Raw genomic sequence first — 67,492 nt, forward strand, 5'->3', positions numbered from 1 at the left:
GTCGTGGCCCCAGCCCCCTGGCGCCGCCGTTTCCGATTGGTCCGGGGGCGGGGACGCGAGACGGCGCTTGCGCAGGAGCTCTGCTGCGGGAGGGCGTCCTCTCGATTCCGGGAGTGGTAGAAGGGGAAGGGAAAGGTTGGTCCGTCTAGGCGCCTGCGCAGTGCGGGAGGAAGGTGTCAGGGCTGCGAAGAAAAGTGGCAGAGGTTTCGGGAGAGCCTGAGTCCTCTGTTCTCTGGCACGTTCCACCTTCTTGACCCTGTTGCAGCCCTACGTGCTTGGAGAAGATTTTTCGTGCGGTAGATTGGCACCCTTTAAATGGGATTTAGATGCTGAACCTCCCAAACGCGACACATTCCCACTATCATGCCCACCCAGTTACCCACGAACTCTTTCTTTAGGGCAGCACTTGTATTTAATCAACAAATAATATAATCCAAACCTTAACTAAATCACGTATTGTTTAGATGAATCTAATCTAAAACTGGATTAATCTGCTTTAAGTATGTCATTTATATAATCTACGGAAAGAATGCCCACCTCATTAGCGTGGATTCAAGGGAGAGTAACTCTGGTTCTGGGGGCAAAGAAGAATTCAGGCACCTTAAGGGGTCCTGTGTGCCCTCCAAATTGTGTGGGGGAGAGCCTTCCCAGAGAGTAGTCAAAATATTTTCTTCAAAACAGTCAACCATTCTTGCTTTTTCAGTATATAAATTGAACTGCTCTGTTGCAAGAGAGAATAGAGTGGATTTAGATTCCAAAGACCTCCAGGGGCCATTCAGGTAAGATAAAGGAGTGCAGACAGCCAAGTGTGATGTAATGGGGTGTGGAGGGGGCCTGGGTGAGAACTAGAGGCTGTAACAGCTACCTCCAGCCCATTGTGCTGGATCTTTTTCAAGACAACTTGGACCCTCTGATATTTATAGAAAATCTCTTGATTTTTAAAAAAATGTTTATTTATTTTTGGGTGAGAGAGAAAAAACTTGAGTGGGGGAGGGGCAGAGAGGGAGAGACAGAGAATCCCAAGGAGGCTCCGTGCTGTCAGCGCAAAGCCTGATGCAGGGCTCAGAACTCACGAACCCATGAGATCATGACCTGGGCTGAAGTCAAGGGTGGGATGCTCAACTGACTGAGCCACCGAGGAACCCCTAAAATCTCTTGATTTTTAAATATTGCCAATAAGTTGAAGTTTGGGAAAACAGTAGACAAGTCAAACAAAAAAAGTGTGTCTTGGCCCCATGGGCTGCCTGTTTAGACCCCTTGACAGTCAGGGTCACTGGCCACGTGGAATCTAGTGGGAGAGAGATCATAGACAAACCTGACGGATTGTGATAGATGCCAAGAACAAGCAGGGCAATGTGAGACCCAGCTGATACTTAGGGGTGGGAAAGAGCCCATTGTGGGGCAAGGTGAGAGCCTGCCAGATGGGAAACCCCGAGGAAGGAAAAGCTAGGTGTATTTGATAGTTTGTTTTGATGGCGTCTTTACTAAGTAAAATTTTGGTTAATAATTTGACTTCCTTGATACAGGAAGTTGGGAACCATGGCTAGACGCATGGCTAGACGTCTCAGTCTCCTGTCCATCCCTTCCTGCCCTCCACCTGGGAAGCTCTACCCTTCGAGACCAGGCTGTGCTTGACAGGGGGTTTGAGGAGAGAGTGAATAAATCCGAGTATGCACACATTTTGTTATACAAAATTTTTATTTTTTTTAATATGAAATTTACTGTCAAATTGGTTTCCATACAACACCCAGTGCTCATCCCAACAGGTGCCCTCCTCGATGCCCATCGCCCACCTTCCCCTCCCTCCCACCCCCATCAACCCTCAGTTCTCAGTTTTTAAGAGTCTCTTATGTTATACAAAAATTTTAAATTAGCAGTGTGGTCCAGCTTATCTTTCCTTTTAGGAAAAGATCCTTTCTGCACTATTTTAAAGAAATCCTTTCTCTGCTTTGCAGTTTATAAAGATACTCTTTTTTTTGGTTGTTGTTGATTGTTTGTTTTGAAAGTTTTGAAGCTTTACTTTTTGGAGCGCCTGGGTGGCTCCGTTGGTTGAGGGTCTGACTTCGGGTCATGACCTCACAGTTTGTGGTTTCGACTCCAGCTTCGGACTCGTTGCTGTCAGCTCAGACCTGCTTCAGATCCTCTGTCCTCCTCTCTCTTTGCCCCTTCCCCATTCACACTCTGTCTCTCTCTCTCTCAAAAATAAATATTAAATTTTTTTTTTACTTTTAACATTTAGGTGTTTAAGCCACCTGGAATTTATTTCTGTGTGTGGTGCAAAACAGAGGTTTAATTTTTTTTTTTAACCTATATGGATAGCCGATCGTTCTTGCAACATTTATTGAATAATGTATCATTTCCCCACTGATTCATGCCTTCTCTGTCATAACCATGTTTCCATTTGTGTGTGGGTTCGTTTTGGGGGTCTCTGTTCTGTTGCACTGGTCTGTTTTTCCCAAAGCCACTCTCCCTTAATTAGAGGAGCTTTACCAAAAGTCTCCATGTCCAGTAGGAGGCACCCCTCCATTCTGTTGTTCTTCAGAATGCTCTGGCCCTTCTGCTCCCCCGCATTCACCACTTCTATGAAGCACCCTGAACTTTCTCATCTCAGGGTGTTTGTACAATGGCTCTCCCTTGAAAAAAAATGTTTATTTTTGAGAGGGGCAGGGGCAGAAAGGGGGAGAGAGGGGGAGAGAGAGAGAGAGAGAGAGAGAGAGAGAGAGAGAATATCCCAAGCAGGCTCTGCACTGTCAGCACAGAGCCTGATGCAGGGCTCAATCTCACGAACAGCGAGATCGTGACCTGAGCCAAAACCAAGAGTCCTATGCTTTAACTGACTGAGCCAGCCAGGTGCCCCTAAAGGCTCTCCCTTTGCTAGGTACATTCTTCCCCCTTCTTTGTGTGATGTGTTCCGCTCATCCGTCCGGATTCAGCTGGGGTTATCTTCTCTGTTCTTTTGAGAAGACTGTATTTGGAGCCCTTTTTGTGCCCCCACTTCCTCTATTTGGGCATGTATCACGGCATCTTGGCTTGCCTGTTCTTTGGACTGGCTACATGATTTGCTGGGCCCAGTACAAAATCAAAAATGTGAGGCCCTTTGCTCAAAAATGGTTAAGAATGTCAAGACGGTGACAGCAAAACCAAATACACAGCGCTTCCAAGCTCGGGGCCCCGTGTGACTGTGCAGGCTACGTGCCCATGAACCTGGCTCTGCCCCTTCCTTTTTTTGTCTCCCCGCCAGGCTGTGAGCTCAAAGAGCAGGGTGCATGCCTATCTCCTCTACAGTGTAGTCCTGGCATGCAGTGGGAGCCCGACGCTGGTCAAATGGACACGTGGACATATATTGTAGGTGCTCAGTTGTTTGGAATGGCTGCTCCCTAGCTCCGGGCTGTAACCTCTGTTACTCTACTAGTTCTGGGGTGGAGGATTGAGAAAAAAATCTTTTTTTCTTTCTTTCTTTCTTTCTTTCTTTCTTTCTTTCTTTCTTTCTTTCTTTTTTTAGGTTTATTTATTTATTTTGAGAGAGAGAGAGAGAGAGAGAGAGAGGGAGGGGCAGAGGGAGAATCCCAAGCAGTCTCCATGCTGTAAGCGCAGAGCTCAATCTCACAAACCGTGAGATCATGGCCTGAGCTGAAATCAAGAGTAGAATGTTTAACACAAACTGAGCCGCCCAGGCGCCTCGAGAAAAAATCCTTTTGAGAGGTCTGACTCTGGGCTCCCAGGAAAGCTTCTAGGTCTGGCCTCCTGGCTCAGGGCAGGGAGGGTAGCCCTACGTGAGCCACATCCCCCAGCTTCTCGTGCAGGGACCTGGTGCCCCGTGCCAGGCCTGACCTCAGTGCACCGTAGACAGTTGTCACCACAAACACACACTGCTTTGCCCTGGACAGGATGCAGTTCAGGGATCAGGCCTGGGGCAGGTGGTCAGGGAAGCAGATGACCCGGTTCTTGATTAGGACCGGTTTCCTGGGTGGTCCTGCTCCCCTCTCAGGGTTTCCATTTTATCCCCCTAAGAGGAGCGGGTAATTTTTGCCAGGACTGAAGTCTGAAGCTCTGTGTTTCCAGGTTGGGAGCATTTCCAAGGAGGGCCTGTAAGAGTCCACAGTCCAGTGTGGAGGTGGCCCCAGCTCTGGGAGCTTTGGGAGTAATGACGGGGCCAGGACAAACTCATCAGGAAGTGACGTCCGTGCCTGCTGTTAGTGCTGGCCTAGTCATTACTGTGCTCCTACTTCTGAGGTCCTGGCCCGGCAGCTGGGGGCACTACAGCATATAGGCTCTGGAGTATCTGAACCTGAGTATCACCTCCACCTCTTCCTGCCAGAGTGACTCACTCTCTCCCAGCCTCCTTTTTCTTATCTGTACAAAGGGATAATGATGCCTCTCTCTTAGGCGTTTGAGAGGATTTCAAGGGGATTTCAAGAGGATATATCATGTGGGATGGGATAAAAATGTAGCGTTATTAGCAGTCACTGAGCAGTTTATGCCAGATTCCCAGAGGTGAAAGGGGAGAGAGAAGCCCTGAGAGCAGTACAGGACAGGTGTAAGTCCCTCAGAATGGGGACAGGACAGAGGTGGGTGCCTCTTCGTGGTGATCTCCTTAGGCCGTGTGGCAAGGGCATGGCTGTGTGGGACACCTGGGGACCCTCAGCCTCAATACGAATTCCCCGGGGCCCCAAACTTGGCGTGGAAGCGGCAGAATCTCCCATCAGGAATGGGTGGCATCCTCTGGGGAAACAGGTGTCTTCTTGAGAACTAGTGCAGATGGATGATCTGGTCCAAGGGTACTTCCTGTAGCTCTGATGCTACAGGAAACCCTGTGACCTAGAGAGAATCTTGCGACATGCTGAAGCCCTTGTCACATCCAAGATCGGTTTTCTGGGCAGCTGGTGGGACGGTAACTGGCATGGGATTTAACTTGATTTAAAGAAGGTCAAATACATGTGATATTTCTTGCATTCCTTGTTTGGGAGCCACTGCCCACACACATAGATGGCTGGAATGGTGTCCCCGCCCCCCACCCCCTCCCCCTCCAAGTGAATGAATCTGCTATTGTTACCACTTGGGAAAGGAGGCAGAGTTGGGCTTGCTGTGGCTCAGACCTGGATCGCATGTGATTATTGTTAAGATGTGCGTGCTAGGAGTAAGCTGGGGTTCTGCTGACAGTGTATCTCCTCTCCCTCCTCTCCCCTCTCCCCCCTGGCCCCTAGGGTGATAACTGGGAAGAGACACGAGGGAACCTTATGGGGTGCTGGCAATGACCTCCATCTTGATTCAAGTGGCAAAAACTCATCGAGCTGGACCCTTAGAGCAAAGGTGCTTTCGTATATATGACGGGCTTTCTTTACTCTCCTCCAACTCCTTGCCTGCCTGCCTGCCTGCCCCCCCCCCCCCCCCCCAGCCTAGCTTTCTTGCTCTGGTGTTTCCTCCCCTTGCCAGGGACTCATTGCTGCCAACCCAAGGTGGGAGCCCCGCTCAGTTCCTGTTTGCCTCTTCGCTCAAAGCATTTGCCCTCTCTACCCCGCCTTCTGGTCCTTCCCCTCCTCCTCCTCCTCGTCCTCCTCCTCCTTCTCCTCCTCCTCCTCCCCTGGGGAGTCCCCTGTAGATGGGATGAGGGAAGGGTGGCCTTGCTTTGGCAGGGGGGTACAGGCCAGAGCCCCTGGTTCCCCTCCTCTGGTCAGGGCCACCTGGGTGGCCAAACTGTAGACTCAGTTGCCTCTGGTGGGGAGGATAAAGTGAGCCTGGGCTCGTGGAGGAAGTGAAGGGCCACACCTGGCACCTGCCCTCAAGGAGCTGACAGCCCAGGCTTTGGATGCTGGAAGTGCCAGGCACAGGTGCACGGACCCTGCATTCTGACGGGGCACTGGAGTAGGAGTCCCCTAGGCGGGGTGGGAGGTGCAGCAGGGTAGATGATCCAGAACCAGAGAAGAGTGTTAGACGTGTTGGAATGGAAATCAGCACACACCTGGCTTCCCCTGAGACCTTAGCTCCTGTGACTTCTTTCTGTTAATTTTAGAGAGAGAGAGAGACAGAGAGAGAGAGAGAGAGAGACAGAGAGAGAGAGAATCTCAAGCAGGCTCCAGGCTCAGCATGGAGCCTGATGTGGGGTTCGATCTCAGGACCCTGGGATCATGACCTGAAGGGAAATCAAGAGTCAGACCCTCAACTGACTGAGCCACCCAGGCACCTCTTCTATTTTTATTATTATAATTATTAAAAAAATTTTTTAATGTTTATTTTTGAGAGAGAGACAGAGTGCGAGCAGGGGAGGGGCAGAGAGAGAGGGAGGCACAGAATCCGAAGCAGGCTCCAGGCTCCAAGCTGTCAGCACAGAGCCCGACGCGGGGCTCAACCCACAAACTGCGAGATCATGACTTGAGCCGAAGTCGGACGCTTAACCGACTGAGCCACCCAGGTGCCCCTAAAACAATTTTTTAAAGTCAAGTACCCACTACATTCTGGGTGCTGTGCCTCACGTCCCATGGAATCCTAACAAAGCAGATGTCAGTGCCCTCCTGCAGGTAAGGTGTCTGGGCTTGGACAAGGACACAGGCTGGGGTGGCAGTGGCCTTCCCACTGGGCTGCATGGCCACTCGGAGGGGCTGGGTTCCTGGGTTGCTTCTGACCTTGTAAGCGCATTGGCCGTGCCCTTCACGGGGCCAGCACTTGGGAGTGCACCCCAATTCTCTGCCAGAGCTGCGGGGTGTGACCACACATTTGAAAAGTGAGTCTGGGTGACCGGTGATGCTGTAGACGGGCAGCCATTGCAGCACACAGACCAGGAGTTTTAAAAAAATGGATACTTAATGTTGTTCTTTCAACAATGACTGAAGCTCCCACTCCGATCGACACTGAGATGGGCGCATGCCTGCCCCGGGAGGAGTCAGGGAGATGACAGAGTTCAGTTGTTGTTCAGAGACTGGTGGGCGTTGTGGGAACAGAGGCACGTGTGTGTGAGTGTGCGGAGGTGTGGGTGGTGTGCCTGTACGCGGGTGAGTGCGGCGTGCACACTGCATGTGTATGAGCGCCCACGCGCACATGTTTGTGCGTCTGAGCCAGCGGGAGCATGTATAGGCGCGTGTGGTCCTTTCTTCCTTCCCAGATGCTCAGCAGGATCTGAGAGCTTCCTGGGGACAGCCAGGTCGAGGGGAGGGGTGCCAGTCCTTATAAGGGGGTCTTGCTGGCATGACTGGGGTTTTGAGTCAAGGGACTATTTGAAAGATGTTGTCCTGTTACTTGTCTGCTCTGTGTCCTCAGGCAACTCGCATAACCACTCTGAGCCTGTGTCTTTTCCTGTATGTATCAGGGAAAAAAATCGCACTGGATTTATTAACAATACCCCTGGCTCCGTTTCTAAGGAGATCAGCTCCAGGTGCCCTGGGGGTCTTCCTTGTCAGATGGGGGAGGCTGGGTGTAGCTAAGACGCTGGGTGGAGGATGGACACCCCAGGGGAGACCTGAGGGGATGAGGCGGTGCAGGCAGGGAAGCTGGGGTCAGTGAAGTGAACCGTGGGTGGCGCGGCAGGTGGAGGGGGAGGAGCTGGGAGAGATGACAGCTTTTGGGGGGCCTTGAGGGGGGAAGCCTGGTGCCCAGTGTTCTACCTGCTGCATCCACACTGTCCCTCCAGAATCTTTAGTGACCCCCACGGCTCACTGGTTCTTTTGCAGAGAGGATGTTCTCTTGGGGACAGAGTGAGGTTTCAGGTTCTGCCTCAACACAGGCCTGGGCTGTGGGTAGGGGAAACTTGTGACACCTTGGTTAGGTAATAGGGAGTCCATGGCTCACTGTAGAGCTACTGTTTTATTACCTGCTTCCAAGTGCCTGGCATTACGCACTTTATATTTACTGTCCCGTCGAATCCGCCGGACACCCCAGCAAGCCAGAGGAGCTGTTCCTTTTGAAGTTTAGAATGGTGAAATTGTTTTTGCAAGATCACAGCTAGCCAGTTGCAGGGCTGGCTTCAGGCCCGGAGCCTGTGACCTTGACTGAGAAGGTGTCCCTGCCCTGGAGAGCTGGCCCTTCGCCCACTGCTGGCTTCCCCTGCTAGAGCTGGGACCAGGCACTGAGACCCTGCCCAGGGCAGGGTGGCCTGGCGTGGCCCTCGCGTGAACTCACTTCCTTCAGTTCTTTCCGTATCTCCGTGTTTTATTTTGTTTAAAAATAATGATCCTATTTTTCCTATTATAAAATATTGTATACTTTTGTGTTTGGTTTCTACTTAAACAATTTTTAAAAATTTTTTTAAATTAAAAAAAAATTGTTTTAACGTTTATTTATTTTTGAGACAGAGAGAGACAGAGCATGAACGGGGGAGTGGCAGAGAGAGAGGGAGACACAGAATCCGAAACAGGCTCCAGGCTCTGAGCTGTCAGCACAGAGCCCGACGCGGGGCTCGAACTCACGGACCGCGAGATCATGACCTGAGCCGAAGTCGGCCGCTTAACCGACTGAGCCACCCAGGCGCCCCACTTAAACAATTAAAAAAAAAATTTTTTTTTAAGTTTTTTAAAAATTTATTTTTGAAGGAGAAAGAGACAGAGCATGGACAGGGGAGGAGCAGGGAGAGAGGGAGACACAGAATCCGAAACAGGCTCCAGGCTCTAAGCTGTCAGCACTGAGTCCGATGTGAGGCTCGAACTCACGAACTGTGAGATCATGACGTGAGCCGAAGTCAGACGCTTAACTGACTGAGCCACCCAGGCGCCCCACTTTTAAAATTTTTTATGCAATAAAAATAGATTATTTTTAAAAATATTATTATATATTATTATTTCATATATTATATATTATTATATATTTTATAATGCATCATATGTTATTGTTTTATATATTATTTAAAAATATATATTCTTATTGCATAACAAATTTTAAAGTAGAAAAGTGGCAAAAAAAAAAATCAGCCGTTAAATCAGTTATCACTTCAGAAAGACCAAGGTCCATCTTGGCATGTTACCATCTCTTTTTATGTGGATATTTATAAAGCTGTCAACTGCTCTGAGTGTCCCCCTGCTTTGTGCCATGTTAGCCCTCAGCACCCTGACACCTCTTCAAATTCTCCCTCAAAGAATCCATTCTCATTTAAAACACTAGTGAACAGGGGCGCCTGGGTGGCTCAGTGGGTTAAGTGTCTGACTTTGGCTCAGGTTGTGATCTCGTGGTCCATGGGTTCGAGTCCCAAGTCAGGCTCTGTGTTGACAGTTTGGAGCCTGGAGCCTGCTTCGGATTCTGTGTCTCCTTCTCTCTCTCTCTCTCTCTGCCCCTCCCCTGCTTGCACTCTCTCTCTCTCTGTCTCTCTCTCAAAAATAAACATTAAAAAAAAATTAAAACGCTAGTGAACATTTAAGCTTACATTTAAGCTTTACTCAGTGACTTCTGGGTGGGGTGGGGGAAGGCATTCACACCCCCCCCCCCCAATATGGCTCCAGAGTCTTAGCTTGCGGGGACCCTTCCTGATCATTCTCCCAGGAGAATGATCTCTCCAGATCTCCCTCTCCAGGATCTGTCTCTGCTAGCTCTTTATCTCCTCCTTTGATTCTGTCCCAGCTCCAGATCTTAACCTCTTCCCACCTCGGTTTTGCAATTCAGTTCTGCCCCATCCCGGCCAGTAAATGTGTGCTGCTGAGATTAGCCTCCACTTGGCCAAACAAAGGGTGTGCTGGCTTGTAGACCCCCTAGAGCACAGACAGAGACATCGAAATGTTGTTGCCATTATGATACATTTAAGCAAAATGCATTTTTAGTTGGGATCCAACCCTACAAGCTGTCTTGTGACTTGCTTTTCATAATGTTACAGATAATGAGGTATGTTACTATTTACATAAGAAAAAGGAAATATGGGGGTGCCTGGGTGGCTCAGTCGATTGAGCGTCTGACTCTTGATTCCAGCTCAGGCCATGATCTTACGGTTCATCATTCTAGCCCCTTGTCAGGTTCTGCAGTGGCAGCTTGGAGCCTGCTTGGGACTCTCTCTCTCTCTCAAAATAAATAAATAAACTTAAAAAAAAAAAGAAAAGGGAAATATGTGTGTGGTGTTGTTGTTTTTTGATCCCCCCCTACCAAAAAAGGTTACCTGTGAGAAGGAGGGGTGGAGGGTGGAGGGGACGGGGATAGAAGGCGGATTTCCTTGACTTTATACTATTTTGGAAATTTGATTTTGGAACCATGAAAATATTTTATATAATTATGAGGATAGCAAGTGCAGTAGATCAAAACATATCAAATATGCTTATTTCAAATATATTTGAATGCACAAGTTTATAACAGTGAAAGAAAATTCTTATTTAGTCAATTTGGAGGATGCAGTGGACTCATCTCATTACTTTGAAAACTGGGAAATAAAAGGAAATTATCAAGGCGCCTGGCTGGCTCAGTCAGAAGAGCGTGTGACTCTTGATCTCGGGGTTGTAAGTTCAAGCCCCATGTTGGGCGTAGAGCTCACTTATGTAAATAAAGAAGTAAACTTAAAAAAAATAAAAAGGAAATGATTTACCTTGTCTTTCCTGTAAGAACCATACCTTTCTTGCAAAGTGGAACCGAACTGTAGGTGAAGGAGGAGGGGAAGGATTCTTTTTATAGAAAGAGCATTCCAGGTAATAAATGAAGGGAGAGTGATATAATTAGAATACTACCATTTTGCAAGCCCTAATCGATGAATGGATCTGGGCATTGAGCATCAACCTCCAAAGCCACCAAAAGAGAAACAACACAGCACCCCCCACCCCTGCTGGGAAGGAGGAGGAAGCCCTGAATCTGATAAAGGCTTTAGATCTAACTAGTAAGTTTCAGGCAACGCGGAGGACAGAGGAACATGTCAGACTATGTCCTGGGAATGCAATTAGTCAAGTCCAGATGGAAAAACTCTACGGGACAAATAATGTTTTCTACAACAAATAAATGGGGAGGAGGAAAGAAAAGAGCGGGAGGAGGCAGCTACAGTTTGAAAGACGATACATACAACCAGTTGCTTTGGGTGGACTTTATGTGGCTTCCAAATTAAAAAAAAATGTCATTTGTAAGACTTAGAAATTTAAACACTGACCAGGTATTTGATTATATTAGGTGTGATATTGTGATTTAAGAGAAATACATATTTGATTTCTGCCCCTGGTTCCTGGCACAGAGATCCTAAAATCCCTGTATTTTCCTGAGTGATAAGGGTGCTTGGAGCTTCTTTTATTATAATACTTGGTCTTAGGGGCGCCTGGGTGGATCAGTCAGTTAAGTGTCTGACTCCGGCTCAGGTCATGACCTCATGGTTTGTGAGCTCGAGCCCTGCGTCAGGCTCTGTGCTGACAAGCTCAGAGCTTGGAGCCTGCTTTGGATTCTGTGTCTCCCTCTCTCTGCCCCTCCCCCACTCATGCTCTGTCTCTGTCTCAAAAATGAAATAAAACATTAAAAAATTTTTTATAATACTTGCTCTTAGTCCCCAGTTAGGGACACCAGAGCTTCTAAGACCCTTAGAACCTGTGGAGTGGTGATGGTGTCTTTTTGTATGTTACTGAGATGACGGGTGGCTGGGAGCCCCTAGAGAGCTTGAGGACAGGGCTGGTTGCCAGAGGAACTTTCAGGCTTGTCCCCACCCCCAGAGGGCAGAGGGGCTGGAGATTGAGTTAGTTACCAATGGCCAATGAGCTAATCGATGACACCTACAGATGGAACGTCCATAAAAACTTTTTAAACGGTGGAGTTTGGGGAGCTTTCAAATTAGTGGACACATCCACATGCTGGGAGGGAGGTGTACCCCAACTCCATGGGGGCAGAAACTCCTGGGCTTGGGGACACCTCCAGATTTTGCACTACGTACCTCTTCATTGAGCTGTTCATCTACGTCCTTTATAATAAATGTAATACTTAAGTGTTGCTTTGAGTTCTGTGAGCCATTATAACAAACTACCAAACCCAAGAAGGGGGTGTGTGAGAACCCCTGACTTGTATGTAACCAGGTGGGACAGAACTGTGGGTAACTGTGGGCGCTCCAGTCAGATGGTGGGACATCCCAATCTGGTGAGGGCCGGTGGCACTGGCAGTGAAAGAAATGGAAGTTCGTGAAATACATACCAAGGGAGCAGAGGAGAGACTGCGATGAGGTGGCGGTGGTGAGGGGCCATAGTTACAGGCTGTAGTGGTGGGTGGTATGGGGATGTATGGAATTTTCCCCTTTTTGGTAATCTTAGGAACGGTGCCTGGTTGTAATTGGTCCATTAGGGCCTATGGCTATTTCGAGGCAGGTGCTTCATGAGCCTGTTTGCACCATGTGGTTGCTGTGGGTCCTTCTATGTTTTACCCTACTCAGGTGTCCATCGCTCAAACTTGTCGCCTAAAAGTGGCCTCTGCAATAACCTCAGGACCCACTGCTTGGGATTGACGTCTGAAGTGGGGGGCAGTGGCACGTGTGGGACTGAGCCCTTAGCCTTGTGGTGTGGTCTGTGCTAACCTGGGGTAGTCAGCATCAGAATTGCTTGGTGTGGGAAACCCACACATTTGGTATCAGAAGTATGGTAAGCAGAGAGATAGTTTTCCTTCATAAAGGAAATTGTTATGGATAGCTGTATGTGGTTATGTCAAAGAAAAAAAGCTCTTATCTGCTAGCTACATACTGAAATATTTATGAATGAAATGCTATGGTGTTTGGGATTTGTTTGAAAGTGATGTGGGGGTAGGGGTAGGGGTGGGGGTATAGATCAAGATCGTCATTGACTTGGGGCACTTGTGTGGCTTAGTTGGTTGAACGTCCAACTTCGGCTCAGGTCATGATCTCGTGTTTTTGGGTTCGAGTCCTGCGTTGGGCTCTGCGCTGACAGCTCAGAGCCTGGAATATGCTTCGGATTCTGTGTCTCCCTCTCTGCCCCTCCCCTGCTCACACTCTGTTTGTCTCTCAAAAAATAAAATAAAACTTAAAAAAAAAAAGACTGTCAATGAGTTGATAATTGTTGACTTTGAGAATGGGTGCATGGGGGTATGTTATATCATTTTTTTCTACTTTGGGGCATGTTTTAAAATTTCCATAATAAAAGAGTGACAAATATGTGCCTTGAATCTTTTTCTGTGTGGATAAACAGAATTGTACCACAACATTTTTAAAGGCTACATAACTTTCCTTTGGATGTAGCATAAATAACATAACCTGTCCCCTTTTCTTGAGCATCTACATCATCTCCAATCCTCTGTTCTCATCAGCACTAGAGGAACATTCTTGTGGATAATTCAATGTGAACATCTTTCAGTATTTCTTGGTATAAATTCCTCTAAGTGGATTTTCTGGGTCAATTGAAAAGTGTATCTTAAAAAAAAAATTTTTTTTTTTTTTGAGAGAGAGAGTGTGAACAGACGAGGGACAGAGATCTCAAGAGGGAGACACAGAATCTGAAGCCGACTCCAGCCTCTGAGCTGTTGGCACAGAGCCTGATGTGGGGCTCGAACTCACAGACTGTGAGATCATGACCTGAGCGGAAGTCGGATGCTTAACCGACTGAGCCACCCAAGCACCCCTAAAACCTTTTTCTTACTGTTTATTTATTTTTGAGAGAGAGAGAGAGAGAGAGCGCGCACGAGCGAGCATGAGCAGGGGAGGGGCAGAGAGCGAGGGTAACACAGCATCTGAAACAGGCTCCAGGCTCTGAGCTGTCAGCACAGAACCCGGCGCGGGGCTCGAATTCATGAACTGCGAGATCATGACGTGAGCCGAAGTCAGACGCTTAACTGACCGAACACCCAGTGCCCCAGAAAAGAATATCTGTAGGGTGTTTGCAAAATTACCTTCCAGAGACAAATTGTTCACTCCCTCCAGCACCCTATTAGAGGGAGGTCTTCTCTCTCTCAGCAACCTCTCCAATGTTTCGCTGCTGGGGCTTCTGTGACTCAATCTCAGTCCTTGTTACCTGTTTCAGCTCATTTCAATACACTATCCTGCACCCCCATTCTGGCCACACCAGCAATTTTGCTGGGCCTAGAGCGTGCCAGAGACGCTCGCACCTTGGGGTCTGGAGGCTTCTCCCCAGATATTCTCACGGCTTCCTTTCCCAAAGTCTTATACGGGAGGAAAACATATTTTACCTCTACCCTTCTAGGTTCTTGGCTGAGACCCCTGTGGCAAAAGACGGGTTAACAAGAGAAAAACAAACAGAAGTTTATTAACATGTACACTTCACGGACCAGGAAAAATGCACACTCCCCAAGGTGGTTTAGAATGCAAGCTTATGTATGGTCTTAATAGGGAAAGGGAGGGGTGTAGGGGTGTATAGGCCTCTTAGGGGAAGGTGAATGGTTTTTAGGGAAGCTGAACGGGGTCCGAGAAGAACATCTAAGGTGTGTGACAGTCATGACGAGTCTGTCTGGGTGGGGTGTCTACGTCTAGTCTCTTGTCCTGTGACAGGAGTCAATCTTCCCTGGTGGATGACTCTCCTGCCCCCGGGGGGAGGCGACTGATGACCCTTGAGTCCCTTTTGGAGAATTTGTCTTTAGACAGATAAGAGGAGTTTAGAAAAAAGCCTATGCCCGCATTTACTGCTTTTCAAGTGCCGACAGCTCAAAATAATCACTACAGCAAAGCCCCACGTTTTGGATGAGCACATCCCACTGCCCTTCAGTCTCCAGGGTTTGCTTGAAAGTCTCCTTTGTACTGGGGCCCTTCCTGACTGCCCTGCTTTAAATTGCAGCCCTCCCCCCCAGCCCTCCCGCACTCCTTTCTCCGAGTCCCTCCTCCCCCTGTTTCTCTGTCGCACCTTCTAGCATACCATGCCCTACACTTATCCATCAGGGCTATTAGTTAATGTCTGTCTCCCCGCTGGAATCGAACACCATTTACTGACACATCTCCAACCACGTAGCACAGGGCCTGGCACATAGTAGGGGCTCGGTAAATACTAGTCAAAACTTGTATGAGCTAAACTGCTTTCTTAACTGTTCAGTTTGAACACACGTGAGCAATTGCTATTGCTTCCACTTTTATTCGTGTATTACTTCTAGTTGCCTGAAGACGTCTTCACTGGGATTCCTGATAGCAACTCAGAGCCAAGGCCTCGCCTCTCCTGCTCGGCCCTGAGTCTAGCTGTCAGTGGTATCATCGTTAGCACTGACCGTACTCCCTGCTTTTCTCCCCAGAACCTTCTTGGTTGCCCTGAAGCATCTCCCATTTGCCTGGTTCACTCCTGTCCCCTGCAGCTGTTATGTTGTTGTTGTTGTTGTTTTTCCTGAAGAGACCCCCCTGCTCAAGCTCCACCCTTGCTCTAAGACCTTCATTGGCTCCCCAGCGCCTAAGGAATGAAGTACCAAGTCCCTAGACTGATGTCCAAAGACTGGTCCATTCGGCTCCCAAGTGACTTTACCTCTACTCTCCACATCTGACCTAGGCTTGGGACAGACTGGAGTCCTTAGAACGGATGTTTTCCTGCCTCCGGGACTTTGCTCAGGCCGGTTCCTCCACCTGCAGTTCCTCCTCCTCATCTGCTCGTGTCAAGTCCTACCTGTGTCTGCAGCCCCTTCCGGATGCCTCCCTGGGGCACGCTCCCTCCCTCCATCCTTTGGAACCTTTTGCATGACTTATTCTGGTGGGTATCCGGCGCTGAGTTCAGTTTGGGACAAGTCATTTGGAGACCCCTCTGCCAGAGCGTGAGCTTTTTCAGGGCACGGGCTGTGCTTTGTTCCGTTCTACATCCCACGAAGTCCCAGAACAACGCCAGTTTCACTCAACCCGTTACCTCCAATATGGGGTGGAATGCAGAGCGGCGGAACGGGCGCACTTCCTGAAGTGGCCACAAGATGGCAGCAGAGACCGGGCTTCGGGACGCAGGCGAGGCCCCAAGTTCCTCGCATCTTCCCAGGGGCCAAAGTCCTAACAAGTGATCTGGGCCCTTGAGGCGCTGCAGTGGGTCCTCTCTCTAGGGCTGGGAGCGGTAGGTCTGGGGCGGCGGGGGGGGGGGGGAGGGGCGGGGAGGGGGGCACCAGCTGGTGGCTTGTAGTGAGTGAGCACGTATGTTTCCTGAGCTGGCCCCTCCCAAGGTTTACTCTGTGGTTCCTTATCGGCAGATACCCTGATGGGGTGGAGGGAGCCCTGGGCAGGGAGTCGGCAGGTTTGGGTCCTGGTCCTGCACCCCAGCCTTGGGCAAGTGTCGTCTGTGTACCAGGAAAGGGTCGACCACAGAGTCCAAATGCACATAAAGCTTCCTTTTTCTGTTCTCTCCCAGCCTCCCTGCAGTTTTCCCGAGGGTTGCACTGATGATGGGACGTTGACCACATTGTATCCCTTCCTGGGATTCATCATCGCCCGGATAAGGGGCAAGGTGAGGTTCATGGGGTCCCAGAGGGCCCTGCCCCGTCTCAAGGCCCACCTATCCCCTTATGGAGGCAGGAGGAACTCCACCCAGGCTGATGAAAAACACTAGGTTTCTTTTATTTTTAAAGTTTATTTGAGAGTGTGTGTGTGTGTGTGTGTGTGCTTGCGAGTGGGGGAGGGACAGAGAATCCCAAGCAGGCTCCGAGCACTCAGTGCGGAGCCCCACGTGGGGCTCATTCCACCAACTGGAGATCACCACCTGCGCCGAAATCAGGAGTCCCACGCTTAACGGACTGAGCCATCCAGGAGCCCCCCAAGACCCCAGGCTTCTTCAAATTCTTGCGCTGTGATCTTGAGTAAGCTGTTTCACACCAATGGCTACAGCCACCTACCTCTTGCACTTCCTAGATGGGGGAAGGCTGTAAGGTGATGGGGCCTGGCAAATCACTGGTGCCTAGTCAATGGTAGCGGCAATTAATAATAATAAAATAATAATAATAATAATAATAATAATAATATGTCCCTTCTTGCTCCAACATTGGACTATTCTAATTTGAGACTGAGATAGCAGGGGAGGGATGGTGGGGATTTAGGGATGCCTGAACTATGTTTGCTGCAGAGCAGAAGAGAGCAGAAAGGAAGGACAAAGGTGTCCGTGGAGGGCCGGGGATGGTTTGGGGCTTCCCTGGGCGTGTGGGGAAGGGGGTGCGCGCGGAGCTGGAGCCTCTCTCCCCGGCGGGGCGGAGATGGTGGGGAAGAGAGGGAGAGGCGGCTGCAGGCCCCGCCAGCAGAGGGCGCAGCGAGCGCGCCGGGCCCCGTCTAGGGTTTCTTCCCGCTCCTTATTCGAGTGGATTCGTCTTCCTGAGTTGTGGGGGTGAGGGTACTGCCGGCCGACTTGGGGAGCTGTGGGTATCGGTACCATTTGTAATTGTTGGCCTGCGTCCCGAGTGGCGATCGCCGGCTTGCTTGTAATCGTCGCAGTAATCACTCGTGCATTTAGCGAACGCTGTTGAGTGCCTACCAAGTAACGGGCCCTGTAGGGCGAGTAAACCCGCAAATAAATAGCGCGCCCCGATCACCAGCTCCCGTGCGATTGGTGGCAGTGGTCAGCTCAGGGCGCTGGGGAGCACAGATGAGGGGTGGAGCGCTTCCCACCACCATCCTGCTCTCGGGCAGCATCTCTGAGCTGAGCAGTGTTCAGAGAGGTTAAGGAACCAGCCCAAGGCCACACAGTAGGTAAAGGGATGAGCGAGAATGCACCCAGAGCCCAGGTCCAGCCCTCCCACTTGCCTCTGCCACGGAATGTAGCCAGTGAGGCTGTGACAAGGGGAGGGGTTGGCCTGGGGGCAGGGAGCCTGATCCTTCTGTGCGTGACCCCAGCAGGACAGGGGGCTTGTGGGCAGGGGAGGTTCCAGGGTGGCTGATTTCATCCCAGAATGAGGGAAAACTTTCCAGCAACCATCGCTGCCCAGGCATAGAATGGGTGAGCCCAGGGAGCAGAAGTGCGCTGCCTCTGCCCAGATGTTGCAGCGGCTTCCAGTTGAACTTGGCATTCACTCAGTGTAGAAGTTTTGCTGGCACAATCCCTTTCTCCCTCCAGCCTCCTCTTGCCCCCTGTCCTCATTCCCTTCTGTGTTCCTGCCTCTCAGGCTTCTTTCAGCAACTTGCTGGGGATACTTGTTATCTCTGGACCTTTGCACATGCATATCCCCTCTCTGTCTGGCAAGCTCATCCGTTCTGCAGGCACTAGAAACCTTTCCTGACATCCCACAAGGTCGGGCCACCTTATATGCTGCTCTTGTAGGTTTCTCGGCTTGTGCCTTGTCATGTTATACTGAAATTACTGGTCTCTTCTACCAGACTGTCAGCTCCACGTGGCAGGGACCACACTGTTTTGTTCTCAGTTGTTTCTCCATCGTCCCGCAGTCTGGCAAAGTGACTCCCTCGGTGCTCAAGAAAAGTTTGTTGAAAGAAAAAATGAAAAACGAGGGACGCCTGGGTAGCTTCATCGGTTGTCAGATTTCGGCTCAGGTCATGATCTCGCGGTTTGTGGGTTTGAGCCCCACATCCGGCTGGCTGCTGCTGGCGTGGCGCCTGCTTCGGATCCTCTGTCCCCCTCTCTCTTTGCTCCTACTCTGCTCGCACTTGCTCTCTCTCTCTCTCAAAAGTAAAAATTAAAAAAAAGAAAGAATGAATAACTAATGAAGGTAGGAAAGGATGAAGGAAGCATGCAAAGGCAAATGCATAGGCAGGGGGAGTTGGGTCAGCAGACCTTCAAGTCCTCTCCTATCACCCCGTGGCGACAGCTCAAGTTCTTTGCTCAGCTCCCCAGGAACTGGAGATTCAGAGCCACAGTCAGCAAACATTTGTTAAGCGTCTAGGCACGCTGCTGGGCACGGCCACCTGTATTCTCAACCATCAAATAAGCAGGGACAAGGGAAACGTTTTCAGCGGACACTGGCTTGCAGGCTTCGACCCCTGCCTGGAATAGTTTGCACGTTGGTCTGGGAAATTGCCACAGCGACCCCGCCCTCTCTCAGACCCCACGCCCTCTGCGCTCCTGGGTGCACTTCCGGAGAAGGCCACCAGATGGCGGCAGATGCGAAGAGTCGGGGCTCAGCGCGCGCCGGCCAGCCCTTGACCGCCGGCAGGGGGCACTGCTGCTCGGCCAAGCGCGCGGCGGAGGTGGCCCAGGTTTACCAGCTGGGAGAGGGAGGCGGGGTTCGCCGGGAGTGGGTCCAAACCGCAGCCCTGGAGGAGGGCTGTGTGGCACCCTCATTCTTCCTCGTTGTTTTGTACAGTGCGTCCTTAATCTCTGCTTTATGGGCTTTATAGGCAAACTTGATTTGGAAAGAGCCAGATGGCAAGTATTTTAGGTTTTGCTGGCCATGTGGTCTTTGTTGCAAGTCCTCAACTCTGTCCTTGAAGCGTGAAACCATTAATTCATGGACAAATGGGTGTGTGGCCACGGCCCGATAAATCTTTATGGACGTTGAAATTTGAATTTCAGGCAATTTTCATGTGTCACAAAATATTGTTCTTTTTTATTTTTTATAAATAAAATAAAAAAGATTTATTTTTTACTTTTAAGTAAAAACCATTCTTTGCCCTTAGGTGGGGTCACCCCTCGACTAGGTAAAGTCCCAAACCAGTGCCTTGCATATAGTAGGTGCTCAATTAGTGCTGACTGGTGTCAGCCATTCGGGAGCAGTCAGTAGGGGCTCCGTGAACCCTGGTGTCCAACAACTCTCGCAGTGGGGCAAGACACTCTCCTTCTAGTTTTAGTCCCTGAATCTTCTCCACGCCTCACAGAAGCACCCAGAGAACGGTACCTGTAACGTCTCTTCCTTGGCAATATGCCGGCTGCATTTTCCCACTCGTGCCTTGGCATTTCTGTCCTCCTAATGACACCCCAGTCCTTTTCATCTAATGATGCCCAATCTCATGGGTCACTGTGTAAAAATTCAACTTTATTGAGGTATTGAGATATTCATCTAAGTGTGGAGTTCATGAGTTTGACAAATGTATGTCCAAGGAACCACTACTGTCAAGATGGAGAACATTTCTTTCACCCCCAAAAACTTCCCTCGTGCCCTTTCCTAATCAACGTTGGCTTTAACAAAAAGTCTCCCAATGATCACTATGCCAGGCTCCACGGAGGCGTTTGGCAAGTTCTGACTCACGGAAGCCTCCAGAACCTGGTGGGGTTGGAGGGGGGGCGATTGTTATTGGTGGGCACCTCTCAGCTCAGGACCCCAAGCTCTGGGATGGGAGCCCACGTACCCACCATGAGTAAAGGGCAGAGCAGGGATTTGATCCTGGACTGCCGGTTTGCAATTGCATCCCTAACCCCTCTCCTGCCTGGTTCCCCCCAGCTCCCTTCATGTTCTCAGGCACTGTGTGCACACTGCCTGTACTCCCAACTACTCGCAGTGTGGCCTGGGGCAGGAGTATCCCAGCATGCCCAGGGAGCTGGCCAGAAATGCAGGCTCGAGCCATGCCCAGAAATACTAAGCCCCCAGGTCCCATCCGCCTCTTAGCGGGCAGTGGTGGCTGCATTTGTGTGCCCTTCCCTGCCACACTGTGAGTTCCTGGAGGTCAGGGGCTGTGACCATCTCAGGACCTCCACCCTGCAGCCCCCACTAAGTTGAATTAGTAAGAGCAGGAGGGCAGCAGGCAGGGTGAAGGTTTGGGAGGGGGGCGCTGTGTATCTTAGGGACTCATGGGAGGACTGTGGTCAGGAGTGAGCAGGAAGGTGATCTCTCCACCTGGTGTTTGGAGGTCTGGGTCTCCACGCACTCTGGCCACTGTCCAAATGGACTCAAGGAGCCTGGGTATATTTGTGTATAATTTGCATATCCTTAGCATATCCCTCTGATGCCTTTCCTCTTCTCCTGATGGGGGAGGAGGAGCAGGCTGGATTTGGGGACTGGGGTGAACAGGACAGAAGACTCGGGCTGTTGAGGGAGGCCTTGGGCTATGGAGCCCAACTCCTTGCTGATGCCCATGCTGGGAGCAGGTCTGAAGTTAAGCCCTGACCCTTTTTGGATGAGGAGGAAGGGCTGCTAGGTCCTCCAAGCTCTGGACGCTTGCTATGGGAGCAAGCGTCGGCTGGGCTCCCCAAGGTTCCCTGTCTGGAATGTGCTAGTCACTTGGCAGGACTTTCTATAGCAGTGAGAGAATCTTGCAGTTGTAAGGTTGAGCAAGAAGACAAAAGAAGCCATATTATATGGGCTACTTAAATAAAGCCCACACTGTGCCAAAAGAATCTATGCTGCCAGAAACAAGTCACCCCCTGGAAGGGGGCACCCCCCGGGAGGCCACTCGAATTGTTTTGTGATACGGGTGCTGGTCACATGGGTGCGTTCGCTCTACGAAGAGTCATTGAGTTGTATAGTCGTGAATTATGTGTGCGTTTTTCTGTATACAAATAAAAAGTTAAGAAAAGACCAGATTTAAATTTTGAGAAGAATCCTATGCACATTCCACTGCTAGGAGACCCTCCCAGGATGCCTCTCTCTATTAAGGCCCCAGCGGCTCCTGACTTGCCCTCTTCCTCGTCTCCCACTGAGCTGTGAACTACCTGAAGTCCTACTGATCCTGTGTCCCCGGGGCACGGGATTGGCCCAGAGCTGAACATATGGATGGCCCAAGAGGCTCTGGGGCACCAACCAACCTAGAAGGGGGTGCTTCTTCTTACTACGTGACCCCTGTCCCCAAGGCTGGCATTAAAACACCTAGCTGTGGCCTAGGGCTAGAAGTGGGCTAAGGGATGGGACAGCAGAATGTGCCAGAGAGAGTGAGAGGTGGGACGCAGTGGTCCCTGGGCGGGCCTGGGTGTGGGGGCTGCTGACATTCTGAGTCTTCAGCACCCTGGCCTCTCTCTGCTGCTCCTTTTTTCCCTGGGTGTGTTCAGCCCTGACCCTGAGGCCACCTGGGCTCCTGCTGAGCCCCTGCTTCAGACTCAGGGACGGCTCCTGAGGCTTGGCTTCTCTGGACTTGGCTCTGTGTTGGGGCTGCTCTGAACCTGCCCGGTCCTGCACCTGACTCACCCCTGCCCTCCCTGCCTTGCAAGCTGGGGCCTCCCTGCTGCCGTCTGAGTTACAGGGACCTGCACGCAGGCACAGAGCCCCTTCCCCACATTCTAGAACTTGTCATAGAAAGACTTTGGGCAATGGCTTGGCCTTTCCGGCCTTGGTTTCCCTTTTCTGCACAGTGGGAGAACAATTCTGGCTGCTGTGAGGTCAGATAGGTCAGAGGATATGGGAGAACTTGGGACCAATGAGTGTGGGGAGCAAAGGCCTCTTGGGGACGGAGCGTGGTCAGTGAGGGGGTCACACGGCCCATCCCCTTTAGCTGTGGTGTGGACTGCATGGTAGGGGCAGGTGAGTGGGTGGGAACTGTCTGTGCGGCTGTTCTGGGGGTTTCCGGGAGGTGGTGTGGTCTGGGTGGTGCATAGGAAAGTCATAAGGTTTGGTCTGACTTGATCCTGTCTGCAGGCCTATTGCCCCTCTGGGCCTCAGTTTACTCTTTTGTCAAGGGGGCCATTTGCCCTCCAGTCCCCCATGAGTTTTGAGGCTCTCTTACTTCCATGTTCTGTTTGGCCTGCACGGGTGTTATTTTGGAATCAGTTTCTAAACCTTAAAGATGGAGAGGTTTCCTCCGTCTTCCTGAGCACAGATGAGATCTGTCCGTTTTGGGATTCCCACATTTGCAGGCACAAACTGGGGTGGCTCCTTAGGAAGGGGCCTCCTTCCCCCTGGGGGGCCACACACCGGGGGCCATTCCTGCCCAGGACCGTCAGCTCCCAGCCCCGCCAGTCCCATGCATGCCCCCTCCCCATGCCCAGCGGCCTAGCCCAGCACTTGCACAGGCAGGCCTCTTTTCTCTTTTGTTTTGCCAACTGAAGGCTTTGGAGGGTAGGTCTGGCTTGGATTGGCATTATTAGCTCATGTGTTTATCCAAAGCAGAGGTCTAGGTCTTGGGATTTCCCGCTGCAGGGGGGTGGGGGTGGGGTGCCCAGAGTCTCAGTTGGAGCTGAGTGATAGTGTCTGCTTGTGGGAGATGGCTTTCTCCCATCTGGGGTCATGTCCACCCCCCCCCCCCCCCCCCCGCCTGTGATGAACCCTATTTCTAGTGTCTCATCCAGGCCACAAGGCCATTACAGACTAGCTCGTTGCCCATCTTGGCCTTACCTCTAGGCTCCCACCCCCAATGCCCACGCTCATTGTGTTTTCTTGTGGCATGCTCAACTCCCTTCCCCTTCTTCCCCTGGCAGCCTCCCCTCCCCCCGACCCCAGCCTTAGATTCAGCTTCTCCACTTCCCCTGGAAACGTTCCCAGCGCTGTCTTCTTGGGGACTGCCTTGCTGCTGTCCAGGGCCTCCTGCACCAGCCTGTGTCCCCAGCACTGGGATAGGGCCTTGGTCTTGCCTCCCTAGTGTCCAGCAGAGAGCCAGGTACACAGGCAGGGGACTGAGACTATGACAGGGAGCGGGCGAGAAGTCGCGAGGGTCAGGCCCAGATTCTTTGGGCTATCGGTCGGCCATTACTGGGAGAGAGGGAAAGACTAGCCCCTACCATCAGGGTCAGCAGAGAGGGAGGCCCCTCCTCTCTAGAGCCATTCCTGGTCACAGCCCTGGGCTCCTGTGCTCAGTCACCCCTTGGCACTCATGGGCACCAGCCCCTGCCTGGGCAGTGGGCCTGCACAGATGTGGGAGGAGCCCTCAGGGCCAGGGGCTCCCAGCTCATAGCCTGACTCCCCAGTCTCTCAGCTCATGAGGGAAGAGCAGAACCGGGTGGGCCCCTCAGGGACGACCCACGCTAGCTCTTGATACTTTACAGGTGGGGAAGCTGAGGCCCAAGTGACTTGGCCTGGTCTTGGGACCCTCTCCTGGGTTGCCTGAGCCAGACTGTGGTGTGGTCAGTCCTGGGACATTGCAGTGCTTGCCCTATTGGGGCTCCAGCCCCCCAGCCCCAAATCTGAGCGGCAGAGGAGCCCGCCCTCCCCCCAGCAGGCTTCACCTGGCCTGGCGTGTCCCCGAGCCAGCAAAAGGTAGGGCGGGAGCAAGTCTGAGTCGGCCCAGCGAGCTGCGAGTCTCAGCGGGCCCTCCCTGCCCACAGGCCCTGGGAGCGGAAAGCCAGGGCTCCACACCCCAAATCCCCTGCCTTCCTTCCCCACCCACGCATTCAGCCTGGGGCCCAAACACGGCAGGGAGCCAGCCTCCCTCCTTGGTAACCGAGGCACAACACCCAACACTAGAGACTGTTCGTCCTGCCAACGCAGCACCCCAACCCGGGCCTGCACGCCTGGCCAAAGCCTGGCTGGGGGTGAAGGGTAGGGGAGCTGGGCAGGAGGTGGTGGGGCCCCATGGGTCTGGAGACCCCTCCCCTCCCTTCCCCTTCCCCTTCCCAGGCCAGCCAGGACTGCTGCCCAGCTGCCTTTGACTGTGTGGCCCCCAACCCCAGCCCCTGCTGCCAGCCCTGGACTTAGCAGGGCTTGGGAGAATGGTCAGGTGACAGGGGCTGTGCCTGAGTCACAGGAGAGAAGTGTGGGTCTGAGGAAGAAAGTTCTCCTGGGCCAGCCGGGCAGTGGGAAGAGTTCCAGGGAGGGAGGGTCTGACAGGGCCCATCTGTCCCGGCTGGGGACAGGCGGCCTCCTCCCCAGCACAGGAGGGGTGGCCGGTTGGCCGGCCCCCAGGTTGGGGGTGAAGGCAGGCACTGACCGTGAGGCAGGCCCAGCATGGTGTTTGGGAGCTGGCTGGTGGTTGAGCAGAGGAATTGTCAGGGCTTGGGGAAGTCGAGGCAGCACCGGGTGGGGAAGGACAGGTTTTTGGATCTTCACTGGTCTTTGGTCTCTGTGGAGCAGGTCAGAGAATGTGGGGAGACAGAGAAAGGCAGACAGGGTCTCAGTCCCTGGGGATCCCCTCTGGGGGAGAAACGTGGCCGCAGCTGTGGGGGATCTCGTAGCTGAGGGAGAGACACAGCCTGTGTCCTGGGGAGTTCAGCATATCCATAGTGGATGATGGGGACGGAGGACCCATGGAATCACTCAGCTCTGCAGGGAGCACCGACCTAATCAAGCTCCCTGGGGGGCTCAGCAGATGCTTCTGTGACTCAGGGGGAGGTGGGGCCCCAGGGTCTTTCTGCTTTTCCTCTGAGAGTGAAAGCACCCTGCCAGAGCTGGCGGGACCCTCCCCCAAGTTCCCAGGCCTGGTCAAAGTCCTGGTTAATTTATCACTGCTTGTCCGATGCTTCCTGGTTCAGCCGTAGCTTCCCCACCACCTCAGCCCTGCACTGTGGGGAGGAGCCATCGCTGGCCCCTTTTACAGATGAGGAAACTGAGGCTCAGAAAAATGACAAGTCTCATGCTAGAGTCACACGGGTGCAGACCACTGTGTTTAGAGCATCTGGCTCTCCTGACATGTGGGGGACTCTCAAGGGGGCACGCCCCTGGGCAGAGCAGGAGAGGGACAGGTCTGACGGAGTCCCTGCCTTTCCTCCACATCCTGAGGCTCGGTGGGTGCCGTCTCGGCTCTTGGCCCCTCTCTCAGGCCCCGTCCCCCGGCTTCAGTCCCCAGTGGGCCAGCGGGGAGGGTGGGGTGGGAGAGACTCAGGTCCTGCTGAGGCTGCACCTTCCCGGCCCACCCAGGCTGAGTCAGGGCCGGGCGGGAGCCAGGGGGGTGGCAACTTTCCCAGGGCTGGCCTGGGCGGCGTCCACATTCCTCACGAGTGGGGTGCGTCCGGGCTTGGCCCAGCCAGGTGTTCTGTGCCCCTCCCGGGCCCCCACCTGTCTGAGCCAGCTCAGCTCTGCAGCCTTGTAAGGAACACGTCTGGCACCCACTCGGAATGGCGGTATCGGGAACTGCTTGCCTTGCGTGTCCTTGCTGGGTGGGGTGCAGCCTGGCGGGGACGGCCTGCTAAAGCGCAGCCCCCACAATGGCCTGGGCTCTCGGGGTGCCCCTACTCATGTCCTCTGTGCTTGGAGAGCTGGAGGCTGAGGCTTAAGACAGTCTGTGGGCTGGGCCTTAGTCTTGCTTGTCGCTCAGCAAATGTTGGTGGAACAGTGAAGGGTGTCTGAAAGCTGGGGGTGGCAAGGCCCCCCCCCCTCGAGCAGCTGGGTCCCATTCTGTTTGTTGTCCCCAGTTTCTCAGGGAAGACTTTGTCCTCACTAGCTTGGAGCTCTGGGGGCCGGGGACAGAGGCTATGAGTGGGGTCGTGTGCCTGTGGGGGCCCTGCTTCCTCCGCACCCCTGCGTCGGCATCTGGGACAGGGAGGGAGACATATGGGGGTCCGCGGAGGTCAGTCCCCACCCCTCACTTGTGGTAAAATTCTTCCCACAGTCCACTGCCTCTCTCTGGGCCTGAGTTTCCCTTCCTATAAAAGGAGCACAAAACCCTGGGGCTCTTGGTGGATGGAAGGTGGCCTTGAGACTGAAGAAGTGGCTCGGGACCCGAGGTGGGTTCTGCTGGGATCCCACCTCTTTCCCACCAGGGGGAAGCCCTGCTGGTATCTCGGCCCAGCGGAGCTCTGCAGGCCCAGCCCAGGCCAGGTCAGCTCTCCAGCTTCCCCATGAGTCCCTGCAGGTCAGGCCAGGCTCCTGACTGGGGCGGGGTGGGGGGGGGAGGACCTCAAGTCTGGGATCTGGGGACTCTGGCCACTGTTTACCCTCTTCCTCGGACGTCTGCTGGTGAAGATGGCATTTCAAACCCCCCGTGAGTGGCTGAAGGGCACCCCTTGCCCGCCCGTCACCCTGTTCTGCAGCCTCAGCAGCTTGGAGCTCAGCCTGTGAGACCTGGGCGTCCTCCGTCAGGCCCCTGCAGCAGGCAGGGCTTGGCTGTTTCTTGGGAGGACCCAGGGCAGCTCGGGCTGCAGAGATCACTTCCCAGGCTTTGGTGGGAACACACGGGCCCTGGCCCTGGGCCCAGGTAGGGGGGCGTGGGAATTCCGTCCTGCATGCAAAATCAGCAAGGGTGACACCGGGGCGGTGGGAGGAGAGGCTGGGGGATGAGCAGGGATGTTGTGCCTGCAACTGTGAAGAGCGGCAGGCTGAGCTCCAGGCAGCCAGGGAACCTGGGTCGGGGAGAGGGGGTGTAGAGGAGGTGTAGCCCAGGGCCTTGTGGCAAGAGGGCAGCACTGTGTCCCAGAGGGTGGTGCTGTTTGCAGTGGAAAGTAGTGCCTCAACTCCCTGAAAGCCCTGTTTGTGTCCTGGGGCTGAGAATGGTTCAATGTGTGTGTGTGTGTGTGTGTGTGTGTGTGTGTGTGTGTGTGTTTTGGTGGGGAGGCAGTTGGCCCAGTGGAAGTGGGTTTCTGGACACTTAGACCAAAGTCCCTGTAGTTGGATTCTGAGCCTTGAAGGATTCTGGGAGTTGGCAGTGAGAGCCGGGCCCAGGGCAGTCTGGGAAACCGTGGGAACAGGTGAGAACAGGCTGGAAGGGTGTGGCAGCAGCTGGAATGTGTGGGTCGGAGCAGTCCCGCCCTCCCTCGTCCAGGAATGGGTCCCGGCTGGGGACCCAGGGCACAGCACCCTCCCCGAACTATCCCCAGCTCTGCTTTGCCAGGCCTCCCGGACCCTGCTCCCTGCGGTGGGGTGCCCCCCCCGCACCCCTTCGCTTCTGGCTGGTCTAGAGCCAGTGGCCTGGTGGGGGCGGGCTTTTTGGGAGAAGCTGGCAACTCTTCCTGAAGATCACCAGGTTCTCAGGGCTGTGTGTTTGCTTCTGACCCTTTGTATAGACAGACCGTCTGTCACTCACGGGGCACTCATTCTGACAAGTTAGGGAAGCATCTGTGGGCATTCATCGACCAGTGGCTCTGCTCTCTGGGTCAGCTCTGTTCCTGAGTTGGGGGCTGAGGGCACCTGCCAGTTCTGGACTCGCACTGTCAGCCTCTGTGGAACGTCCTCTCCCGTTCTGCACAGTTGATCAGGGCTCCCTGTGGCCTTTCTCTTAAAGAGGTGGCCCCTTCAGCCTCTCCAGGCCCAGCCCCTATCTCTGCTTCCCTGGCTAACTCCCCTCGTCCAGGAGGTCTCGCTCTTTCCCGAGGGTGCCAGGCCCCAGGCCTGGGAGGCCGGTGTCTACCTGTGACCCCTATGTGTGCAGGTCCTGTTCAGACCCCTTCTCCAGCTGTCCTGCCCCTTGCGCTGGGACAGGGGCCCCTCCTAGATGTTTCCACAGCTCCACCCGCGCAGGCCCCCATGATGCCCTGCTCAGCCAGCTCGTGAAGTCCAGGCATCTCCCCTGGAGACAGAGCTCCCCAAGATCAGGGCTCTCTATGTGTCTGTGTCGTGTCCCCGGGCTCGCCCTCAGGTAGGTCAGGGAGCGAGAGAACGAGCTAGCAAATGAGTGCAGGAAGTTTGGGGACTCCCTCTGAGGCATGTGGACTCGCACAGGGCTGTCACATGAACTGCTTCCTTCAGTCTGAGGAGAAACCTCTCGCTACCTTGGGACTGGGCCTCCTGGGAAGATCCCAGAACTCTCTTGAGATCCAGCTCCTTCTCTCTGCCTGTGATGACTCAAGGTCACTGGGCCAGAGCGTGAGCGGGAACCGGCTGCTCTGTGTGAGTGTGTGAATGAGTGTGCAAAGCGCAAGCAGCGAGAGGCTGAGTGTGCACACGTGTGAAGGCGCACAGGTATGTCCGCGAGTATGTGAGAATGTGAGCGCGGGAGTCTGTGAATGCGTACGGGTGTATAAGGCTGTGAAGCCTGCCTGAATGTGTGACTGTGGATCTGAGTGGGTGTGTGTGTGTAAGGGTTTGTGAGCCCGAGGGTGTGTGTCCGTGAGTGGGAAGGCATGAGAGTCTGTGCGAATGTGCGTGCAAGCTGACTGGGAGTATGGGAGTCTATAAGTGTGTACATAAGGTGTGGGGGGGTGTATGAATCTGTGAGTGTGAGTGTATGTGTCGGTGATTATGAGTGTGTGAGTCTGTGAGAGTATGTGAGTGTGAGTATGTTAGAGCTGTGAGTGTGTGAATGTGGGAGTCTGGGTGGGTGTGAATGCACGCGTGCGCAAGGGGGAGTTAGTGAGTGTGATTTGTGCGAGAAGGAAAGTGTGAATGAGTGTGGGCTGTGTGTAAATGTGTGAGTGTGAATTAGCGTGTGTGTGCCGAGTCTGAGTGAATAGGCCGGCTTGTGAACACGTGACTGTGCGTGTGAGCTGTGGGTGTGCGTGAGTGAGTGTGTGGATGTGCGTGTGAGCTGTGTGTAAATGCGTATCCTGGAGGGAGGCTGGTGGGACCCGGGGCTGTAGAAGCTTTGCTCCGCCCTCCCCCAAGGCCATGGTCAACCCCGGGGAAACTCAGAGCCTCGGCAGGCTTTCTGGGGAGTCCCAGGGGGCTGGAAGGCTCAATTTTGCCCTCGGCGGCTTACTCAGAGGAGTGAGGGGTCTCTCCTGTCCTAGAGAGAGCCCGAAGATGATTATTAAAAAAAAAAAAGTAGTTCTGAATAGATTTAAAATAACACCTACAACATATGGGCAGGATTTAAAAATTAAGGTACAACAAACGCCTGTGAACCCGCCACTCAAAGTTCTGGAAACTTTGCCAGGTGCCCCTTCCCATGCCATCCCTTAGACCCACAGGGTTTCTTTGCTTTCTTTGTAGATCTGAAGCTCTTCTTGGCCGGTGACGCCGCCGGGACTCCTTCCGATCGAGTACGCGGCGGGGCCAGAGCGGCTCGGTGCTGCCCCCTGCGGGCGCGGGACGCCAGGTTCTTTCCGCTCTGAGCCAGGCGGCAGGGGTGGGGCGGGGGGCGGCCCCACCCAGGTCCCCTGCAGAGACCTCACAGAGGGGGCCCCACTCCCTGTGCCACACGCACGGGCCGCCCTGGACACAGATATGCACACTGGGCACTCACAACGGTTCGCACATAGACGCGTTCCATCTTTTGTGAACGGAGTGGGGGGGTCATACTCTGTGTGGGGTATTCCAAGGAGGGCGAACCAAGGACACCTGCTGTCTCTCGGGAGCTGGCCTCAGGTAGGAGGTGGTCCCCACAGAGTAGAGCGTGGCCTACCTTAGAGAACGTCACAGTCGGGGCTGGGAGAGGCTGGGTAGGAGGATTGACTTTGGGGCAAGCGGTTTAATAGAACCACTTGAACTGGGGGTGGGGAGGAGGGCTTTGGGCCAGATTCGGGGCCGTGTTTTGAGATGGAGAACGGAAGGATGGGCAGGACCAATGTACAGGTCGGCTGCAGAAAGGAGTTTCGTGTCCTTCGGCCTGGAGGCAGGGGAATGGACACACGGCCCAACCTGGGCGCCAGGGGCTGTGAGGGTCATGGGACTAGAAGGAGGAGGCGAAGATGGTGAGAAGGGGCGGGTGTGAGGAGCCGGGGGAGGATTGCGAAGCAGAGGCGCGTGACCCGGGGTGGCCAGCAGAGGGCGCTCCAGGTACAGATTTGAGGCTCCAGCCTGCGCTCTCGGGAGTCCGGGTTTAATCCGGGAGGTTCTTGGAAAGAGCAGGGCCTGGAGTTCTGATGCAAGCATTCTGGCTTCTCCTTTGGGAGCTACCAAGCGTAAGGGTCAGATGAGATGCCTACATGCGGTGGGAACCCCATAGTGTCCTCTATTTTTCCCTCCCTCTGCTCCCTGGTCAGGCACTGCCAGGGTTTCCAGCCCTGACAAGTGTCTCCAGGTGGTGAACTTGAAATCACCCCCAGAAATGTGACCGGCCTGCCTCATCTGCCCTGGAGGTCTTCCCCTGGGCCACTGTGGTCTGTTGGAGCCAGCCAGTCTTTCTAGAAGGTTCTCCAAGGTTCTAGGCCCAGGGTTCTGCCTCTGCGGTCTCTGTCGTGACCTCACTGGTTTCCTGTTTCCCTGGTTCACCTCTAGGTGGAGGCCTTCCTGGCCTGGTGTCCAGAGAGGTCCCTCAGCCTGTCATATCCAAGGAGCCTGTGGATTCTGGAGTTCTCAGGACCACATGCAGCCCCTTGTCTTTTGGTACCAGTTGGTGGGCACAGCCGGGTCTGGTTGGCTCACACAAGGCGTGGCCATCATCCCCATCAACTCCTGGGGAGGGAGGCATTGTGGAGGAGAAAGTCCCTTGAGTTGTGAATGCCTCCTTTCACTTCCTGACATCTCTGCTCTGAGAGGAACTTCGCACTCAGGTCATTCATTTATTCGTTAACTTCTACAGTTCTCAGGCACCATTGTTGTTTCCATTTCTGGGGACAGGGGAGGGTCTCTGCCCTCATCTAGAGGAGGAGACAGGCAAATAGGTGTGGCCACATAGGGTGGTAAGTGCTTTGAGAGTAGAGAATTGTTTTCTTCCTCTGAACCTTGCGTTTCGCTCTGACTGTCCCAGTCAGTGGCATCGTTACCCGCCCACCTGCTCAGCCCAGAAAATGCTGAGTCATCTTGCTGCCTACTCGGCTCAGGCCTCCCGGTTGGCCACCGTGTCCTGTCCTCACCCTCACCGTCTCTCTCCCGGGCCATCACTTCAGCCCCAGGCCTGCCCTCGCCCCTGTCCAGCTTTTACACCCCCGCTGCAGTGCGCCTGGTGCCTGCATTTGAGAAACAACCATCGACTGTGAGATAATCTGTTGGGGAAGAGACACTGTCGACAAAGTTGGAAGACCAATGGCCAACTGGGGAAACCCGTGTGTAACCCATGTGCCACAGGCCTCCTTCCCACATTTGCCAAAAGCTCACACAAGTTGGGAAGGAAAAGACCCCACCGGAAAACTAGGTAAAGGATAGGAACCGTGGGTTCATAAGAAAGAAGGAAAACAAGGAGGGACCAAGAAACTTGGGGGAGGATGTCCAGTCTCAGTCGTGATTAAAGAAAGGGAGCATGAAGCAGGGGGCCTCCAGCTGTCAAAAAGACAAAACTCGGAAAACAGCAGCACCAGACAAAGCTTCCAGCCGTGATGAGACCCAGTGCCGGCGGAGCAGGTGAGAGTGTGTAGAGCTTCCCGAGGAGACTTCGCTCTTTACTGTGAAAAATTTGGAACGTACACAAAAGCAGGGAGAGAATAGTGAAACAGACTGCCGGACGTCCATTGCCCGGTGTGCTAATTGTCCTCGTGTTGTTGCTCTTGTCCCTTCTCTCTCTCTGGCTACCATCTGTTGTGGAGGGGACTAGAGTATCTTCAAGCAGACTCTCTCCGTCATTTCAGTTCGCACTGGAAGAAAATCTGGCAGTAGCTATCAAAGTGAACAATGCATTTACCCTTAAAAAATTAAAAAAAAAATGTTTACTCATTTTTGAGAGACAGAGACAGGCGGAGCACGAATGGGGGAGGGGCAGAGAGGGAGACACAGGATCCGAAGCAGGCTCCAGGCTCTGAGCTGTCAGCACAGAGCCTGATGCGGGGCTGGAACCCACGAACCGCGAGATCATGACCTGAGCCAAAGTCAGACACTTAAATGACTGAGCCACCCAGGTGCTCTGGATTTACCTTTTTTTTTTTTTTAAAAAAAAAAACAACTTATTTTTTAAAGTTTATTTATTCATTTTGAGAGAGAGAGGGAGAGAGAGAGAGAGAGAGAGCAGGGGAGGGTCAGAGAGAGAGAGAGAGAGAGAGAATCCCAAGCAGGCTCCCCACTGTCAGCACAGAGCCCGATGTGGGGCTCGAACTCACCAACTGTGAGATCATGACCTGAGTTGAAATCAAGAGCCAGACATCCAACAGACTGAGTCACCCAGGCGTCCCTGGATTCACCCTTTACCCCAGTAATCCCACCGCTAAGATTGGCCTTATGGAGGTGTATGCAGAAGTTCACTGTCGTGTATGTTCGAGGAGGCTTATTTCACTGTCGTGGGTAAAAGCAAGAACCTGGAGACCAGAGAAGTGTTTGGTAGGGTCAGGAGTAAGTCAATTACAGCTCATGGTCATGATGCATTAAACAGAACGAGGTGGCTCTCTGAGAGATATGATTAACTGGGAAACTGAGGCATCCACGAGATCGATACTATCCCTTTTATAGAATTAGAATCTCCATAAATAGACACATTAAAAATAAAACAGCACAGCAAAGCTTGAAAGACTCTCTAGTGCTGCAGATGAAGTCCGAAGTTTAAAAAAAATTTTTTTAATGTTTATTTTATTTTTGAGAGAGAGACAGAGCACGAGCAGGGTAGGAGCAGAGAGAGAGGGAGACACAGAATCCGAAGCAGGCTCCAGGCGTCAGCACAGAGCCCGACGTGGGGCTCGAACCCACGAACCGTGAGATCGTGACCTGAGCCGAAGTTGGCCGCTTAACCGACTGAGCCACCACCAGGCGCCCCAAGTCCAAACTTTTTAGCACGTCTTTTCATGGCCGTCTCCCTTTCCAGCCTCTGTTTAGCCATTTCTCCCCACTTCCCTGACCTAGGCATTGGCCCAGAGATTCCCAAAGTGGGTTCCATGGAACCCTAGTGCCACCTGCTAACCCTGGGTGAGTAAGTTTGAGAAATGCTTAGCACTTTATCCCCTCCCTGGACAGTCGCAATGCGCATCGGCTTGCTAAGGATTCTGGGAAGTCTGCAGTAAAACACACAAACAAACAAAAACTGACAAGGACGTGCCTTGCCCTGGCCTACCGGACGCTCAGCCCACCCATCTCTCATGAGGCCCGGCTGGGCCCAGCTCTGGTGGATCCTGGATGAGAACCGCTGCTCGGTGGGGTCGGCCCTGCCCCCTTTTGGCCTGAGGTGGCTCCACCCTCTCCCTTGCTCACCCCACGCCAGCCACCCTGGCCCTTCTTTCTAGTCCCCAAAGATGTGTACCTTGGTCCTGCCTCAGGGCTTCTGCACTAGCTGTTACCTCGGCCGGGAATGCCCTTCCTGTACATGGCTGGCTCCTTCCTTCCTTCAGTTTCCTCCTTGAATGTCACTTAGAAGAGGCCCTCCTTGGCCGCCTGAAACTCTCATATCCCTTTTGTGTTTCCCTGGAGAACATACCATTCTCTGGTTTGATGGTTGCCCATCTCTCTCGCTAGAAGATCTGCTCCCTAAGAGCAAGGGTGTTGTCTGCTGTGCTCACGACCGTATCGCTGGAGCCTGGGACGATGTCCCGCACGCAGCAGGTACTCTACCAATAGTAGCTGAACGAAGGCATTTCCTTGTGAGATCCATCTTCCTGAACATTGCTATTGCACCTTCCTGGAAATACTGAGGCAGCTGTGGCCTCTGGGTGTTCCCCAGCACACCCGGTGCCTTCCCGCCTGTGCCTGGATGATCTCTCCCCTTGTCCTCTCTGCCTGGCAAAGCCCTGCCCTGGCTTCGAGACCCAGCTTTTCATCCCTCCCTGTGAAACTGTCTTCAGCGGCCCGGTCTGAATGAGTCTCTTCCTTCTCCTCCTCCCAAGGTGCTTGTACATACATACCTTTATCACCACACAGAAAACACTGTGCCGCGATGGACTGTTTGTGCGTCTCTCGCTCATCGGCCTGAGCTCATTAAGGGCAGGGCTTGGCTGACTCAGTGCTGAATTCTCAGCACCCAGCCTGCTGACTGCCACACAACGAATGCGATGAATAGTGCTGAATGAAATCCAACTTTGGGTTCTTATGGCCTGCATCCATTCAGCAAGCATCAGCCGGGCACCCGCTGTGTATGCAAAGTGCTGAGTTAGACCTTGCGTTGGGTCCAGAGATGAACAGAAAGCCATCTTTTGGCTGTAAAGGATGATGATTCTAGAAAGGTCCACCTCCAAATAATTCTCACACAAGTGAGAGTGGCTAGCACTCAGTGGTGTTAGAATGGGCCAGGGGAGTGTATTAGTTTCCAAGTGCTGCTGTAACAAATCACCACAAACTTGGGGGCTTAAAGCAACACGTATTTGTCATCTCACAGTTCTGGAAGTCAGAGGTCTTAAATGGGTTCTGTGAGGTGTCAGTAGGGCTGTGCTTCTTCTGGAGGTTCTAGGGGAGAATCTATTCTTTGCCCTCCCTTTTTTTAATTAAAAAAAATTAAAAAAAAATTTTTTTTTTAACATTTATTTATTTTTGAGACAGAGAGAGACAGAGCATGAACAGGGGAGGGTCAGAGAGAGGGAGACACAGAATCCGAAACAGGCTCTAGGCTCTGAGCTGTCAGCACAGAGCCCGATGCGGGGCTCGAACTCACGGACCGCGAGATCATGACCTGAGCCGAAGTCGGCCACTTAACCGACTGAGCCACCTAGGCGCCCCTAAAAAAAATTTTTTTTAATGTTTATTTATTTTTGAGAGAGAGAGAGAGAGAGACAGACAGACAGACAGTTTGTGAGTGGGGGAGGGTCAGAGAGACATGGAATCCGAAGCAGGCTCCAGGCTCTGAGCTGTGAGCACAGAGCCTGACTCAGGGCTTGAACCCATGAACCGTGAGATCATGATCTGAGCCAAAGTCGGACACTTAACCGACTGAGCCACCCAGGCGTCCCTGTTTCTTGCCTTTTTCAGCTTTTAGTGGCTGCCCACGTTCCCTGGCTCGTGGCCTCATCACTTGGACCGCTGCTTCTATTGTCCCATCTCCTCTGACTCTGACCCTCCTGCCTCCCTCTTATAAATGACTCTTGTGATGATAGTGGGCTCAACCAGATAATCCAGACTAATCTCCCCATTGCAGGTTTCTCAACCACACGTGCAAAGTCCCCTTTGCCACGTTCGGTGCACATTCCCAGGTTCTGGGGATTAGGATGTGGACATCTTTGGGGTTTGTTACTCTGCCTAGCCTGGGGAGGGAAGGATTATATGTCCCTGCTGGGATGCTTCACCCAACCAACTTTGGAGTCATTGACCCTTTCCTGGATCCCCAGTACGAAGAAGGCATAGCACCGGCTGCCTTGACAAACTGTCTTGCTTCAGCCTCATGAATTTGTCATGGAAGTCCAGTGGCCCCATTTTACAGATGAGGGAGGGAGCTGAGGCTGAGAGAAGGGATGTGAGATGCCCAAGGCTACACAGAGTTTCCACTGGCCTCAGGAGCTTGGACTTGGGCTTCTTCTTTTTTTAAAATGTTTATTTATTTATTTTTGAGGAGGGGAGGGACAGAGAGAGAGGGAGACAGAGAATCCCAAGCAGGCTCCACACTGTCAGCACAGAGCCCGATGCGGGGCTCGAACTCACGAACTGCAAGATCATGACCTGAGCTGAAACCAAGAGTCGGACACCTAACCGACTGAGCCACCCCTGGATTTGGGCTTCTGATCACAGATAATGTGTGCCTGACCCTGGACCGAATAGGAGCTGTGGTTCCTACCTGATGACAGGGTTCCTCTCTGATGTTAAGTAACAAGCCCCCAGGGCCTCCAGAGCCTGAGGCTGGGCAGCAGGACAAGGGGGCTGTGAAGTTTAGCAGAGGGAGCTGGCTTCTGGCCAGCAGGCTGGGGCAGCTTCAGGGGCCAGGCAGGCCTTGATGGGAGGAGTTGGTGGGAGGTCGGGGGGTCAGAGTATTCCACGCAGCACAGGCCTCTGCACAGGTGTGCTCCCGCTCTGTCCTCCTGTTTTGCCAGTGGGAAGGACAGACGACCTCTCTTTCCATTGTGGACCTCCTCAGTTGGGAACAGGGGGATTGAAGGCCCCCTCGGCCTCCTCCTGCCTGCTTTCTCTCTGCCTTTCCATAATCCTTCCTCTCCTGCTCTTCTCTCCTTGAGTCCTCCTTCCCTCATCCTCCCTCCCCTGGGCCTCCTGGGAGACACAGCTGCTGCTGTAATTTTTTAATTAAAAATTTAATTAAAAATCTGAGGGGAGAGATAAAGCCTCTCCCCAGGAGCCTGGGCCACACTTGCCCCTGGAGGAGATCACTCTAGAGCATTGAAAAGCAGGTACAAATGGGTGCAGATTAACAGGGAGCATCTGGCCTCTCAGGTGAAGAGCGGAGGGCAGGTGCGGCAGGGCCTGAGGGCCCTGGACTTGTGGGGCCTGGAAGGCTGGAAGGAGCCTAGAGTCCCTTCAGGGTCTTTGGCTTCTGTCCCCCAGGCTCTAGGGTCCTCAAGCCAGTTTGCCAGGCCAGGTGGGGAGGGGGTGTGAGCCCCAGGCCTGAAAGAGGAACCCAGCTGGGATGCTGCCCTCAGGCCAGGGAAGGGGGAGTGGAAAGAAGGAGGAAGAGGAGGGAAGGGGGAGGGAAGGCAGAAGGCAGCAAGAGTTCCCATGCATGCCTCCCTCAGGCCTGGGTTTCCCTCCCAGACTTCCTCTCCATCCATTTCCACCCCCTCCCTCCCCTGCCCTGTCTTCCTGCCTGGGTCTCACTGGGGGCACTCAGACCTCTGGGTCCTTTTAGGGGAGGAGCCCTCGGCAGCCGAGGTGGCTCTGCCTGAAAGGGTGAGGTGTTCTGGGTGCTGTATCTCATGTGTTGGGTCCATTCCAGGCTGATGGTTCCTGGAAACCAGTCAGAGGGAGGTGGCTGAGTCTGCTTGTCCCTGGGGAGACAAGAAAGCACCCAGAGACTCCTGGTGTGTAAGGGGGCATTGAGGGACACCCACCTCTGACTCTCCTAACTGGGAGGAGACTCTCGGGAGCCCCAAGAATGTTCTGCATGTCCCACAGTCCCGGGAGTGGAGGGTGGGGCTCTCTTTGGAGCTGGACAAAAGTCCTCAGTGGGTGGATCTGGGTGGGGGTGGTCCTGGGGCCTTGGGCCTCGGGACAGAGGCTGAGGAAACAATAGAGGAAGAGGAGGGTTCCAGCTGAGGGCAGGTGTGGCTAGGTGCAGGTGCACTTCTGAGGACAGGCTGGCCAGGCGGGGGACCTGTGAGCTGCTTGGTGGCTCTGCCTATCCCGTTGCAGACAAAGGTCCCCCAGAGGAGAGGTGATAAAGCCTCAGTGTCTGTAGAATATGGAAAGGGGCAGACAGGTACCCCAGTGGCAGGTGTCACAGGTGGAAGGAAGATCTTTGGGATTCCTGAAGGATATGGGGTCTTCTCCTCATCAGCCAAGCCAAGGTCCCAGCTGGGTGCATCACCCCCCCACCCTGGGCTCCTGGACCTCTCACTTCCCCGACCTCACCTGATATGGACCTTTTTCCTTGGTGGAGAGGGTAGGTGATCGTGTGTCTCCTATTTGGGTCCCTGTCTCCACCCCAGTCATGGCCTAGGCTCCATGTCCCTAGTGATTCAATAAGCACTTGAAAGCATCTGCTGTGTGGGGCACCTGGGTGGCTCAGTCGGTTAAGCGTCCGACTTCGGCTCAGGTCACGATCTCACAGTTTGTGGGTTTGAGCCCCGCGTCGGGCTCTGTGCTGACAGCTGGGAGCCTGGAGCCTGCTTCGGATTCTGTGTCTCCCTCTCTCTCTGCCCCTCCTCCACTCGCACTGTGTGTCTCTATCTCTCTCAAAAATAAACATTAAAAAAAATTAAAAAAAAAAAAGAAAGCATCTGCTGTGTACTAGCTGGGCTCTGGGTTCTGGGTGGGGGTGAAGTGCAGGCACTGTCCTCGGGGGTGACAGTTAATGCTGGGAGCCTAGAGGAACCAAGAAGCCGGGCAGATGTGGCGTGACCTCTATCAGTATTAATACACACCCATTATTTTTTAAGTTTATTTATATATTTAAGGAATCTCTACACCCAACATGGGGCTTGAACTCATGACCCAAAGATCAGAGTCACATGTTCGTCTGAGTCAGCCCGCGCTCCCTATTAATATGTGTTTATTGAACATCAATTGTATACCGGGCCCCCAGGTTACTCTCCATTCTGAGCCTTCCAGCAACATCAGAGGGGTGGGTGTGGTTTCAGGGACCCTCTCCCCACACACTGGTCCCACTCAGATCCGAGGCGAGGCCTGTCTCTACTCCCTTGAGCCTGCTGGCTTTTCAGCAACCCCTGGAGAGGAGGCCCTGGGCCTGTGGGGTTAGTCAAGCCTAGGGCTGGCGTGAAGGCAGTGGGGGACGAGGGGAGTTGTCCCAGTCATTCCCTGGGTCCACGGGTCCCCTCTCCCACTGTGCTTGACTCCCAGAAGCCTCTGGGGCTGGATCCCTTCCTCCTTTTCTTCTCATCTTCCATGTGGGCCAAACTGCTGACGACTGCGGGGGCTGCGGGTCTGGTGCTGCCCGCTTGGCTGCCAGGGGCCTCTCCCTGCCGGGGGTGGAGGACAGGCCCGGGCAGGAGGAGTCACGGCCGAGAGGACCTCTGTGCAGCCCTCCGGCTGGCTCCTGTCAGACCTTCCTTCCCCAACTGGCAGGGAGAGTGGGAGCTGCTGCGGCCCTGGCCCCAGGCCCGACTCTGCTGCTAATGCCGGGCCCCCCTGCCCTGCCCCACCTGCGTGTTGGCCACTCAAGTGCCATGTGCCTCAGTTTCCTCATAGCACTGCTGGGAAGATGTGGCGAGGGCTGTCCCTGAGCTGTGTGGGTGGAATGTCCAGGTCTTCTTAGGCCAGGGATAGTCATGCATTCCAGAGGGCCAGGGAAGCTTCCTGGGGTCTAACTCTGCCCTTTCACTCAAGGATAGGGGCTGGCTGGGCCCATCCCTCAGCATGTGAATCCTTTCTGGGTTGGGGTGCCTTAGGGGGATCCACAGACAGTAGAGTCTCCAAAGATCAGAGACAGAAGGCCTGGGAATCACCAGTGTGGGGAAGCAAGCCCAGACCTTGGCATGTGGTCTGATGTCAGGGCTGAGGGAGCTTGAGGGGGGTCAAATGGTGGTGATGGTAGATGGGGCCTTGGTGATTTTGAAGGGAGGAAGGAAGGTTAATAAACTCTCTGCCCCCTGAAGCTGGACCTCAAGACTAGGGTCTGGGAGCTTTGGAGGTAGGGTGAAGGCTGGGCTGTGGGCTTTAGGGAGAGGCACTGAAGGGCCCCTGGCCATGCTCCAGATTCAGTGTGGAAGGCAGACAACCCAGCGAGGCTGCTTGGAGGGAGGAAGGCACTTAGCTCCTGGGGGAGGGGGTGTTCTTGGGAGGGTGGCTCCAGCAGGGATGGGGAGGGTCTCACTGCATGTCATTCTGTGACAGGGTGATCGGCTGGGATAGGGCCTGTCTCTGGCCCACTCAGGTGACCCCAGGTCCTTCCTAGAGACCATCCTGGATTGCCAGGAAGTCCTCCCTGATGTCTAACCTTGTGAGAGAACCCTGGAGGTCTGACCTTGCTCCCCCGCCTTGATTTTGAGCCCCCTCTCCATCCTCCTCCAGCAGCCCTGGGCACCCCTGGACTTCACAGGCAGGGCTGGAGCAGGGTTAGGCTGGGGTTCATCCCTTCTCTCCCAGACAGCTTGTGCTGTCCCCACTTCCCAAGCAAGGAGACATCGCCGCCTGGGAGGCCACCCACTTTCTAAGCAGCAAGTCCTTCTAGCAGCCTGCCTCAGCCCCGTTGCTGAGGCCTGCATGGAAAACCTGACTCCCTCTGTGTCCCCGTGTGTGGGCTGAGAGGCCGGGCCACCCGCATGGGAGCCAGGTTCGCCCTCACCTACCCATCCCTCAGGCCCTGGCCACCCCCGGAAGCTCCCCATTCAGACAGGCCCGGTGTAGACGCCAGTGTCCTGGCAGTGCCTAAATCATTAGCGCCGAGGAGATTAGGCTGTAATCTCTTGTTGGGCGGCGGGCGGGTGCCAGCTGCCAGGAAGTGGGACAGCTCTGCTCCCTCGCAGGGGTGGCCCTCCCCTGGGTGCAGTGCTAGCGGACACGCCCAGCCGCACAGACAGATCTGGCTTCGCCTCCTCCAGGGAGCCCTTCCAGAGTGGCCTTCCTTTGCTCCTGGGGGGATGAGCGGGAGCGGTCACCCTAACTCTCTGCTTCGTTTTTCTTCCTCTGCTCTCAAACTCCTGAGTCCACCCCCAGCTTCACTGATGCCACCACCTCTCCAGATTCCCTCAAAGACCATGGGAGGCAGGAATGACCCCCATTTTACAAAGGAGGGAACAGGCTTGTGAATTGACTTCCTGTGAGGCTTGGATCCAAAGCTTCCTCAGGCCAACGGCAGTGTCTATTCCCCTCAGATCCCAATCCCCCAGGCCAGGGGCTGTGTCCCCTCCCGCAGACGTGGATTGGTCAGCTGGGGGAATCCCTCAAGTAGAGGCTGATTCTCTCCTTCGGTCTGGGGGCGGGGGGGGGGGGTGCGTGTGCTCTCTCAGGGCCACATTGTACCTAGGAGAGGGTGTCATCCCAAATCTTTCCACCCTCTCCCTGGGGCTCAGGAATGCTGGTTGGGGGGCCAGACCAGCCTCCGTGCTCCAGGCTTGTGGAGCCTTGTTCTAGGCCCTGTCTGGCTCCCAGGGCTGGGTTCTCCGGACTGCCCCCAAGGATGAGCTCAGCTGCCTAATTGTGGCCGAGAATGGAGGTTCACCCTACCCCGGGGCTGCGGCTCCAACGCCACCTTTGTTTCCCAACAGACAATGGGCTGCTAAGAGGCCACCTGTCCAGGCCAGGCGCTGGCAGGGGATGGGGCCCGGGGGATGCACTCGGCATGTCCAGCCTGAGCCCCAGGCCCTGGGCGGCCTGTACGGAAATAAATTACATGGCTGGGGTTTTGGCTCTGACTTCAAGGGCCGGGGGCCCAGCCCCGTTTTAGCCTGGCTATAAAGAGCTGCCTGGGGTCTCTGTCCAGACCAGACCCTGCTCCTGACTTGTGGACACCATGGCTGCCACCACCACCAGCATCCGCCAGTTCTCAACCTCCGGCTCCGTCAAGGGCCTGTGTGTGCCGGGTGGGGGGTTCTCTCGGGTGTCCTCGGTTCGTGTGGGGGGCGCCTGCCGGGCCCCCAGCCTCCTGGGAGCCGGCAGCTGTGGCAACATGTCGGTCACCTCATCCCGCTTCTCGGCGGGCTTGGGGGGCGGCTACGGCGGGGGCTACACCTGCAGCCTGGGCGGGGGCTTCGGCTCCGGCTCTGGCTTCGGCGCGGGCTTCGGCTCCGGCTTCGGTGCGGGCTTCGGCTCTGGCTTTGGTGCCGCGGACGCCCTGCTGGGGGGCAGCGAGAAGGAGACCATGCAGAACCTCAACGACCGGCTGGCCTCCTACCTGGACAAGGTGCGCGCCCTGGAGGAGGCCAACGCCGATCTGGAGGTGAAGATCCGGGACTGGTACCAGAAGCAGGGGCCGGGGCCCGCCCGCGACTACAGCCCCTACTTCAAGACCATCGAGGACCTGAGGAACAAGGTGTGTGGACCAGCCAGCTCCCTGCCCTCTGCCTTGTGTCCTTACTACCTGCTTCTGACTCCCTCCCTCCCTCCCAACTTTGGACCTTTTCCAACATTTCTTCTCTGCCCTGGGTCTCCATCATTCATTGGTTCCTTCCTTCATTCACTCTCTCACTGGCATGACCATGGAAAGTCACTCTGGGGGTCCCTGAGGGAAGGAGCTATGTCTTCCTGCTCAGACTGGAAGCTCCCAAGGGAAGGGATTAAGTGAGTCTGAAGGAGAACACAACACATACCCACATGCTCATGACCTCTAAGAGCACGGCCTTGGCATTCCGTGAACGGGGTGCCTGGGTCTTCTGCACGAGACCCGCCCCGGAGGGTCCTTTGGTGCTGCAGCCCGCGCCACCCCGAGGCAGGTGAGAGCTAAAAGAAATGCCGGGATGTTTAGGGGAGGCCAGGCTGGGGCCTGCTCTTTCCTGGTAGGGAGCCAGGTCTGGTGCTGCCCTGTGAGGGGCTTTGTCTGCTCCTTCCCGGGACCTCGGCCAGGAAGGGAATTCCTGCAATTGCCCCCTGGAAGCAGAATGACTGGGAGTGCCAGATCAGATATGGGCCTTGGTCTGAGCAGCAGGGAACCCAGGGGAGCCCTGGTGAGTCAGCGTTCCAAGCTTCGGGGTCAGCCAGCTCCTCACCACAACCCCCCTGTGCCCGAGCATCAGGCCTCCACCCCTCTGAGTCACTGTGGCCCTCGGGGGTTTTCACAAGGGCCCCTTGCTAGGCCCAATCAGCCTCCTGAGCAGGGAGGTGGGTAGGAGACGGGTCTGTAGGCCACTGAGGCCAAGGATGGGTAACAAATTGGCCCTTGGGCTCACTCTGGAAACGGAGACCCAGGGTCACTTCACAGGGCCCCGAAGGGGACTCTGAGGCCCAGAACGAGGCCATTGGAGCTACTTTTCGGCTGCTGAGGCTGCTTCCTCTTACACCTTCTGCACATCAGCCCTCAGCCTTAAAAGCTTCCAGATTCTTCCCAGCTCATCTGCCACCTCCACTAAGACCTCCTCTCTCCTCCCTCTGGGCAGCATTTAGGGGCCTCCCTCTCCTTCCGCCCACGTGGCTCTGGAGTACAGCCTCTCAGCTTTTCTGACGATAACAGTGACAGCAGCAGTAATAATAACTGACCTTCTGCCCCCTCCAGAGCCCCTTCCCTGCTCTCATTTCAACCACTCAGGTGACCCTGGGGGAAGAGAGAACTTTGCTTTAGGTTTGAGGTGGGGCTGGTCATAATCTTGTTAATTAATTAATTAATTAATTAATTGCCTAATTAAACCAATGTTTCTTGGGGGCTGACTCTGGGCCAGGTACTTTGCCCAGGGCTAGGGATTCTGAAGAGAGTGATACAGATATGGCCTTGTCCCCCTGGAGCTGAGTCCAGTGGAGGAAATGACCAAAAAAGTTGTGGAGAAAATCACAGTTGGGAGAAGTGTTGTGAAGGAGATGGGCAGGGAGGAGGTGTGACCGGAAGGAGGGACACACATGGGGTGTGTGGAGGAGGGCTTCCTGGAGGAGGGGGGCAACCGAGCCTAGAGGTGATCTCAGTTGGGGAAGAGAGAGTGAGGTCCACAGGAATATTATGGGTCTCTCCTGACCTCACGGTTACCTGTGCCTGGGCACTGTGCCCCCACCACTCTGTGGGCCCTCTCGCAGGGTGCCCCGAGGGGGAGATTGCGGGGCCCTCATCTCCTCTATCTGGTCCACTCTCCAAAGGGGCTGCAAGAAGGGTGTTGCAGGGCCTTCCCAGGGTGCTTGCTCACCCAGCCCACTGTGCCTCCCAGATCCTGGCGGCCACCATCGACAATGCCAGCTTGGTGCTGCAGATCGACAACGCCCGTCTGGCAGCTGATGACTTCCGCAACAAGTGAGCCTGCGCCTCCAGGGCTGTCCCCGGGGGCGGGTGTTGGGCCCGGCTCTGCACACCAGAGCTCTCTGTGCGTACAAGGGGGTGTCCTGGGGCGCTCCTTGGCTCATGCCTCCACCCTTTCCAGGTACGAGACTGAGCTGAACCTGCGGATGACCGTGGAGGCCGACACCAATGGCCTGCGCAGGGTGCTGGACGAGCTGACCCTGGCCAGGGCCGACCTGGAGATGCAGATCGAGAACCTCAAGGAGGAGCTGGCCTTCCTGAAGAAGAACCACGAGGAGGTGAGGCTGTCCTGGAAGTGTAGGAGAAACTCACCTGGGAACAAGCAAGGCTGGGGCTCCCAAATCTTCCTGGGCCAAGGCCATGCTCTCAGTCTAGTTCTGGCCCTGAACCTGGGAGACCCTCAGGGGGCCCTGCCCGAGGCCTGGAGGACCCTCTCCCCCCCGAAGATACTTCCCTTGTCCCTCAAGGCACGACCTATTGAGTGGTGGCAGTTAACTATCTGATGAGCAAATCAGTCTAAGAACACGCATGCTAATTACCCTAATTAATTGTAATAGTGATAGTCATAACAACAACCAAAATCTGCTCAGCACATTACAAGTGATTCATGGCAATTATCTCAGCTGATACTGACAGTGGCCCTGGGAGAAGGGTGCTCTTTCCTTCCCTCACCAGTGAAGAGACTGAGGCTCAGAGAGGTGAAGGGATTTATCCAGAGCTGCACAGGTCTTTCTGACCCATAGCCACACCCACGTCTGACGCCACCGCTTTGCCACCTTCTCCCACCTCCCTTTTTCAGAGAGTCTTGGAGTCCTACAGACCCTAAGGCTCAGCCCAAGGGTCAGGATCCCAGACCCTGTAGGGGGACTAATGAGCCTCTGGCTTCCTTCTGGGCCAACCTCTGGGCTGGCCCACGCTAGGGGAGTCTAATCTTGGAGAAGCAGGAGCCCAGAAAGCGTCTCCACTTGGCTTTGAGGCTGGTCATACAGATTGCGTCCCCGCCCCAGCAGATTAACATCTCCTAACAAGTTCTGGTTCTGCAGATGCCAGCACGGGACTGCTTCCCCTGTGCGGTTGGGGGCAGGGGACGAGGCGGGTGGTCAGGGAGGTGAGTGAGGCTGTCCCGGCTCATCCCCTGATGGGCTGGGGAGTTACCGTCTCTCCTCGCCCCGCACACATTGGAACTGGGCAAAGTCCATCTCTGAGTGAGAGTTGGGGGAGATGGTCCATATTCACAGCCCTGCATGTTCAAGACAGGATCACATCCACCTCCATCTTCAAGGGGAGGAGCCATTGGGCTGTCTGTCTGTGTCTGTCGGTCATCGGTACCCATCTCCCTGAGGGAGAGAGGCCCGGCCCCAGGGTCTCTCCCTGGGATGGCCCTGGTGAGCTCCTGTTCTCCTCTTGCCCAGGAAATGAACGCTCTGAGAGGCCAGGTGGGCGGGGACGTCAGCGTGGAGATGGACGCCGCCCCCGGCGTGGACCTGAGCCGCATCCTGAACGAGATGCGCGACCAGTACGAGAAGATGGCGGAGAAGAACCGCAAGGATGCTGAGGACTGGTTCTTCAGCAAGGTGGGTGGCCGTGCGTGAGCAAGTGTGAACTTGCTCCACACGTGTGCTGGGTCCTGAGAACAGGCTGGAAAACTTGTAGATCACAGCTGTTCCAGCTGGAAGGACCTTTGGAAACCATTTGGACCCACTGCTCATGTCCAGATGCAGATTGTGGGGCTCAGAGGGGTCTCAGGCTCACACAAGCCACGCTGCGGCCTGGGGAACGGATCCAGGGCCCGTCATCCCTGTCTGGGGCTTCCCCCAGCATATTTGTAGGTATGTGTGTGTTTGGATGAATACCTCATGCCCTTAGTAAACACACACCTAGCAGCTACAGTACCCAGGACAGTAACAGGCACAAAGAGAGTAAAAGCTGTTTTTGCGCAGTGCTCAGTAGGACTATTGAGTGCAAAGCACGGTGCGTCCACTGAGTCCCAGGGTGGGCACAGAGGGTGTCTGTGTGCGGGTGTGTTTGCAGCCCCCAGAGCCAGGGAGGGGCTGGGGAGCAGGTCGGGGAGGTCAGGGCTCGGAGGTGGACCCTGTCCTCTGCCCCATCTCTGCAAGCCTTCTCAAGCCCCTGTGCCCCCCCGCTCCCCCCCCGCCTTCCAGACGGAGGAGCTGAACCGTGAGGTGGCCACCAACACCGAGGCCCTGCAGAGCAGCAGGACGGAGATCACAGAGCTCCGCCGCTCCGTGCAGAATCTGGAGATTGAGCTGCAGTCCCAGCTCAGCATGGTAGGGCCTCCGACCCCCTCCCTGGCCTGTACCTGTCACCCCAGGGTGGGCCCAGCCTCCTAGACTTCCATTCGGAGGACCCGAAATCCCCACCCAGCCTGTCACTTCACATGGGTCCCTCTCTGCCTCTGTTACTGCCCCATGGTGCTGGCGGCACCCGCAAACCCACGCGGATGCGTCCCCCTTCTGGGTGCTGTGCCCTGGAGAAGGGTCCCAGCTGGGTCTCACCCAGCCGCCCGTGCTTTGGCTCACAGAAAGCATCGCTGGAGGGCAGCCTGGCGGAGACCGAGGCCCGCTACGGGGCCCAGCTGGCCCAGTTGCAGGGGCTCATCAGCAACATCGAGCAGCAGCTGTGTGAGCTCCGCTGTGACATGGAGCGCCAGAACAATGAGTACCAGGTACTGCTGGACGTGAAGACACGGCTGGAGCAAGAGATCGCCACCTACCGCCGCCTGCTGGAGGGCGAGGACGCCCAGTGAGTGGGGGCACTGGGGCACACGCTTGGGTCGGTCGGGGGCCGCTGCATCCAGGCAGGGACGTTTGTGCTGGGGAGGTGCAGAGGTCTGCAGGAGGTGACACTGGCAGATACTGGCAGGGGACCCGCTGTGAGGAGCATTGAAGGCCGAATGAAAGCGTCTGGACTAGACGGTGTGGGAAACGGGGAGCCACGCAGGGATTTTGCACAGAGGAGTGGTACTATCATCGAGATGTCTTAGAACGTTCGCTCTGGCTGCATAGGGAGAAATGCATCAGAAGGGCCCCGGTGGGGGCAGGGAGACCTGTCTGTCAGGAGGCAGGAGCAGGGAGTCGGGCCAGAGAAGCCCTGCTGTAAGGTGGGGGTGGAGGGCAGGGAGAGGCAGGTGGTGTGTGGAGAGGATGTGTTGTAGTTAAAAACAGCAGCGCTAGATGCCTGGACGTGGGGGCGAGCGTGGCTCCCTGGCGGGACGCAACACGTGTTGAGTGAGCCCACGAAGGAGCGGAGGACGATGACCCTGGGTTTCTGGTTCTGATGACTGGCTGGTGATGCCATTACCCGGGATGGGATAAGGAGCCGGGTGGGTGGTGATCTGGCTTGGAGCTGGGAGGGTACATCCGGGCCCCAGTGTAAAGGGGCTGAGAATGTCCTGGAATCTCCATGCTAAGTCACACATTCCAGCTTTTTGCTCCCTGACAATGGCAAAGTGCACCTATAGTCTAACCACTCTCTCTCCCGCTTTAAGAGAGTCTGTTTGTTGGGCCCTTTGGGATATGGAAAAACCACTTGCTCAGCTTCTCCTTGTAAATCCCTGGTTAGCCACAAAGTGCCTCTGGGCCTCCTGTGGGGGTGTCCCCTTTCCTTAGTCCTGCCCATGGGGCCGATGCCCTTTGACCCTTGTGGTATTCTCAGCTGTGATTTCTCTCTGGTTTGCTGGGACCTCTCTCCCCTCGCCCTAGTCCTCCCCAGCCACTCCTTCTCCACGGGCTCCTGGCCCGCACCCCTGCACTGACAGGTCTCCCTCTCCCTCCCTGCAGCCTGGCCACCCAGTACTCCTCTTCCCTGATCTCACAGCCCACCCGGGAAGGTAAGAGCCTGCCCTGTCTGGCCCGAAGGGAGTGGGGAGAGGCCGGGGACCCGTCTGTGCGGGAGACTGGGGGAGGGGCTCGGGCCTGAGATTTCCTGTGCCCCCTCCTCCACCGCCTGCAGCCACAGTGACCACCCGCCAGGTGCGCACCATTATGGAGGAAGTCCAGGATGGCAAGGTGGTCTCCTCCCGCGAGCAGGTCCACCGCTCCACACACTGAGGCCCCTTTCCACCTGTGACAGCCCAGCCTCGAGGGTCACGGGGGAGCCATCGCCTTGGGCTCCCAGCATGCTAGTGCCGCACCCTGAGTGCCCATCTGGGCCACCGGCCAAGAGCTGTTGCCTTTCTGTATCTGTTTCCTGCAGCCCCTCACCGAGGGTCCTCCTAGAATTGCCCCAGTGTCTGCTATTAAAGCTTTGCCTGAAGTTCAATGCCTCGTGTGATCTGGTCCAGTCATTGGCTTGGGGTGGTGTGTGCTGAGGGACTGGGGAGGAGGACAGTTTGAGGGCTTGGGTGACACTTGTCACCTGCAAACCTGTTCTATCCGCCTCATCCAGGCCTGGGGGGCTCCCGGGAGGCCAGAGGGAAGAAGGCAGGAGATTGAGGGCAAAGGGATGGGAGAGCACATCGAGCTGGGAAAGTTTCTAAGAATCAGCCCGTGGGTCCCCATGGGCTGGTCCGCAGGAGGGCCCCATAGACTTTCTGGGGAACCACACCCCTTCTAGAGAACTCCCTGCCTCAGCCTGGGGCAGGTCTGGGTTCAAGATCAGAGGGAGAAGGGCTGGGCAGGGGGGCTTTCTAAAGGCATGGTCCAAGGTGTTGATGGGTGAGAGGGGGTGGCGGTGGCATGGCCAGCCCAGGAAACCAGCTTGGCCCAGCTCGGGGAGTCTGTGGGGCGGGGTGGCTGCTGTGTGTGTGAGCGTGGGGGGCGTCCTGTTTGCTCTGGTGGCTTGGCAGCTGCCGGGCTGTTGGGGAATCTCTCTCAGCTGCTAGGAGGGGATGTCTGGGCCTGCCTGGGAAGTGGAAGCCATCAGCAATCTGGGACACGGCCACATTCCATTCAGCGAGCCTGCCGGGACCCTGGGACCCAGGGCTAGGTTGAGGGTGGTGGGCAGGTCGGGTGGGGGCCCCATGAGAGGACTGGGGTGGGCTTTTGGGGGAGGCTTCGGGGTGGGAAGGACTCGCTGGGGGTTCTCAGGAAGACCCTTAGGCAGTGTCCTTTATATTTCCATCTGGCCGGCACTTGAGGTGGCTGCCCCTCACCTCACCCTGAGGCCTCTTTGGGTACCGGAGGGATAAGGAGAGTGGCCAGGGGCACAGCCGTCCTTTCACAGGGAGGGTCTCCCCCCACCCCCCAACCCCCCCACCCCCGGCTCGCCACTTAAGCTCTCTACTTAAGCTCTTCCTTGCCCACCCTGGCCCAGGAGGGAGGTGGGGAAAGGTTAGAGGGGGGGCAGGCTGGGTCCCTGGGGTTTCCAGGGATAGGGACAGTGTGGCCAGATGGAATCACAGCTCCTGGAGCTGGTGCCAGGGCTCTGCAGAGGGCGGGGGCAGCGTGTCGGGGGCTGTGGGAAGTGTTGGGCTCTGTGGCACACTGGGGATGAAGGAAGCAGGAGCCCTGCCAGCCCGGTTCTGCGGTCAGATGGGCCAGCGGGACACTATCCCTCTTGAAGTTTCCTTATCCGTAAAATGGGGTGGTAACCTGAGAGTCGCTGTGTTGTGTGGTGAGCCTAGTGGGCTTAAGTCCAGTGTCCAAGGTGGGACAGGGTCTCAGCCCTCACCCTCTCCCCAGCACCCAGCCCCGGGCCAGGACTGTGGTGTGGCATGTGGTGAAGGAGACCGGCCTCAGGCTGGGGTCTGCCTGGTTCCCCGACCGGTTTCCCTGCCAGACACGGGGGCCCGGTGGGCTGGGCTGGGGTGGCAGCTGCCTGGGAGGGCCCGGTGACGGTGACGTCCTGCTTCTCCTCTTCTCCGTATTAGGTCATGGGAAAGCATAGCTGGAGGGCCTGCCTGAATCACAGGTGACAGGCCTGAGACCAGAGACATGCACTCGCGCAGACACCCAGCACGGGGGTTCGGGGAAATGAGGCAAAGCCCCGATGGTGGGAGGGGAGGGGGCCGGCAGCCACCTGGGAGCTGGCAGGCAGCCAGCAGTGATGAAAGCCCAGGAGAATGGAAACAGAGGAGCGAGCCTGTTGTAATCGCTACGCCCACTTGTCGATCTATAAAGGCGGCGGGCGAGTCCCGGCAGCCACACGCACCTCGGACCTCTCTCCTCTCTCACCCTCTTGCTCTGTGCCTGCCTGCCACCCGCCGCTGCCACCATGACCACCACCATCCGCCAGTTCACCTCCTCCAGCTCCATCAAGGGCTCCTCTGGCCTGGGGGGCGGCTCGTCCCGCACCTCCTGCCGGCTGTCTGGCAGCCTGGGCCCTGGCTCCTGCAGGCTGGGGTCTGCGGGGGGCCTGGGCAGTGCCCTCGGGGGCAGCAGCTATTCGAGCTGCTACAGCTTTGGCTCTGGCAGTGGTTACGGCGGCAGCTTTGGGGCCGTGGACGGGCTGCTGGCGGGTGGGGAGAAGGCCACCATGCAGAACCTCAACGACCGGCTGGCCTCCTACCTGGACAAGGTGCGCGCCCTGGAGGAGGCCAACACTGAGCTGGAGGTGAAGATCCGGGACTGGTACCAGAAGCAGGCCCCGGGGCCCGCCCGTGACTACAGCCACTACTACCAGACCATCGAGGACCTGAAGAACAAGGTACGGCTTGCTGGTGGGACAGAGCCTTTGGGGGGCATGGCCTCTCCTCCCCCCCATCTGGTATCCTTGACCATGGCCTGGAGTCAGCCTAGGGGGCTGCCACGGGCTCTCAGGGAGCCGAGGACAGCTTGGCTCTGGGTTGGCCTCTGGGAACCCACCTTGGAGCCACTGTGTGGCCCACATTCCCCTTTACGGGGGGGGGGGGCAGCAGTCTGGGCCAGGGACAAGTGAGCCTCATGGAGCTCCTCTGAGCCTCAGTTTCCTCATCACAGAGCTTGTTGCCGCCACCTCATGTCATTGGAGGATAAGATGAGTGGATGCGCGTAGAGGCTGGGCCCATGGGCTGCCAGATACGTGGGCATCTCTCTTCTCGAAGCAAGAGGGGGATTTTGGGTGACGGTGGGGTGAGGGATCTAGTGAGTTCAAGACGGCACCTGCTGGGAGGGGGAGGTGGAGACAGGGGGCGGGACCTCAGGAAGGCCTCTGTGTGTCTTACTTGGGGATTTTTCTGGCTTCCCCATCCCTCCCACTGTCCCCTCGAGAATGGGGTTCAGCAGACCTCCCAAGGGCAGAGCTGCCTGCTGGAGTCTGGGGTTTGGGCCCAACAGGGGTCGTGACTTCTGATTTGGAGCTACTCGTTGGTGAGGGCTCTTGCAGGGGCCTTTTGGGGGAGCCTCTCAGGGGCACCATCTCCCCAGTTGTAAAATGAGGGCGTTGTTCACATCTGTCGCTCTGCCTGGGATTCTGGGACACCTTCTGCCCCAGGGGATCTCTCCCACTCTTCTCTTCCCAGCTGGGCACTCCCAGCTGGCTGCCTGCTCTGGTGGAAGGGAGCCTGGCATGGGGGTCCTTGTGGGAGGAGGCAGGTCTGGGGGTGGGGAGAGGAGGCAAGCTGCAGTGCCTCAGACCCCTGCCGGCCCCTCCTCTGCCAACAATTACTGCCTGGGAAAGGTGAGCGGCTGGGCAGGAAGAGAGCCTTCCTGAAGACAGCCACATCCTGGCCTCCAGGCAGGAAGATCCATCTCAGAAGCCTGGTCTGGGCTGAGCTACTCCCTACCGACGGCCTTACCGCTTTCCCGTCTCCCCAGATCCTCACGGCCACCGTGGACAATGCCAACATCCTGCTGCAGATTGACAACGCCCGCCTGGCAGCTGATGACTTCCGCACCAAGTGAGCCCTGGCCAGGGGGCTGGGAGGAACCGGGGTCCCCCTCCCCACCCCAAGACCGCAGTTGCTATGGCAAAGGCCAGGAGCTGGGGTGGGGGAGTCCACCGCTTAGTCATGGATGTGGCAAATGCAGCAAATTCTGAAGGCCGCTGGGCTTAGGCAGGGAGAGGGAGGCGAGGCAGGAGGCAGAGAAGAGAGAAGCTAGAAGCCCGGTGGGGGTGGGGCTTGGCCCCGCAGGGTCCCAGGGCCCTGAGGCGGCATTCTGCTTCCGCTCCACACCCCCACCTCCACGGTGCCTCACCAGCAGAGGCCGGATGCTGGCCAGGACCTGGGCCTGCCTGTGGGTCCAAGCATCGAGACTAAGTCTCTGTTTCCTTTTGCAGGTTTGAGACGGAGCAGGCCCTGCGGGTGAGTGTGGAGGCCGACACCAATGGCCTGCGCAGGGTGTTGGACGAGCTGACCCTGGCCAGGGCCGACCTGGAGATGCAGATCGAAAACCTCAAGGAGGAGCTGGCCTACCTGCGGAAGAACCACGAGGAGGTGAGGTGGTGGGGCAGCAGGTCAAAAAGGCTGCGGAGGGGGTGGCAGTGCTCTGGGGCTGTGCCAGGGCCGGGACCGAGGGAAGAGCACAGAGCAGGTGCTCCAGGGCTGGTCACCTTATGGGGCAGCCCTGTTTGTGGAGCCCTGACCCCTAGTCCCTTCCATGTACCACCTTGTTTCCCTGAATCTGGGGACCCTCCCAGGGTCTGCAGAGGCCCCTTCTCCCCATCCTGGCCTCCCTCAAGAGGACAAGGGGTCGGGGAGGAGGTCTCCTTGTTCTAGCCCAAACCCTTGAACCTGGACCCTATGTGGAAGTTTGGGAATTCAAGGGGATGTCTTAGGTGTACTGGCCTAAGAATTAGATTTTATTTTTGGAGAGCCCTTTGGAGAGTCTAATGGGGGGGGGCATAGAACCTGTCCTTAGGGAACCTCCAGTCTGATGGCGGAGGCAGAGCCCATGCAGGGCAGATGAACAAGAGTCAACAGGAGGGGCAGGGGGTAGAGGCAGAATGAAGGGGGGCTCCTTGGGAGGGGTCTGGAGAGTGAGAGAGCAGGACAGCTCCGCATGCCCACACCCACACCCCCCTCCCTCACAGGAGATGAACGCCCTGCGAGGCCAGGTGGGTGGTGAGATCAACGTGGAGATGGACGCCGCCCCTGGCGTGGACCTGAGCCGCATCCTGTCTGAGATGCGCGACCAGTACGAGAAGATGGCGGAGAAGAACCGCAAGGACGCCGAGGACTGGTTCTTCAGCAAGGTGGGGGCTGCTGCGGCCCGGAGGCCTATCCCAGCGGATGGGGGGCAAGGACTGAATCCCGACTGATGCCCGGTACCTGGCATCTTGGGGGTGCCCTATCCTCAGTGAGCCATATCGACCCTATGGGATCAGGGTCACCCATTGCATCAACAGGCCAGGAGGTTTCTGGGCTTTGGAAAGTGGGATGCTGGTGAGAAGGCACACTGCCCCTACAGTTAGGTTTGGGAGGGGGCTGAGAGGCCCAGCGGAGATCAGGAAGGGGACCGTGTCCAGGGGAGTTATGGGGGGTGGGGAGAGCCCCAGGTGCCCGTGTGGGCACAGCATGGGCCCTGGGCTGATCATACGGAGGCCGTGGGTGTCATCTGACTTGGAGAAGGGATCCCAAGCTCACGCTGCACTCTCCTGTGTCCTGTCTGCAGACCGAGGAGCTGAACCGCGAGGTGGCCACCAACAGCGAGCTGGTGCAGAGCGGCAAGAGCGAGATCTCCGAGCTCCGGCGCACCGTGCAGGCCTTGGAGATCGAGCTGCAGTCCCAGCTCAGCATGGTAGGGGAGCTGCCAGGCCTGGGGTGCACCAGGGACCCTGGAGGGGGCACTGACCCCCCTTGCTGACCCCTGAGCCTCCTGCCCTCCTGCAGAAAGCATCCCTGGAAGGTAGCCTGGCTGAGACAGAGAACCGCTACTGCGTGCAGCTGGCCCAGATCCAGGGGCTGATCGGCAGCGTGGAGGAGCAGCTGGCCCAGCTGCGCTGCGAGATGGAGCAGCAGAACCAGGAGTACAAGATCCTGCTGGACGTGAAGACGCGGCTGGAGCAGGAGATCGCCACCTACCGCCGCCTGCTGGAGGGCGAGGATGCCCAGTGAGTGGGGGCGGGGGGCCAGGGGCCAGGGGCTGGGGGTCTGGAGTGGGGGTGGAACTCTCAGACCCAAATCTAATCTCCTCTTTCTCTCTCTCTCTCTTTTTTTTCTCCAGCCTGACTCACTACAAGCCCAAAGAACGTAAGGATCTCGGTAGCTGAGGGTGGGGGTGCACGGGGCAGGCAACCCATCTGCTCATTGCTGGGGAGAGTCCCAGGACCTGCAGGGAGTGACGGCTGATCCTCAGTAGGGGTGTGTGTAGAAAGGGACCTGTTAGGGCTCAGGACTGATGCTCAAGGGAATCAGATGAGGGAGACACTAGTCTGATGGGGGCAGGGCAGAGAGATGGTTCTTACCCTAGAGATCCTAGTTTGATTGGGGCAGAACTGGTCCTAGCCCTGGAGACTCTCCTCTGATGGGGAGATTAGGGACATGGTCTCTCGTGGTCTTTGTTCTTGAGAACCTTACAGATGAGCAGTCCTGACCGTGGGATCTGTAGTCTGAAGGGAGAAAGGGACATGGTCCTTGCCTTCTAGATCCCAGTGTGATGGGAAAGATAAGATCCTGGCCCCAGGGAATCTAGTCTAATGGGGGTGATGCGGACCTGGTTCTTGTCTTGGAGATCCCAGTCTGGAGATGAAGGAGACAGGAGCCTAGCCCATGCCCTGGAGACTGCAGAGAAATAGAGATAGACCCCATTGGGTAGCACCCAGTCTTGCAGAAGGACACAGTGGGTCAGGATCAAACCTCCCATCTGGGAAGCTGGACTCCTACAGGGGCACTGCCACAGGGAGGGAATGGGACAGGGAGTGGCAAGAGCAGGAGGGACGAGTGTCTGGATGTGATATTGAGAGGTGAGAAGAGGCAGGGACCGCAAATGGCTATGACGGGAGAGCTAGCTCTGCTCAGGGAACTGGGGGCTGAGCCAGGGTTTCTCGGCCCCCACCCCACCTCGGAGTGTCTGTCTCCTGCAGCCGTGACCACACGCCAGGTGCGCACCATTGTGGAAGAGGTCCAGGATGGCAAGGTCATCTCCTCCCGTGAGCAGGTCCACCAGACCACCCGCTGAGAACTCTGCTCCTCCTGGCCAGCCCCCCAGGCTCCCCCACTGACCCTGTAGCCTCTGGATTCCCCAGCCTCAACTCCTGGCTTAGTCCCTTTTCCATAACCCCTTGCCTGACCAATAAAGCTTGTTGACTCATATGGAATTCGTCCTGATTGTAGCCACTGAGGTGGCCCTAGTGAGCAGTGGGTGAACTGGGGGAAAAGTCCGTGGACACCAACTGTTGTTGACTTGGAGGTCAAGGGTGGTCTAGGATCGGGATAAAGAGTAGGTCTGGGCAGGGCTTAGGGGGACACTTTGCATCTCCGAAGGGTCAGTGATCCTTGGGAGGGTGGTCCAGGCAGTGCCAGACCCAGGGTCAGGCCAGCATACCCGGGGAGCTCTTAGGTGGCCTCTTCTTGCCCTGTAAGTAGGTTTTCTCATCCATAAATGGCTGAGGAGATGTCAGGTGGGAGCCAGAGTCCTAAAGGATGACGCATTCAGTCAATTGCTCCAAGAGGGACATGCCCTTCTCCAAGAGGGGGCAGGGGGTGGGTGGGACAGGAATCAGGATCCTCCTGGAAGAGGCAGGAGCATAAGGAAGGTGGGGGAGGCAGGCGGGGTGGTTAGGGCCCACGTTCCTTTGTGAGTCTCAGGAAATCCCCAAAAGGGGTTGTGGGCACCCCTGGGGTACTCCTACTGCCTCACCCCGGGAATATGAACTGTAGTCTAGGCTTCTAGAGAAGGCTGAGGGCCCCAGGCAGGTGTGGGAGAAAGGGTGGGTCCTCTCTCAGGGACGTTTCCTCAAATGGTCAGCTGCTGCTCAGGATGGGGCCCGGGGAGAGTGCCAGGATTGCGGGGGGGGGGGGGGGGGGGGTGAGGTGGAGCAGCACCACCCTCCCCGGGAGCCTGGAGGTGGGGAAGGTGGAGAAGTGCATCCTGGGGAAGGGGGGCAGTCCCTCCCTAGCCACTCCCAGGACCCTCCGGGCTTCAGCCCCTTTCATTCTGGTGGCAGGCAATGAGCCAGGTGGGGAGGAGCCCCGACACCTGGAAGGAAGTCTTCCTTTGAGTAAATCTGGAAACCACTGGGCGGGGCAGGCCTTCCTGGTTTTCTTCAGGAAATGAGAAGGGATTGAAGAGGTTAATGAGAGGAAGGGCGCCCCCGCCTCAATTTGCTGACAGGCCTGGGACTGTTTGCTGCTGTGAAATCAGACCAGGGCCCATCAAACACTTTCCTAGTGCCCGGACACTGAAGGCGGGGCCTGCGCCTGAGCAGCCAGAGCCCCCGAGGCCTGGCGGGGTGCAAGGCTTGGGACTAGTGAAAACCAGGGAGGAGCGCGAAGGGTGGTGGTAAGAGCATGGTCTACGAGGTGAGCAGGTGGCTGTGCGTCTTTGGACAGTTCCCAGGCCTTCTCTGGGTCTCAGAGGCTGCGGTCGCTGAGGAGAGGGATGAGCCTCAACTGATGGTCCTTCCAGCCCTGATCCAGGGGCCGCTGAGGACAGTGAGTTCCTAGTCGAGGCAGGGACCACTGGCTGGAGTGCAGAGCCGGAACCAGAGCAGGCTGGGAGCGCAGCCTCCGCTCCATCAGAGGCTGGTGTCTCCCAGCTGCCTGACCAGCAATGACGGATGGAGGCAGGGGAGGCCCTGTGCCCACCAGGCCCCGCCACACTTCCAGCCACAACCAGAAGAACCAGCCCTGGGTTGAGGGTGGCTCATTTGGATGGTGATCTCATTTATCCAAATGGCAGCCCCAGGAAGCAGGGAGGGTCTGGGAAGAGGCGCCCCATTGTGTGGATAGGGACACTGAGGCTTCAAGGAGCAGTGACTCAGCTCTTGTCGGGGTTATGCTAGGAAGAGGGGCCCCACCCCCTGCCCCGCCCCAGGTTCTTAGGCAGATTCTGCAGATTCTCTCCCTGCAGATCCTGGGGGCCCACCCCTACTGTTGGGGTGACTGAGGAGGGGTCATAGGGTGGGGTGGCCACAGATAGCCCTGGACTGTGCCCCTCTGCTGGGGAAGAAGCTTCTGCCCACAAAGTGAGTGGGTGGGTGGCTCAGGAGGCCGGAGTGGAGAGAAGCCAAGTGTGGAGAGCTGCGCCAGAGGCAGTGGTGCCTGCTGGGGGTGGGGGTCCTTAGGGGATGGTCCTGGGCCCAGACAGGGAAAGCCCTACCCTTTCCTGGAGTGCTCAGCCCATGCCTGGGAAGGTAGGACCACAGGAGGGAGCGATGGGGGGCTGAGACCTGTGGTCCCCTTGGGGAATTTTGGTGGTTGGACTCTCTTGTCGCACCCCCAAGCCAACCCGGGGTGCTGAGGACGCGTGCCTGTGGCTGGATTGGGCGGCCCAGCTGTGGGACTCCACAGTTCATCCACGTACCCTCCCCCTCCCAACCCCGGCACCAAACACTTCACCCCCCCCCCCCCCCCCCCCCCCCCCGCGAACCGGTCTGTAACCAACCTCGGTGCCGCCTTACACACTCTCATGTGATGGACACGCGTGATGGGCCTGATGTCCAGGCCCAGGCCAGGGACAGCAGTCGCCAGCCCTTGTGACTCTTCCTCTGCCACGCCCACGCCCTGAAAGTATGACTGGCAGTGCTTTCTGCAAGGAGACAATGTGGCAGGAACACTCTGTCTGTGGCGTGGCGTCTGTCTGCGCCTCTTCTGCACCGGGCCTGGGGGAAGGAGGAGACACAGGCCCTGGCCTGGAGGGACCCTGAAGGGCTCCGGTTTAGGGGTGGCGGGCAGGGCACAGTGTTGGGGCTGACAATACTCCTTCAGTCCTTATGTGGTGTGGGTAGGGGCGAGGTTGAGGAGAACAGAGGGCGGTTCAGAGCCAAGGCTGTTAACAGAGCTTGATCCAGCCACATGGTCCCCTGAGGGCCCCTTGGTTGTGCAGACCAGTGTGACAGGCTGTGAGAGGGCCCACCCTCGGAAGGGGGGCGTGAAACACGGGGGAGTGGGAGGACCACCTACCATCTGGCTCTCACAGATTCATCCAGATGCTGGGAGCAGTGGCGGGGCCAGAGCCTGGACTGGAAACACGTGTTCACTCCCAGGGAGCCTGCCCCCTCCCTGCAGGCCCCCTGCACCCCCGTCACGGCCTGACCACATGGTAGCGGTAGCGGGGTTGTCTCTAAGTATGCCCTGAGGGCTTTTCTGCCTTGTTCTTTTTATCTGAGTGCCCAGCACAGATCTGGCGCCTGCTTGACTGCACGCTGCTCTGTCCGAGCTCACTGGGGACCTTCTCTTTCTTCACCCTGCCCTGAAGCCTGTGGTTCTGGCTGCCGCCATGGATGGGCTGGGGGCGCTGCAGCAGCCCCCTCTCTCCCCTCAGTCCCCTGAGGGCCTCCCCTTCTTCCCTTCTTCCCCCAGGCGTCTCCTGCTTCCCAGCCTGGCTGGTCTCCAGAATTCCCTATGAGCTCGTAAAACGTCCCCACGATCAGGCTTGTCCTGGGCGATGCTGATACAGTGGGTCAGAGCAGGGTCGGGAATCTGTGTGGGGATCCTGGTGATCAGCCGGGTTGGGGAGTCATTGCATGTTGAGGCGTGCATTGGCCAATGATATTTCCTGGCCAACTCAGGTATGAGATGACCTCATCATACCTGAGACGGGGTAGGTGAAGGAGAGAGGGAAGAGGCCTGGGTGGGGGAAGGAACCCGCTGCCTGGAGACATGCCAGTTTGGTTGGAGTCTGTGCTCTGTGCCCACAGACCTAGTGCTCCTGGCTCTCAGCAACCTTGGGTAGGTTTGCCTCGCTGGCACGCCGGAAATGTGCCCCTTGGTCTTTCTCTGCCAATTCAGATCTTCTGAGGCCCAGATGGAGCCTCTGTTGATATTCCCTCCTTTACTGCTGAGGCTTAGCGTTGGGTAACACTTACCCAGTGGCATCCTGTGGGCCAAACACCCCAGGGCTTCCTGCCATGCGGTGCTGTATTCCCGGCCTTAGTCTTCTGTCTGGGACCAAATGATAGGTTCCAAGGTCAGAAACTATGTCATCATCTTCCCCAACCCCCATGCCCTGGGTGCCACGCACACGGTGGGTGCTTGGTCTGCAGTGTTGACTGAGTGGGTTGATGGGTTGGTTGGTAACTTCCTGTAGCTTCTCAGCCCATGCAGATCCCCAAGCATCAGTGCTGGGCTCATGTGCAATCCCACACTGACTCTAGGAATGGTGGAGGGGCAGAGATCCAATTAGAAGGGAGGGAGGTGGGGGCGCCTGGGTGGCTTAGTCGGTTAAGCGTCCAGCTTCAGCTCACGTCATGATCTCATGGTTTGTGAGTTCAAGCCCCCGTCGGGCTCTGTGATGATAGCTCAGAGCCTGGAGCCTGCTTTGGATTCTGTGTCTCTGTCTCTGCCCCATCCCCGCTTGCACAAGCTCTCTCTCTCTCTCTCTCAGAAATATATAAACATTAAAAAAAAAAAAAAGAAGGGAGGGTGGTGGAGGGTGGGCTGAGGCAGAGAAGGAGGACATCCCAGAGACCACAGGGAGAGTCCGTGTAAAGCTCAGGAACAGTGCTGGTGCCGGGTTCGAGTTTCTGCTTCTATTTAACCTGGGACAAGTCTCTCTCTCTGCATGGGGCTTGGTGGCCTCAAAGGTGATTTTTATTTTTATTTGTTTTAAAGAGAGAGAAAATGTGACCAGGGGAGCGGGCAGAGGGAGAGAGAGAGAAAAAAAATCTTTTTTTTTTTTCTTTCTCAGTCTGACTTAGCAGCATAATGTTCTCTAGGTCCATCTATGTTGCTGCGAGACAGAGAGAGAGAGAGAGAGAGAGAGAGAATATCTTTTTCCTTTTCTTTCTTTCTTTCTTTCTTTCTTTCTTGAGAGAGAATCTTAAGCAGGCTCCACAATCCGCTCAGAGCCCGACATGAGGTTCGATCCCATGACCCGGGATCATGACCTGAGCTGGAATCAAGAGCTGGACACTCAACCAACTGAGCCACCCAGGCACCCCTCAGAGTCATTTTTAGTTCCGAGGGTAATGAGTCTGTGGTTGGACCTGAACTCTAGGCCCATCCTGACACCAGGGATGGCAAGGTTTTTGTCCAAGATTCCAGGACCCACTTTGCCCATGTTTGGTGTTGGGAGAGGGGAGCAGGAGCATCGGGTTCTGTCTCCCAGGCCTGGCCCTGAAGGCGTGTGTTGGGTGCCAGCTCTGCTCAGACCTCTGGGCCCTGTTCCTACAAGCCGAGTGACTGATGGGGCGCGATATGGCAGCAGCAAAGTCCTGGTTAGGCTGAGACAGAATTTCCTGTTCCTAGGTTCCAGTAATATCACCCAGCAGTGCTCAGGCCGAGGCAAGCCTTCTTCTGGCTCCTCTGGGGGCCACGGAGGCACTTTAGAACAAGGACAGTGGCCAGTTCTGTGTGTCACCCCCCCAGAGCACCCTGAAGAATCCTCAGCTTTTGGGTTCAGAGCTCCCCAATCCTGCCTCCAGCCCTGAGGCCAAGGTCATGCCCACTGTGGGAAGAGCTCGTTCCAGGTACTGTGGGAGGTAAATGAGAATGGATGTACCTGGTCCCAGCCTGCAAGGCATCGTGGGTGAGTGGAGATGCCCTGAGCCTGGGTTCTAATCCTGGCTCTACAACTTAAAGCTGAGTGACGTTGGGGGAATCACTCCCTCCCTCTGGGTCTCCCTCTCTCCTCCTGACTTCTCAAGGTGAATTCAAGACAATGATGCACGTTGGAGATGCACAGAGAGGGTGGTTGAGGATGGCGGGAAGGGCTCGGACTGGGCCAGCGGACGGCCAGGGGTTCAAACCTCAGCTCGCCGTTGACTGGTGCCTTGGGAAGCCCACTTAACCTACCAGCTCCCTCGTCTGTGAACCTGTGGCGGGAACATTGCCTCTCACAAACTGTGTGGCACGTGTAGGGCACTCCATACAATACTGGAGCATGGCAGATGTGACCAGAGAGGTCACCTTCCCCCTCTTCTCAACTGAACGAAGGAAGCTGTCTAGCCCAGCCTGGAATCTATGGACATTCGAAAGGAAAGCTTTGGGAACAGAGCCTTGGATGCAGTGTGGGGACTCAGAGGCTCCTGGTGGGGTCAGGGGTCACACACGGCACTAATGGCAGGACGGGGACTCCCTCCCACCACAGTTCATGATGGGCATCCATGACTAGGTAGAGCAATGCATTGGGGGTGGGCTGCTCAAAGGGTGGGAGTGTTGGGGTAAAGAAGAGAGGGTGAGGTTGTGGGAGGGAGGTGCCAGAGGGCAGATGTGGGTGTGAGGAGGCAGGTGAGGGGGCACCTAGCTGCAAAGGAGGCATCGGGAACTGAGGGGCCGGGCCACCATTGGGGAGTGGCCAGTGGGGTTCTGTGTGTAGGTCCTTCTGTGTTGTGTCCTCCACTTCTACAGATGAGAAAACTGAGACCCAGAGGGGCTAAAGGATGGCTTACGCTGCATAGCTTGTAAGGGGCAGAGCAGGGATTCGAGCCGACACCCGCCTGGCTCAATGGTACATACTGGTCCCATGGTACCCAATGCTTCTGACGACTCTGGGGGCTCAAAGGCAGCCTCTGACACTGGATCCGATCCAATAAGGGAAAGAGAGTCAGAGAATTAAAAAAAACAACTACTTTAAAAAAAATGTTTATTTATTTTTGAGAGAGAGAAAGAGCACACAGGGGAGGGGCAGAGAGAGAGAGGGAGACACGGAGTCTGAAGGAGTCTCCAGGCTCTGAGATGTTAGCACAGTGCCTGACGTGCGCCTCGAACCCACGGACCGTGAGATCATGACCTGAGCCGAAGTCGGACACTTAACCGACTGAGCCACCCAGGCGCCCCGAGAATTTTTAGAACTAGAAAGGACTCCACGATCAGGCAGTCCAGCAGTCCAGCCTTGTCACTTTACTGAGGGGACACAGAGGCCCAGAGAGGGGAGGCAAGGGGGCCTCAGGTCACACAGAGAGCAAAGCAAAGTTAGACCATGAACCCAGCTCTCCTTGTCCAGAGCTGGGCAGGCAGGATCCCCACAGCACATCCTGAGGCGGCCCCAGGCCGGCATCGGTGAGGCCTTTCTCAGCCAAGGCTGTCACCGTGGGGCAGGGAGTCCTTCACGGGCTGACTCACCGCCTGGGGACGCAGCCGCCACAAAACTGCCTGTGCCAAGGCCCCGCTGGCCCCTTAGGCTCCGGGAACGAGAGCCGGTTCCCGCCGCCCAGCCTGAGTCACGGCCGACTGGTGTTTGTGAGTTTTTCTCTCGGCCCCACACCCCCGGAGCTGGGTGGGAACTCCGAGCAGCACCCAGCGAAGTGAGTCGACCCCGGGTTGAATAATCCTGATCCGGAGTGGGGAGTTGGACGGGACCTGGTGTGATGAAACGGGCAGGGGAACCCTCCGTCAGCAGTCGGGAGGCCCCGCCCTCCCCGGCGCCTATAAAGGTTCGGGGGGTTTGAGCTTCCCCAGCATCCTCCCAGCCTCCCTGAGCACCAATCTCTCCTCTCTGCTGCCTCGCTCGCTCGCTCACTCACCTTCCTCCTGGCATCATGACCACCTGCAGCCGCCAGTTCACCTCCTCCAGCTCCATGAAGGGCTCCTGCGGCATCGGGGGCGGCTCCAGCCGCATGTCCTCCGTGCTGGCCGGAGGGTCCTGCCGGGCCCCCAGCGCCTACGGGGGCCTGTCGGTCTCCTCCTCCCGCTACTCCTCCGGGGGGGCCTGCGGCCTGGGGGGCGGCTACGGCGGAGGCTTCAGCAGCAGCAGCAGCTTTGGTGGGGCCCTGGGTAGCGGCTTCGGTGGAGGACATGGTGGTGGCCTTGGAGGTGGCTTTGGAGGTGGCCTTGGTGCTGGCTTCGGTGCTGGCTTCGGCGCTGGCTTTGGAGGGGGTGATGGCGGCCTCCTCTCCGGCAACGAGAAGCTCACCATGCAGAACCTCAACGACCGGCTGGCCTCCTACCTGGACAAGGTGCGTGCCCTGGAGGAGGCCAACGCTGAACTGGAGGTGAAGATCCGTGACTGGTACCAGAGGCAGCGGCCCAGTGAGGTCAAGGACTACAGCCCCTACTTCAAGACCATCGAGGACCTGAGGAACAAGGTGTGTGGGCCAGGCGGGCGACCCTGGTGGTTGCGACAGGCCATGGCTTCAGCGGCCCTTAGAAATCACTTTCTAGCATCTTTGTTTCACAAACTGGGAGAGTGAGGCCACCTTGGGGGAGTAGACAGAGGCCACTCTGCATTGCTGGCAGAGGGTCCCTTTTCAGCATCCAGCTGTCCGAGCTTGGCTGGAGCCCTGACTCTCTTATTCCCTGCAAGTGATTTTTGCGTTGCTCCCTCAGCTTCTCTCAGCCTGGGGCCGAGGATGGGGTGGTAGGAGCCGGGGGGGCCTCCCTCCGCACACCCTGAGCCGGCTGCAAAAGACACCCAGGCTGGCTGGATGGAAGAGTGTAGGGCCTGACTCGCCAGCCAGGCGACCCTCAAGTTTGGGGACACCGTATCCGCTCCTCTCTGCTCTTCACCCCCGGGCTTTGGGGTCTTGGCTAACGAGGCCTGTCCTTTTACCTTCTCTGTAGATCATCGCGGCCACCATCGAGAACGCTCAGCCCATTCTGCAGATTGACAATGCCAGGCTGGCAGCCGATGACTTTAGGACCAAGTGAGCCACCGCTGTGGTGGGCGGAGTGTGGTGCAGAGGGCGGGGGTTGGGGGGGGTGGGCAAGCGGTGGGGCTGTTGGTTTTGAACCTCAGAGGCCTCGCAGATGGAGCCTGATGCCTCGACCTCTGTCCTGCCAGGTATGAGCACGAGCTGGCCCTGCGCCAGAGCGTGGAGGCCGACATCAACGGCCTGCGCAGGGTGCTGGACGAGCTGACCCTGGCCAGGACTGACCTGGAGATGCAGATCGAAGGGCTGAAGGAGGAGCTGGCCTTCCTGAAGAAGAACCACGAGGAGGTGAGGTCGCTGCTGGTGTTGGCAGCGGGAGGCCGGTTCAGGGGCCAGGAAAGGGCTCAGCTGAGCTGGTCGTCTCCCGCCATCCCTTCCTAGGAGATGCTTGCCCTGCGGGGTCAGACTGGCGGGGACGTCAGTGTGGAGATGGACGCCGCCCCCGGTGTGGACCTGAGCCGCATCCTGAACGAGATGCGCGACCAGTACGAGCAGATGGCGGAGAAGAACCGCAGAGACGCGGAGGCCTGGTTCCTGAGCAAGGTGGGGCTCAGGCGCTCAGCTCTCCTGCAGGACTTCCCAGGCAGGGGCCACCTCTAGGGTGCCTCACGCCTGCTCCTCTTTTCCTGTCTCAGACCGAGGAGCTGAACAAGGAAGTGGCCTCAAACAGCGAACTGGTGCAGAGTGGTCGCACGGAGGTGACCGAGCTCCGGAGGGTGCTCCAGGGCCTGGAGATTGAACTGCAGTCCCAGCTCAGCATGGTATGAAGGACCCCGGCTCGCCGCAGTCCCCAAGTCACCAGTGATGCCGCCGGCCCCTCAATGTTGCCACAATACAGTTCTGCCCCTCTTTTCCCAGGAGTGGGATGGAGGGGTCATTGTACCCATTATATAGACACAGAAATTAAGTCCCAGAACAACAGAGTGACTTTTCTCCACATCGTCTGGCCCATCAGTAGCCCAGCTGGGACCAAAATCCATGTACCTCTCAGGAACATGCCCAGAGGCCTGGGGTGGGGGGGAGCAATGATCACCTCTGTTGACTCTTTCCCTTTCCCCCACTCACAGAAAGCATCCCTGGAGAGCAGTCTGGAGGAGACCAAAGGCCGCTACTGCATGCAGCTGGCCCAGATCCAGGACCTGATCGGCAGCGTGGAGGAGCAGCTGGCCCAGCTACGCTGCGAGATGGAGCAGCAGAACCAGGAGTACAAGATCCTGCTGGACGTGAAGACGCGGCTGGAGCAGGAGATCGCCACCTACCGCCGCCTGCTGGAGGGCGAGGATGCTCAGTGAGTGCACTGCCTTCCTTCCGGGTCCTGCCCTGCAGCCCCTGCAGCCCCGCCGCTCCCAGCGCGTCTAACTGCTCTGCCTTTTCTCCCCTGCAGCCTCTCCTCCCAGCAAGCGTCCAGCCAGTCCTTTTCTGGTAAGGCCCTTGAGGCTCCTGGGTGCCCCTGAGCCCCCAGCCTTCCCTTCTCCCTGTGTGGGGCCTCTAAGCTCCCAGAACCCTTCTCACCCCCTTGCCTCTCCCCCACAGTCTTCTCCTCCTCCTCGTCCCCCTCTGGCCACCAGACCTGGCCCATCCTCAAGGAGCAGGGCTCGTCCAGCTTCAGCCAGGGCCAGAACTCCAAGCACTGAGCTGCCTCTTCCGGAGCCTCCCGCCCGCCCGCCGGCCCCAACCTCCTGAAGGCCTGCGTCAGGGCCCTGTCCTCCCAGCGCAGTCCCCAAGCTGTCTCCCCTCCCCCTCTGCTGGTGGTGGGCTAATAAAGCTGACTTTCCGGTTGACGCAAACCTGTGTGGTGTCTGTTCTTGAACAAATGGGAGGGGGTTGAAGGTGTCTCCCTGAGGCCTTCTCGGACCCCACAGCCTGACGGGTCCAGGAAACAGCAAAGCTCAGTAATACTGGTGGGGTCTTTGTCGAAGACTCCCCTGCCGCCTTGCCCCCCCATATCGTGGGCGTGGGAGGTGGGACGCAGGAGGGGAAGGAGCTCCCACGTGTTGACAGTCACCCTGTGAGGTGGGTGTGGTGAGGCTGGGTTTGGAATGGAGACAGCTCTGCCATTCAGAGGGGTTAAGTAACTTTCGCAAAGTCATGTGGATCCTAAGAGGCATGATTGTGGTTTAAGCCCTGCTGTCTGGTTACAGAGGCCATGCTTTTTTTTTTTTTTTAAATGCCGCTCTCTCGTTTTAGGTATTTTAACCCAAAGACTCCAAAGCTTGAGCTCTTAACTCTACCCTTTGGCTCCTCACATTACACAAGTTTTGTGTTGGGCAGTAGAAGAGAGAGCCTTCGCCTTGGGGATGGTGTCCGTGGTTAGGACTGAACTTTTTTTTCCCAACCTGTCCTCTTCTTCACCCCTTATCAGCCCCTGCTTCTCATCAGGCAGGAGACTGAGTGAAAGGGGTCACCCGGGAAACATCTGTCACCCTCGCCCTGCTTCATCACCACCCTCCACCCCCCCCATGTTCAGACGTGCTGCCTCTCTCCCTAGAGCTGGGTACGGATAACTGACTGGGCCCCTTGCTGTCCATCTCTCCCAGCCCCATTTCTACCTGCTGGGCTCTCTAGAAAGAATATGGCCAAGTTCAAGTACGCGGACATGATCAGGACTCTACTGTTTAATCACCTGTGATGTTCTCTTTCCCCTCCAATGCTTGACCCTCTGTCTCAACCCACTTGGGTGCTTTTCTGTCTGGCCCTGCTCTGTATCCTTGAATCAACCATCCTGTCCCACACCATGGGTGCTTTCCATATTTAAAAAATTTAATTTACAAAACCAATGTTATGTAGGTATCACATAAGTCTTTCTATAAAAAAGAGCCATCCCGAGGCTGTGTCCCATGCCTCCATTCCCACTTCTCACTTTCAACTCTTAGCTATTACTTTTGGCATTTGCCTAATTTCTTTAAATTAATTTTTTAAATTTTTATTTATTTTTGAGAGAGAGAGAGAGAGAGAGAAAGTGAACCGGAGAAGGGGCAAGAGTGGGAGCTGGGGAAGGGGCAGAGAGAGGGAGACACAGAATCCGAAGCAGGCTCCAGGCTCTGAGCTGTCAGCACAGAGCCCGACGCAGGGCTCAAACCCATGAACTGTGAGATCATGACCTGAGCCGAAGTCAGATGCTTAACCAACTGAGACACCCAAGTGCCCCAGCATTTGCCTTATTTCTTAAAAAAATTTTTTTAATGTTTATTTTATTTTTGAAGGACAGAGAGAGACAGAGCATGAGCAGGAGAGGGGCAGAGAGAGAGAGGAAGACACAGAATCCGAAGCAGGCTCCAGGCTCTGAGCTGTCAGCACAGAGCCCGGTGTGGGGCTTGAACTCACAAACCTTGAGATCATGACCTGAACTGAAGTTGGATGCTCAACCAACTGAGCCACCCAGGTGCCCGTTTGCCTTATTTATATAATTTTTAAAAGTGTATTTATTTATTATTGAGAGAGAGCACAAGCTGGGGAGAGACAGAGAGAGGAGACACAGAATCCGAAGCTGGCTCCAGGCTCTGAGCTGTCAGCACAGAGCCTGACGCGAGGCTCAAACTCACGAACCGTGAGATCATGACCTGAGCCGAAAGTTGGACGCTCAACCGACTGAGCCACTGCCTTATTTCTAAACCACAGGCTTATACTACCATTTCTTGATTTTTTTTCAATTTTTTTTCTAATTGCTTGACTTCCCACTCTGAAGGAGAGGGATTCAGCTCTCTTGTACAGCATGGACGCTCCCTACTTCTTCCTATACTTTCAATATATGCTATTTTCATTAGGCAAATGTTTAATTTTACATTATCATGACTATTTAACTATTATTTACAGTCCAAAAACATTTTATGCTATGTTAGATTTCTTTGAGATAAACATCTCTTTTTCAATTTGCTGAGGTTTTCTATGTACTTATCCTAAATTTATTCCCTAATTCACTGCCAGAAGTATAGATCTCCTCCTAACATGTTAAAACACTGAGTATTTCATAAGTTTTATCTTCTTGAAGATATTACTCTTTGGAGCCTGCTGTCCTGCATCCTGTCCCAGCATGTTCTGGGTGCTCTCTATGCCTCCTGTCATCCCGAAATCTTCCTTCACTGTCCTTGTGGACATCCCTTCTTCCTGCATTGCTTCCCTGTTTCCTGGATCCCATGTCTTCCCTTTTCTTTTCTTCCCCCTTCATTTTAGTGAAACACATCCTCTGGCAGTTTCCTGGGAAAGGATTCATAGACGTTTCATGTCTGAAAACATCATGAGTCTACTCTCATTCTTGACTGATAGTTTGGCTGGGTATGGAATTCT

The 67,492-nt window shown here is 55.9% G+C and overlaps 3 protein-coding genes and 2 long non-coding RNA genes across 8 annotated transcripts; all 5 read left to right on the forward strand.

Annotated features, from left to right (window-relative positions):
* The first annotated feature begins 10 nt into the window (after positions 1-10).
* Positions 11-1,663, forward strand: LOC125158710 (uncharacterized). Its single transcript, XR_007149461.1, has 3 exons — positions 11-296; positions 704-779; positions 1,527-1,663. It is a non-coding gene; the product is annotated as an uncharacterized LOC125158710 (long non-coding RNA).
* Positions 1,664-28,157: 26,494 nt separating this feature from the next.
* Positions 28,158-32,026, forward strand: LOC125158385 (uncharacterized). The gene is made up of 3 exons (XR_007149373.1): positions 28,158-28,277; positions 29,359-29,733; positions 30,586-32,026. It is a non-coding gene; the product is annotated as an uncharacterized LOC125158385 (long non-coding RNA).
* An 8,711-nt stretch (positions 32,027-40,737) lies between these two features.
* On the forward strand, positions 40,738-47,818 carry LOC125158512 (keratin, type I cytoskeletal 42). Its single transcript, XM_047845717.1, has 8 exons — positions 40,738-41,737; positions 43,551-43,633; positions 43,761-43,917; positions 45,052-45,213; positions 45,802-45,927; positions 46,182-46,402; positions 47,440-47,489; positions 47,612-47,818. The coding sequence occupies exons 1-8, from the start codon at positions 41,219-41,221 to the stop codon at positions 47,707-47,709; spliced, it is 1,416 nt and encodes a 471-aa protein (XP_047701673.1). The 5' UTR covers positions 40,738-41,218; the 3' UTR covers positions 47,710-47,818.
* A 1,995-nt stretch (positions 47,819-49,813) lies between these two features.
* On the forward strand, positions 49,814-54,756 carry LOC125158519 (keratin, type I cytoskeletal 17). Of its 2 annotated transcripts, none has more exons than XM_047845729.1 (8): positions 49,814-50,245; positions 51,334-51,416; positions 51,797-51,953; positions 52,550-52,711; positions 53,131-53,256; positions 53,349-53,569; positions 53,683-53,708; positions 54,542-54,756. In XM_047845729.1, the coding sequence occupies exons 1-8, from the start codon at positions 49,814-49,816 to the stop codon at positions 54,634-54,636; spliced, it is 1,302 nt and encodes a 433-aa protein (XP_047701685.1). In that variant the 3' UTR covers positions 54,637-54,756. The 2 variants fall into 2 exon arrangements, with proteins under 2 accessions (XP_047701685.1, XP_047701684.1); XM_047845728.1 differs by lacking the exon at positions 53,683-53,708 and adding an exon at positions 54,281-54,301 and having other exon boundaries at positions 54,477-54,756.
* Positions 54,757-61,726: 6,970 nt separating this feature from the next.
* On the forward strand, positions 61,727-64,981 carry LOC125158520 (keratin, type I cytoskeletal 16). Of its 3 annotated transcripts, XM_047845732.1 has the most exons (9): positions 61,727-61,993; positions 62,516-62,644; positions 63,120-63,202; positions 63,340-63,496; positions 63,590-63,751; positions 63,844-63,969; positions 64,276-64,496; positions 64,593-64,630; positions 64,742-64,981. In XM_047845732.1, the coding sequence occupies exons 1-9, from the start codon at positions 61,928-61,930 to the stop codon at positions 64,840-64,842; spliced, it is 1,083 nt and encodes a 360-aa protein (XP_047701688.1). In that variant the 5' UTR covers positions 61,727-61,927; the 3' UTR covers positions 64,843-64,981. The 3 variants fall into 3 exon arrangements, with proteins under 3 accessions (XP_047701688.1, XP_047701686.1, XP_047701687.1); XM_047845730.1 differs by lacking the exon at positions 61,727-61,993 and having other exon boundaries at positions 62,099-62,644; XM_047845731.1 differs by lacking the exons at positions 61,727-61,993; positions 64,593-64,630 and having other exon boundaries at positions 62,099-62,644; positions 64,276-64,491; positions 64,801-64,981.
* The last annotated feature ends 2,511 nt before the right edge of the window (positions 64,982-67,492 follow it).

Source organism: Prionailurus viverrinus, unplaced genomic scaffold (genome assembly GCF_022837055.1).
Source record: "Prionailurus viverrinus isolate Anna unplaced genomic scaffold, UM_Priviv_1.0 scaffold_35, whole genome shotgun sequence".
NCBI lineage: Eukaryota > Metazoa > Chordata > Mammalia > Carnivora > Felidae > Prionailurus > Prionailurus viverrinus.

Bases quoted from the DNA above. Each gene is read 5' to 3' on its own strand.
- LOC125158512 (XM_047845717.1), top strand. From the start codon at position 41,219: ATGGCTGCCACCACCACCAGCATCCGCCAGTTCTCAACCTCCGGCTCC. The intron at 41,738-43,550 runs GTGTGTGGACCA...TGTGCCTCCCAG, and splicing joins TCGAGGACCTGAGGAACAAG to ATCCTGGCGGCCACCATCGA. The intron at 45,928-46,181 runs GTAGGGCCTCCG...TTTGGCTCACAG, and splicing joins TGCAGTCCCAGCTCAGCATG to AAAGCATCGCTGGAGGGCAG.
- LOC125158519 (XM_047845728.1), top strand. From the start codon at position 49,814: ATGACCACCACCATCCGCCAGTTCACCTCCTCCAGCTCCATCAAGGGC. The intron at 51,954-52,549 runs GTGAGGTGGTGG...CCTCCCTCACAG, and splicing joins TGCGGAAGAACCACGAGGAG to GAGATGAACGCCCTGCGAGG. The intron at 53,257-53,348 runs GTAGGGGAGCTG...GCCCTCCTGCAG, and splicing joins TGCAGTCCCAGCTCAGCATG to AAAGCATCCCTGGAAGGTAG.
- LOC125158520 (XM_047845730.1), top strand. From the start codon at position 62,099: ATGACCACCTGCAGCCGCCAGTTCACCTCCTCCAGCTCCATGAAGGGC. The intron at 64,497-64,592 runs GTGAGTGCACTG...TCTCCCCTGCAG, and splicing joins CTGGAGGGCGAGGATGCTCA to CCTCTCCTCCCAGCAAGCGT. The intron at 64,631-64,741 runs GTAAGGCCCTTG...TCTCCCCCACAG, and splicing joins GTCCAGCCAGTCCTTTTCTG to TCTTCTCCTCCTCCTCGTCC.